General features: G+C 47.2%; 4 protein-coding genes and 1 long non-coding RNA gene across 8 annotated transcripts; 2 read left to right on the top strand and 3 right to left on the bottom strand.

The window, feature by feature from the left end:
• Nucleotides 1–359: 359 nt before the first annotated feature.
• On the top strand, nt 360–13,641 carry FUNDC2 (FUN14 domain containing 2). Its single transcript, XM_073360576.1, is given in 7 exon segments — nt 360–492; nt 1,133–1,202; nt 1,204–1,241; nt 3,116–3,263; nt 6,010–6,085; nt 7,786–7,920; nt 8,592–13,641. Coding segments are annotated over 7 exon segments (678 nt in total). The 3' UTR covers nt 8,670–13,641.
• Nucleotides 13,642–13,702: 61 nt separating this feature from the next.
• CMC4 (C-X9-C motif containing 4) lies at nt 13,703–18,469 on the bottom strand. Its single transcript, XM_073360577.1, has 2 exons — nt 18,402–18,469; nt 13,703–15,768 (listed from the first exon to the last, which is right to left on the bottom strand). Exons 1-2 carry the CDS (start codon nt 18,457–18,459, stop codon nt 15,599–15,601), a joined length of 228 nt encoding a protein of 75 aa, XP_073216678.1. The 5' UTR covers nt 18,460–18,469; the 3' UTR covers nt 13,703–15,598.
• On the bottom strand, nt 18,438–33,652 carry MTCP1 (mature T cell proliferation 1; the record flags this gene model as incomplete). The annotated part of the gene is made up of 5 exons (XM_073360579.1): nt 18,438–18,469; nt 19,810–19,861; nt 20,021–20,191; nt 27,506–27,574; nt 33,542–33,652. Coding segments are annotated over 4 exons (399 nt in total), but the record flags the coding sequence as incomplete, so codon positions are not given.
• Nucleotides 27,603–33,532, bottom strand: LOC140917522 (uncharacterized). Of its 2 annotated transcripts, none has more exons than XR_012160879.1 (4): nt 33,445–33,532; nt 31,312–31,445; nt 30,662–30,834; nt 27,603–30,555 (listed from the first exon to the last, which is right to left on the bottom strand). It is a non-coding gene; the product is annotated as an uncharacterized lncRNA (long non-coding RNA). The 2 variants fall into 2 exon arrangements; XR_012160878.1 differs by having other exon boundaries at nt 31,312–31,511.
• Nucleotides 33,653–33,809: 157 nt separating the features above from the next.
• Nucleotides 33,810–48,019, top strand: BRCC3 (BRCA1/BRCA2-containing complex subunit 3). Of its 3 annotated transcripts, none has more exons than XM_073360573.1 (8): nt 33,810–33,989; nt 35,230–35,349; nt 36,959–37,046; nt 41,684–41,772; nt 42,877–42,932; nt 43,444–43,575; nt 44,376–44,419; nt 46,831–48,019. In XM_073360573.1, exons 1-8 carry the CDS (start codon nt 33,837–33,839, stop codon nt 46,980–46,982), a joined length of 834 nt encoding a protein of 277 aa, XP_073216674.1. In that variant the 5' UTR covers nt 33,810–33,836; the 3' UTR covers nt 46,983–48,019. The 3 variants fall into 3 exon arrangements, with proteins under 3 accessions (XP_073216674.1, XP_073216675.1, XP_073216676.1); XM_073360574.1 differs by having other exon boundaries at nt 33,810–33,941; XM_073360575.1 differs by lacking the exons at nt 42,877–42,932; nt 43,444–43,575.
• Nucleotides 48,020–70,430: the final 22,411 nt, after the last annotated feature.

The raw sequence follows: 70,430 nt of genomic DNA on the forward strand, positions 1-70,430 counted from the left end.
GGGCCAAGGACACTTGGGCCTAGTGCACAGAGCTGCTGCGAGTGCCTCCAGGCGGGAGCGGGGGACAAGGACACCTGGGCCTAGTGCGAGGGGGCTTCATCGACACTCGTGGTCTTCCATCCCCTCGAGTTACCTAGTGGCCATGCCCCAGTGTTCCCAGCATTATGACCACGAGTTGGGTGTATATCCGCGGGAAGGAATCATGATCACGTGACAAACGAGACTGAGGAGGGGGATCACGAATACAGACAGAGGGTAGGTCGGTGGGGAATCAAGGTCACATGACCAGGGTATCTATGTGACGTATAGCAGCTCAGGTGTCACGTGGCGGGGGCCTGGCGAAGTCCGCCAGGGGTGAGATGGGGGAGGAGGAGGAGGAGCTTGTGTCACGTGTCCAGCTCCGCTCCTGCGCCTCGCTCATCCGGCAGCAGCAGGAGGCGAAGCGCCGGCGGTGGGCGCGGCAGCGAGCGCGCGGGATGGCGGCGGGCGGAGGTGAGAGCCCTGCTGGGGTCTTGCGCTTGCGGCCTGCGCGCAGCTCGCGAGCTTGACCCTGACCCGGGGGGCTCTGCTGGAGGCCGCTGCTCCCCACCACACTGGGCCGGGAGTGCCTGGCTGGGCTCAGCACCCTCTCGGCCCCCAACCGTGGGTGTTAGGCGCTCCCAGCCCAAGGCCAGCGCCGCTCCTAGCGGGCGAGCGCTCTCTGTTCTGGGTCTGTGCAGGGCCTGGTCCGCGACTGGGGCTCCCGGCGCGGGGGTCAGGCCACAATCCGCGGCCTGGGCCTGCTCGGCATGGGGGCACGTATGCAGCCTTCGGTGTGTCCGAGCGTCCCTTTTTACGGGGGCTGCCGCTGTCAGCCCCCCTCTGCCGCGTCCATGCCTCCCACAGCCTGCTGTAAAACAGCTTGTAAACAACAAAACGTGTTGTGTAAACTATCAGACAGGATCTCTCTTCCAGTGAAAGATAATGGCGTTTAAAAATAAACGTGGTAGTCGCTAAGGTTAACTGGGGCTAATTCTGCTGCTGTTAGCCTGGTTTCTGTGGTTTTCATTTTTTAAAACCTGGTAATGTAGATTGTGCTGCTTTGACAATGGCAAATATAGCCTTGTACATTTAGTGAAATCTTTTTTTTCAGACAAATGGTTGGTGTCAATGGAACATCATTACCTATATGAAAACATTTCCCCATCAGTGAGAACAGTAAACTGAGTGTGGTTTCAAAACCTCTAAAGTTGCCTTAGTTTGTAAGTTTTAGAATGTTGTAAAGCATCATTTTAATTGGCTCTTGATCACTGCTTGATTGTGAATTTTTAATGTTGATTAGGTAGTATGGTATCTTTAATATAAAATCAAACTCAAATTTCTAGTCTGGGTCCATTCAGAGTAAATGTTTCTTATGGGAGGTTCCATGTTCTGGCAGTATATGAGCAGACGCCCCTCTGTCTTATCTGTACATCCTTACTTGTAGTATAATTGTGATCCACAGAGAATTTGACTTCTGTGCAGTCTTTCTTTTACCCATTTTTATCATCATTCCAAGTCCTGTAATGAGGAATATTTAAGGGGAGGGAATGGGAAAATTAGTAGTGGACATCAGGGTGATAGCAGTTCCCTCTCCCCCCCCCCCCCCCCCCCCCCCCCCCGTTTTTTTTTTTTAAAAAGCAACTGCTTACAGCTGCCTGGACATCTGAGATACTGATCTAACATAGCATACCTGGCATCTGAACTCACCAAGTAACTACTTCCGCAGGGCGTGTATTCCCCAGCTGCCAAAGACATGAGTCCACTGTGATCTTTTCAGCTTTTGCCTCTTGTGTGTAGTATTTCATCTCCATGTTATAGGTTAGCAAACTCCGTGTGTATCGGAGACTGTTTGTCTGACTCAGCATGTTATATTGTAATCCTATGGTTTCCAGTGCTTTCAGTTAACAGTTAAGGAGTCAACATTTTCATTATAAATCCCCTCAGCTGTAAAAGTTTTTTGCTTCAGGCTAAAACTTGGTGTATGTCCATCTGCCAATAGATTTTATTTTTAAAAGTTTGGCATCTTTTGGTCCCTGTCTCTAGGCTTTTGAACTAGCATATTTGAACTCTTAGGATGCAACCTGCAAACGAGCCATCTATTAACATCTCCAGAATACCCAGGGACGCAGGGTTATGTTGACTGTATGTTGCAGTGCTAAGATGTGCAGTAGACCATCTCTGCTGGAGAAGGACAAGAAAGACAAAAATAGGATCTCTAGAAATGGTGCAACTGGCATTTTTGGGCCTCTTATTCTTGGGAGGCTGTTGTATATGAAAAATCAGAAGTACAATTGTTTAAAAACCAAGCCACGTAAACATTCAGAAAGCCAGAACATGAAAGCTATGGCAAAACTAGTAAGGGTGGGATGAACGTCTATTTTGACTATATCACAGCTAGGCATCATAGCAGTGCACTGAGTGCAACTCCCAGGAACAATGGAAAGTGATGGCTGAGGCTGAATTCTTTGGATTTTTTGTTGGGTTCTTTTACATGGGATGGGGGGAGGTTTTTTTCTTGGTAGCAATTTATGAAAGACCCATACCTTTTCTCTTCCCAGTAGCATTTAATTTAAATAATTCAGAGATGGGAAGGATGGTTTCAGCACTGTAGCTACAAACTGGGAATTAGAAGACGTGTGTTCTGTTTCTGCCATTGATATACTGAGTAATCCTTGGCAAGTCACTTACCTCTCTGTTTCTTTTTCCCTGTCTGGGAAGATGGAATGGGAGACTTGCTTAACCCCACAGAGAGGGATATGAAATTTTGTTTATGAATGTTTGCTCAGTGCTTTGAGATCTGAGGCAGACATTATGTAAGTATAAAATGTTATATTAGGAATTTCTAAGACTGTATTTGAGCTGAGAACAGGTGACTAAAGCCACCTGTTCTCTTTAAGGAGGTTCTGTTCCTGCTTCTTAAATTTCATCAGGACAGTACCATTTACTGTGCTCAGAGGCTCCTCATCTCAATGCTACTGGCTAAGAACAGTGGGTTGAAGTACGCTTGACTAGAGAATAAACCTAGTCTCTGCCCTTCAGTGTCGTATTGCCACACTAGATATACCTATGCTCACGTGTATTTTCATATTCACAGCAAAGAAGGACTCCTGCGAGGTGCTGGACCTGGCAGAGTACACCAAGAATCAGCCCTGGTGGCGCAAGCTCTTTGGGCGGAGCTCTGGCTCAAGTGCTGAAAAATACAATGTAGCAACTCAGCTGGTGATTGGAGGAGTCACTGGATGGTAATAAGTCATGGTGGGGTGGTTGTTTTTTTGCTCCCATTGGCAGGCATAGGGTTTCTTTAATGTATGAATGGGGATGGAGTGCTAGACATCAAAAGATCGCATCTGTTTGGTGAGAGATCACATGAAGCATATGCATGTGGGTGGAAAACAGCATTTCAGAGGTGAAGGGAGATTAGACTGAGCTCTGTGTCTTCAGGCATATCTTGTTCAGTCACATGAGCTTTTCGTAGAATTTAAGGCCAGAAAGGACCATTATAGAATCATAGAAATGTAGGTTTGGAAGGGACCTCAACAGGTCATCTCGTCCATCCCTCAGCACAGAGGCAGGACCAAGTAAACCTAGACCATCCCTGACAGGTATTTGTCCAATGCCACCAATGTTGGGGATTCCACAACCTCCCTTGAAAGCCTATTCCAGAGCTTAACTATCCTTACGGTTAGAAATGTTTTCCTAATATCTAACTTAAGTCTCCCTTGCTGTAGATTAAGGCCATTACTTCTTGTCCTGTCTTCAGTGGACATGGAGAACAATTGATCAATGTGCTCTTTATAACAGCCCTTAACAGAGTGGTGCCAAATTTTTTCCTGTCGCACCCCCCCCACCTCCTTACCAGTCATGGAATCTGTCCATGCTGTGCCCCCTCCCTCCCATTACTGCACAATGCTGAAGGCGGAACTGGGGCAGAGCTGTGGCCAGTGGCAGAGCAGAGCTCCCTCCTTTCCCTGCCTGGGGGCTGGCCCAGGCCCTGCTGCCCACCTCCTGAATGTTCCTTTGCAGCCCCGCCCCATCTTCTTTTCTCAAGACTAAATATGTACAGTTTTTTAACCTTTCCTTGTAGGTCAGGTTTTATAAACCTTTTAATCATTTTTGTTGCTGTCCTCTGGATGCTCTCCAATTTGTCCATTTCTTTCTTAAAATGTGTGTTGCCCAGAACTGACCACAGTACTTCAACTGAGACCTCACCAGTGTTGAGTAGAGCAGGACAGTTACTTCCCGTGTCTTACATATGAAATGCCTCTTAATACAGAATCTTATGGTCATCTGGTCTGACCACCTGCATAATACAGGCCACAGAACTTCATGCAGTGATTCCTGCATCAAATCCAATAGCCTGTAATTGAAGTAAAGTGTATATTTTTAGAAAGATATCCAGTCTTGATTTTAAAGGCTCTTAAGTTGTGGAGGATCCACCACATCCGTAGATCAGCTGTTCCAGTTGTTAATTATCTTTTGGGACAGATGCTTGTGAGTCTTCTAGGATGACCAAAACCTTGGGGCTATGCATTGTCTCTTGGGAGTCAGGCTACAGTATTTTCCCACAGAACTTTCTTGTCTCATCTTCTGAGAAGAGTTCGACCTAAAGGGTTCAGTGTACTCAGAAGCAAATCTTCTGCTGTTGAGAGGAAGAATTGGCTTGCTTGTGACCCTCAAGCCACTTCTAGATCTTTCTGTTGGAATATTCCGCTATCCACAGTGCCACTGGGGTGTTCTCTCTTCTAATTAAGATATAGTATAAATTAGGAAGTACAATCAGGACTGCTTTTCCAGCACATTTTTGCTTTTTGCGATAGTTCTCCCCATTCTACTCCAAAGATAAGCCACTTAAAGCATAAGATGTAACCCTACAACATGTATCTATTCGCAGTATGAACCTGTAACTTCTGTCTTGTGTCCTGTGCACCTGTTTGGAAAAGGATTGCTCTTCTGTTTTATAACCTGAATAGTGCATCTGTATCACCTGAAATAATACTTGATGTGGGTGATGTCAGACAATATATATAGGGCCCTACCAATTTCATGGCTGTGAAAAACATGTCCCAGAACGTGATATAAGCCCTTCCTCGTGAAATCTGATCTCTCCCATGCTGGAAGCGACCCAGCTGGGGGGCTCCTAGCTGCAAGTCCTGGCTGGGCTGGGGAGAGACAGGACTTGTCCTTTCCCTGCACTGCCTCTCTTGGGAGGAGATCAGACCTCTCTGGGGCTAGGCTCTGGCTGTGAAATTGATCAAAATGGACCATAAATTTGGTAGGGCCCTAATTATATGTCTCCTTACTGCTTAACCAAGTAGTGAGAGCTGTGTTCATCTATGTCTTGATGGCGGGGATGTTCATGTGGGTAGAGGGGAAAAATTCCACAACACCCAGGTGGAACCATAAAGGGGCACAGTCCAAATAGTCTAGACCTACATCTACTCAAGACTATCAGTCTTTAAACTTTTATCTTTACAAACTATCTTCTTCTCCCTTTTTGAGAAACTAAAACAACTGCCCTGGAATGTGCAGGATCTGCTTCACATGTGAAGCGCTCTGCTCCAGAAGCAGCCAGAAAAAATACCAGTCCAGTTACAGTTTTATTCTCTCAGCTGAGAGGATGTTATCCAAGATTCTTGGTCAGAAATGACCATCAAAAAAAAAAATCCCATGTTAATGTCATTTGAAAACTTGGCAGAAAATCAGTGGTAAAGGGATAAAAATCTATAGATGGAGTGAGGATATGCATGTGAAAATTTAAACGGACTCAGTTTTACAGTCTATTGTGGGGTCCCACAGAGATGGCTGCTTTGCCCTTCCTTTCCCTAATCCCAAATTGGCTCTCCTTATTCATCTATCTTCCTTGGTTAGTGAGGCTGTTTCTGGAGTCTGAGTGGTGTTTGCAGAAAGATGGAGTATCTATAGAAAGCCAAAGTGTGTGTGTGGTTTTGGTTGAACTCACTTTCTGGCCTGTCCTCCTTTTGATTGTAGGTGTACTGGCTTCATCTTTCAGAAGGTTGGAAAGCTGGCAGCAACAGCAGTTGGTGGTGGCTTTTTCCTACTTCAGGTGCGTATGGTTAGTCTAGGCTTTGTGAAGACTGCTCCTGGGGATAGTTCTGAGCTGCACAGAGAGGTAGGCTGGTCCAGTGGTTAGGGCACTAGCCTGGGTATCAGGAGACCTACATTCAATTTCTTGCTCTGCTAGAGATTTCCTGTGTGACTGTGGGCAAGTCACTTTAGATATGTCTGTTCTGTAGTCCAGGTCTGCAGCTCGGGCAGACATACCTGCATTAGCATGGCTAAAAATAGCAGTATAGATGTGGTGGCAAAGGCTTCACCACTGCATCTACAGTGCTATTTTTAGCAGTGCTAGTGTGACTAGAGCTAATGTGGGTATGTGGCTGCCCAAGCTGCCATCACACCTGGGATTGCAGTATAGACTGTACTTTTCTGGGCCTCAGGTCCCTCTCTGTGAAATGGGGATAATAGCACTGCCCTGCCTCTGAGGTGCTGCGAGGGTAAATCATTGCAAATTGTGAGGTGCTCATATACTATGGTAGTGGAGTTACATTAGTTCCTTTATATAGGCATGCTGCATCACAGTGGGTGGGGCTTCTTCACTTTTAATAGCTGCAACTGAGTCAGATTTGCATTGCTCTGAAGCTGCTGATTTTTTGAAGTTAAGGCCTGTTTTCAAATCCCAGACTGGGCCTCTTCCTTTCTGGACTAGCAGCACTGCAGAAACTGTGTGCTCTTGACTGAGCGTTGGAGGGAAGTCATGTGCTCAGTAACGACTACTGGCCAAGGCGAGGGGCAGCACTGAACTTCACGGGGCACTGTCCATGTCTGTTCAGCCAGGCTGAGTTTAGCTTTACTGGAAGGCCTCAGTGGGCAACACCCTCCAGAGCCTGGTTAGGGACAAGAAGCCTCCTGTTTAATGTATTCTTTGGGGGCAATGCAGCAATAGAAATTACTCATTTTCTCAACTATATTTTCTTTGGCTTTAAAAATCCTACCCTCCTGGAGCAGGGCAGAGTTTCCTGTGCTGGCTTGCTGGGCCAGGAGGGCAGGAAACTGAAATCTAGATTTCACTGTTGTATGTGAGACAGAATGCAACCACTGGACCCTACCCAGTGATCCCCTTCTTTGTTTGTTCCAGCACTTAAATCGTGTATAACTGCTTTCCCTCACCCCACTAGTTCTCCTTGTTCCGTTAAAGGTGGATGTCTCTTTAAAGCACTGCTCAGGCAGTGTTTCACTGTTGGCCCACCATGACAAGACAAAATACTTATACAGAGACAACCTATTAATAAACCATGCCTTCCCATAGCAGCAGGAGATCTGGAATGTGACAGCTGCGTGTAGGCTTTGAATGATACCAATATAACAAACTTGGGGGTTAATAAATGCAGTTGGTGCCAGCTCTGTATTGCAAAGCAGAGAGGCTGACATAGGTTAATGTTAAACAATATGTAAAAATCTCTGCATATGAACTTCCATTGGAGGATCCTACTGATAGAGGTAAGCTGAGGGGGTCCTATGTAACTGAACTACTGACTTAATTTCTCCATGCCTCTAGCCCATTTATATTCCCTTTCCATTAATTTAGTTAGTAGAATAGTTCTCTCACTAACCAAGATGAGATGATACCTTTTAGAGTTCAGTGTGTTATTTGGGTTAGCAATGGGGCAGGAGGGAAAGGAAGGTCTTGCTAGCTAAAGGTTGTGCAGGATTCACTTCATATTTCTTATCACCCCTCAAATGTAGATTGCGAACCACACCGGATACATCAAAGTGGACTGGAAGCTAGTAGAGCAGGATGTGAGCAAAGCCAAGGAGCAGCTGAAATTTCACAGCAGTGGCAGCAAACTGACCCCAGAAGTTAAAAGCAGAGTTGATGAGGTGAGACCACTTCTCCTTCTCAGATCTTTGCCTGGATGTATCCAGATGCTGGAGAGAAGGGTTGGGAACTACTTCTGGGGCTCTTTAAGGATAGCTACACAGTAGCAAGATAGGGTAGTGGGCAAATCTGTTAGATGTCCTGTGAGATCACCAAGATGGCTTCCAGATGGTGTTTCACCATACAGTGCCCTGTGGGAAATCCCCTGGAATCCAGAGAAGGACCTTCTCAGAGCAATTAAGACAGCTAAACAGATAGCACAGTATAAGAGTGGATCAGTCACTCTAGATTGCCTCTACACTCTGGGTCAATGTGTGCAGGGGGCATTTGTCCCCATGCCTCCTGTCTTCTAGATCCTTGACTGTTAATTGTGGTACAGCTATAAATGTTTGAAGCCCCTAATGCACGTTCAGCAGCTGGTCAGAATGTCTGCAGCATGTTGTGATGCCATAGTGTGCAAGCAATGAATGAAGTAGGGAGGGCCACGTCTTTGCCTCCCCTCCTGTGGAAGGGGGGCAGAATAGCACTAGCTCTCCTGCTATTAATTTTGGCCATTAGTTGAATTAGATAGGGATAGCAGCAAGCTGGGTGCAGTGGGTGGGAGGGCTCAATGCTCATCTGACCTGAGTGACTGGTTCTAGAGTGTTTTGACTGTCCTCTCCCCCCTGCCCAGGTGATAACATTTCTGAAGAAGAACGTTATCCTGACTGGAGGGTTTGCTGGGGGATTCCTGCTTGGAATGTCTTCATAGAAACTACACAGAACTGACTACTCTGTCCTTTCTCACCCCCTCCCACTTAGTAAACAGTGGGTTGTGCTGACAGACTCTGCTTCCTCAGGTCCTCCTGCTCCTCCTGGGTTCAAGCCCCCCCGCTCCCTGCAACACTGCCGTTAACTTTCCTCCCTTTCCTTTCTCTGTACCTGAGTTCTGTTGGTACTGGAATCAATCTAGAGGGTCGTGACGCTCAGTGTCTGCTTGTCGATCTGACTCCCTATCCCACTCAAAATGCCTCACTGCAGTTTTCGGGATCAGTTGCAACCCCATGAACAGCCTGCAAGAGAGAGATCTGAGAACAGGCCCACTGCTGTGCTGCACAAGACTGACCAATATAAACTCTCCTCTTCCAGTGCACACAAGGTTCGTCAAGCTCCTAGTTGACTTGTATTCTCTCTTCTCCGGTAATAGGAAAGCCCATACTTCCTCCAGGAAAATGGTATTTTCATGGCTATCAATGGATGGAGGCAGAACTGTCTGAGGCTGTCTTAGAACATGCTCGGAAATGGACACAGGTGTTTGGGGAAACAACTAATTCCGCAGTGGGTGGTGGCAGAGTGAGTACATGGCAGAAATACTGTTGTAGATCGGTTCTTCTGCCTTCACTCCTCCCTAGACTCTTGCCATTATGTTACACACAGATGATCACTTATCCGTGTTATTTATACATCCCCTTAATGGAATTGTAGCATTGGCACTGGCAATAGAAATTGTGAGTGTTGCATGTCACTATCCCAGATCCTTTCTTATCATACGTTTTTGAAAGTCATTGGGCATCCCACCATTTAGAAGGTATTCTCCTCTCTCACTCTCTAGCTGGTGTCTAAGCCAGTGAACTTTAAAATGCACTGAGGCTGTATGTGTGGCAGAAAGGCTGCCTGAAATGTCTGTGCATATGACTGAAACCTGCACTACCAGCCCATCCAGTCCGGGATGCATTTCCATAGTGACAATAACTGTAACTTATCCCTGGCATCATATCAGCATTTCTGATACCAAAGCCTTTCTCTGGCTAGTATGGAATTGCAGCTACCTGTAGGTATCTGGTGCACATGGGGCAGGCGGAAGTGGGTGGGTTTCTTCTCTGTGTAGTACTACCTGGGATATGGTGTCCTGGAGCAGGATTCCAGTTTGAGTGGAGAGAGCAGCTGTTCGGGATTCACAGTTTACTTTGAATCCTGAAAGCCATTTCTCTTCCTTTGCAGAGCAGATTCCATCTGTTCTCAGCAAAAGGCTGAATCTTCCAGGCAATCTCCCATCCAGCTGCACCTTAAAATCTCTGGTGACTACCTTCCTGTCTGTCATATGAGCCTTTACTGGGCAGTAGGTGACACATGCTCTTCTAATCATGAGATACTGTGTTTAAAGAGCTACTGGGCATGTAAGGGGAGCCATTCCCATACATTCCTTCTCCAAACAGAAACTGGCACTTTCGTGCCATAGACAAAGGAGCAGGCATCCCAGAACAGCTCAGTCTGCCTGCCCCTCCCTGCAAAAAATGATAGCATGCTTAACATCTTATCTCTTTGGAAGCTAGACAGTGGGTGATGGGAAATGCAAGAGCATGCTCTATGCTGCTGTCAATCTGGGTTAACTCTTTCCCCTTCCTCAGCTCCATTGACTTCTCCGATTCATGCAAAAACAAGCATGTGTGTCCAGTTGTCCTGAAGTTTATTTAATTCCTGCACCTGCAGACCCATCACTGGGCTATAACATGGAGATGGGTTTTGCCTAGTTTGGAAAGGCAAGTTAACTGTTACCCAATCCTTCAAGAAAAATGTAAAAATAACAGAGATCAATTCAGTATTGCCTAGTGCTGGGCTTTGCTGATCTCCCTGCTCAGATGTAGTTTGGAGAGGAAGGAGCTCTAGCTGGTGATGAGCACATTCTTGCTGAAGGTTGGTTCTGTTCCCTTCTGAAATCATGCCCTAGAATTGTGTTGAACTCCAGGAGCTAGTTGTGTGCATGGCTGGACACTGTTCAAATGTAGTGTCCATGGCACAAGGATGCACTTTATTATGCTACAGTAATTCCATGCTTACAGTGTTTCGCGCTTGACCTGACTGGAAGCAAGGGATGTCCCCAAAAGAATGCGAGGAGCCCTGAGTACTGGTCCTGTTAGAGCTGTGGCAGCTTGGCAACTGCAGCTGTTTTCAGGAGAGCCCCTGATATTTCATCTGTGTTAACTTTATTTTGCCCTTAGTCTATCCCCTAACGTACAGAGTTTACAAAGTCGGTCACATCACTTCAGCTTTTCTTTCCTCTCTGATCCTATAGGTAGACAGTAGAATACGCCTTTACACAGTCAGAATCTTTGCTGTCTTGCATTCTCTGGCTGTCTACAGCAGGGCAGGAGAAATTGGGCTTATAGCATGTCTAATGATATACAGTCAAGTGCTACAGGAATTGTGCAGTGATGTAGGTGCACGATAACTGTTGGTTAGGGAGTGGGGTGGCTAGCTGCTGTGTAGGAAGAAATTCTGTACAGTGGAATGATCTTGATTTTATAAGAACATATCTTGCTGGAACTCTCCTGTTCAAATAGGAAAACAGTGTACCTACACCTCTGCCTGGTGTACTAGCTAACAAAGCTTTTTATTCAGACTTCACTCTTGCAGCCTCCCTCCAAAGACAATGCTGAGTGGAAATGGCCCTCCTGCTTTTCCCTTGGGAGCGACAGTTTTGGGATAACAGCTGTAACTTGACCAATACCTTTGGGCTGGTACCTCTCTCTCCCATTAGCCTGATAATCTGCTGGAAATTTAGCAGTGAGTTCTGCTCATGTGGGTATAAAAACTTGCCACAGTCTCTTGATTTCAGTGTCCTCCTTTCCAGCTGCCGTTATATTCCTCTTGATGCACGGAGAGACTACTGTGTATGCAAAGACACTGCTGGTGCTATCTTGCTATACCCTGAGAAGCAAGCAACTTGCCACCAGACCTCAGGGTTGTTCCTACAACTTCCTGCTAACCGATGCCGGTTAATCAGCCTGAATCCTGGGCATAAGGCTCATTCGTCTAACAAGGAATATATTGGGAGTCTACTCTGACCCTGAGATATTTAAAAATAGCTGCTATTTGTCTGGAATATTATAAATGGGTGCCATGGAGCTAAGCAACTGCAAGAAGGAGCTAAAACTTTACTTCTCAAAGCTGTTGCTGGAAGGGTGATCAAACAAGCAGTTTAAGTACAGCCACAGTAGTTTCTGATATGAAGACATAGAGGGAAAGCATGGGGCATCCATGTGTTATTACCACCAAAAGTGTAAAACTGCCAAACTGGAGCTTCCTTAGTACCTCTCATGAAATTCTGTATGCAGCTAAGATAGTTTGTTCTGGCAAATGTGATTTTTGTACATAGCATGGAAATCAAATACAATTTTTGGTCATGTCATGGGTGCCAAGATGAAATCTTAATTCCCCTTCTGTTTCATTTCAACAATCTCTAGCACCCATGCCAGGAAGTTGTGTTTTTAAAAATACACTAGGCTTTTAAGATATTTTTGTACTATCTATGTAGATGCTTGTTGAAGTGATATATTATTAAACTGTTGCTCTAGTTGCATCTTTTGGGGGTCTGTTTTGGGAACAAGCATTGCTTTGCTACTCCCTGCACTGCAAACACACTGTCTGTGTAGCCTAGAGGAGTGAAAGTAGGAGCAGTATCCAGTACTGTAACTGAAGGAGCAGTCCCTGTAATTCTGGGGAAGACACAACTGGGAATAAGACCAAGATCATTAGGCTCCTAAATACCTCTATCTCCTGTTGAAATCAATGAATATGCTCCTAAATACCTGTGGGGAGCTGGGCCTTGATATCCATGAGAGGGGTTAAGTGGGAGTGTCTCAGCTGTGTGCTCCATGTAACCATACTTTAGTCAGATCTTGCACAGGATACTAGCCTATTGTGCAGGTGCCAGTCACAAGGCAGATGTGTGGGTGAACTGGGCCCTACCTGAGAGCTTTTAATTCACATTGGTTGTAAAAGGAAATTTTTCCAAACATCTCCTCCTCTATTTCTGGGCTGCTAACAAGTTCTAATACGCTGCCTTTCGTGCAGTGTCTTATGTGAGCATGTTGGGGGCAGTCATGTGAATTCATGCATTTCTCTGGGGCTGGGTAAATGTGGACCTCAAAGGTAATCGTTCCCTTAACTAACCCTGGCTTATCTATGTTTGTGTTGATCCTTTCCCCAATGGGGCAGTTGATGCAATCTCATTCAGCATATGCCTAAGGGGCCTTAGGTTTCCCTCGCTATTTTGCCCTCCAGGGTAAGAAATCAATGACACCTCTGCAAGCTCATGCTATAAGAGTCTCCCTCCTAAACAAATGTCAAACTCCATCCAGTGAACCAAACAGAAGGGAACACAAAAGTAACTCTTGTCCTAAGGCTTCTGCATTGGACACAATGAAAGAAAACTAAGCAGTCAGGGGATAAGAGAGAAGGTCCTCTGGTGGATCATTAACTGCTTGAATAATAGAAATGGTCAGTTTTTACAAGGGAGAGGTGAACAGCAGGATTCACTAACAATCTGTGCTGTTCAACATATTCATTAATGAGCTAAAAAGGGGAGCAAACAGTGAGGTGGCAGGGTTTGCAGATGATACAAAATTACTCAGGATAGCTAAGGCCAAAGCAGATGGCAAGGAGTTACAAAGGAATCTCACAAAACTGGCTGATGAATTTCTATGTTAATACAAAGTAATGCACAGTGGGGAAAAAATAATCCCACCTATGGATACACAATGGGTTCTAAATTAGCTATTCCCATCCAAAAAAGATCTAGGTGTCAGCATTAATAGTTCTCTGAAAATATTTACTCAATGTGCAGCAGCAGTCAAAAAAATTAGGCAGCATTAGGAAAGGGCTAGAAAAGACAGAAAATGTCACAATGCCACTATGTAAATCCATGGTGCATCCACACCCTCTGTACTGCATCCAGTTCTGGTTGCCCTATTGCAAAAATATAGGAGAATGGAAAGAGTTCAGAGAAGGGCAACAATGATGATCAAAGATATAGAACAGCTTCCATAAGAGGAGAGACTAAAACATTTAGCTTAGAGATGACTAAGGGTAGATATGATAGAGGGCTATGCAAAAAAGTGAACAGATAAGTGTTGCTTACCCTTACACAGAATACAAAGACCTGGGGTCAACTGACAAAATTAACATGCAGTAGATTTAATACAAACTAGACAAAGTACTTTTTCACACAGTGCACAGTTAATCTGTAGAACTCATCACTATAGGATGTTTTGATGGCCAAAAGTATAACTTGATTCACAAAAGAACCGGATAAGTCTATCAATGGCTATTAGCCAAAATGGTCAGGGCCAGAACTCCATGCTTGGAACAAAGCTGGGAGCGGAAGACACTCTATTACTGACCTGTTGTACACCCACTCCCCCAAAAGTTCTGGTACCAGCCACTGTCAAGAGACAGGATATTGGGTAAGAAGGACTACAGTCTGATGCCGTCGAGAAGTTTTATGTCCTTAAGGCAAAGTCATGGCTGTAAAAAAGCTTCGAGCCAGCCCTTTGTGCATTGCTGCAGCTTCTCTTTGAATGGGAAATGAGGTAAATATGAACTTGCTGTGAAGAGCTTCAAAGCCACTTCACTTCATTACTTTCCTAGCTCTTAATCAAAACAAGATGCTAGGTTACTCCTGTGACAAATTGTTAATTTATTATTACAGGCTCAGGGTATAAAAACACCAAACAGCTTCCAAAAATTTGTGGGTGGGGGCCTGAATCATGAAATCAGCTAAACTGCCTGACCACATGAGAGAAGAAGTTATGCTCTAACCAGACAACAGAATAAATACCCCTAGTGAGAACTCAGATTATTCCAGTCATTTATTTTGTATCATGGTATTTAGAATACAAAACATAAATGGATCTATCATCTGTGCTTTGATGTATCTGCCTATTATGTCCAGTAACTGAAGTGGTCTGTTATTGTTCGTAAAAACCTGTATTTCTTAACTAAGTTGTGCTTGATAGTGTAATGATCACCCTGACGTGCACAAAGTTGCTTAGGCTTTGTATGACAGAACTATGTGTAAAGGGGCATTGTCGTCTCACAAATTCATTGCATGTCATATTGCTTAGAGATGTTCAGTCATACAAGATGACTGCTGCTCTCAACATCATAAAAATCCATTTTATTCCAACACCTCAGTTTTCCATAAATATTACTTTAAAAGAATCTATTCCTTTAGCAGTCCCTGAAATAAAATACTTCTGCAACGTCTTTAAGATCATACAAATACTATTGTGCAATGTGGTCCAACTATTCATTAATCCAATACCCCATTGCACAACTGAGGAAACAGGCACCTCGGTGAAGTGAATTATGGGCACAGACGAACTGTGGCAGAGCTGGGAATAAACCCCAGAGCTGAATCCCATTCTTGCTTTAAGTACTAGAAAAGCAGATCACGTCTTTGGGAAACTATGGCTCAATGATAGGAATATTTCTGTTACTCAAAGATGGTCTTGCTTAATGCATCACATTCAATAGACTCTCCTTGAACTTATTTCCTGTACGTCCTATGCCAGAAGGCTGAAAAAGTTTTATATTTCACCCTCAAATTCTTATTCTGAGAATGGATTACTGAGTACATTAAGCATCAGAAACAAACTGTATTTAGAGAGATGTAATGCACTGTAAGTCACAAGAGTTTGGGATAGAAAACATAATCCTTTGAACAGCCCATCTGTTGTATTGCATTTTACATTTGGTGCACAGGACGTTTTATTCTATGATGGATTCTTCTTTGGCTTCCTTATCAGTGTGGATAATGCATTATTTTAACCGGTTTATTCTTATTTGCCACTTGCATGCTACTTTGTCTGTAGGAGAGGCCCACGCTCCATAACCTCCTGGAGCTGGAGCTGCAGCCTGTTACTGTGGTGCTGCATGAATCCCATTTGAAGCTGCCTTAAGCTTCTCCCTCTCTCTTTCCTCTTTCTCAAACCCCGAACAACAGATGGATCTGCCCTTGGGGTACAGGGCGCAGCATCTTCTCATCTCTTGGAGCACAGCCTCACATCTAGCCTCCAGATAGTTGTTGGCTGTAAAATAAAAGAATGGAGATGCTAATCTTGCACTAGAGAGCAAATTGCATGAAAAAGGGGGTTCATCTAACCTAGTTAAGTTCTTTCACATTGTGGATTGAGCTTGATCCTCTTGTGGCCACTTCCCCATCCCATCCACATCCCTGCTCTGCAATAGCTATGCTGCTTAGTTCTGGGGAAATGGTGTTGAGATGAGGTGCAAACAACTTGCTTTAATGGAGGGAGTACAGCTAATGGGGTGCATGACCCACCTCCCAATTGTGTATCTACCACTGTTAGGTAGAAAACTTCACATTTATTAACAAATCTTCACTGATTCCCTGCCCTGCAACCCCTGCTCTCTCTAGCTGGGTTTGGACTTTGGTTCTGTTCTCCCACGGATTTATTCCCCATCCAATTCGGAGGTCACCCATAAATGATTACAGTTGAATTTAAACCTTAGACACCAAATGAAGAACACAGTACAAATGCAGAGAGATGCATGGTTTGGTTTTTTTCACTCAAGTTAGTCAAAGAGGCCTTTGGGCACCATAAGAGGGGCCAGAGATGGGTTGCAACCAGCAAGAAGAATCATTCTTGGGGGGCAGGCAGAGAGCTCTGCAGAGCTGTGTGAAGCCCCCTGCACCCTTTCCTGTGTGAAATACCTCTTCTCACAGAGCCATCAATTAGCTCAAAAGTGCTGAGACTAGGAACGAGCAACCTTCTAGTGGATGTCAACCCACATATGCACACAGCTCTCTCCTTCCCTTCCCAGTGTCTACCATACCCCAGGTTCTAAGAAGTAGCAATAGCTGTGGCACTCATTGAGGCCATAGTGCCTCAGGGTGCTAAGGGTTCTCAAACACTGCAGAACATAGGTTACTTGTCCAACACCACCCTTAATCTTTACGTTCTGAAACGGAGACTCGGCTTGGCAGCACAGCTTGTTCGATCCTGTAATGTCCCAGAATGTTTTACAGGTTCACCATCTTCAGAGAATGAGAATTTTGAGGGAGGTGGCCCCTAGCAGGACAGAGCAGCTGTTGCTGCAGGTGGAACAGTGGTGCTAGCTAATAAAGTCTCTGTCTGCAGGAAGCTTTCCTGGCCAGAGGGTTACCTACCTCCCCCTATAAAGTAGGCTTGAAAGGACTAGATTTTTATTGGTAAATGTCACTTTCACCCTACACACACAAACTGAGGCATCCATCAATAATCATCAAAATTTCCAGATCGGCCAAGGAAGAAAAATGCTGCTTGAGAACTTATTAGCGTTTGATTTAAGGATATTTATCTTTTTGAATTTCAATATTTAATGACAGTCAATCACTGATCCCCCACCCCCGATTTCCTGTAATTGTGAAAATTTAAAATGGATAAAAATAAAAAATGTTTAAACCCCATAATTGTGCAATTTTGAAAATAGTTACAAATTGAAAAAAAATGAAAATTATTCGTTGAAATTATAAAAACAGTGACAGGTTTCAGAGTAGCAGCCGTGTTAGTCTGTATCCACAAAAAGAACAGGAGTACTTGTGGCCCCTTAGAGACTAACAAATTTATTTGAGTATAAGCTTTTGTGGGCTTATGCTCAAATAAATTTGTTAGTCTCTAAGGGGCCACAAGTACCCCTTTTTTATAAAAAGAACAAACTCTAATTCTGCCAAGCCTAGTTAAGAGAAATGGAGATTGTACTGCCCAAACAGGCACTGCTATAATCATTCTCCCAAGCTTTTTGAAGACTAAGAGGGAGGAAACAGTGACCCAATGAGAGACTAAAAGAGCAACTTGGGGATTCCAGAACAAGCATTAGAATCTTTCCAAGAGAAGAGTAACTGTCTGGCTTACATCCTTCCAGGTAACCCCAACTAGAGCCCACAGCAGTGATCTAGCCTAGGAGCAACACAGGTCTCCTGTCATCTCACCTGTACATCTTGCTGTGCGCAAACAGGAGCTGAAGAGACCAAAAGGAGAGTACATTGCTCTGGTGCTTTCCAGCTAACCTGAAAGGGATGCTCATTGGTCAGGGAATGAGCCCTGGCCAGTTAGCTCTCATTCACATCCCAGCTTCTCTGAGCCACTGGGAAAGCAAGGAGGCTGATGAATCTAGGCTTAATGAGGAGGACACCTACAGATCAGCATCATCTCTCTGCAGAGAGCCTCTTGTGGTTTCCCCTACTGGCTGCAGACATATATGGAACAGGGGAGGGATGACAGACTGAAACCCTGGGCCTTGGCAAGAACAACTTACGGGAGAGAACCCGCACACCCACCTGGGATTTTCCAAGATGAGTGACCTGTGGCTCATTTTACCATGTGTGAGTAATGTGACCATCCCAAATTCAGGTTAATGCAAACTTCACCCCATGCTACAACACCACTGCCTCTCCTATATATCTATTTTCAGACACACAAATAAGTACTATCCTTTATTGTGACAAACTCTTTGTCGTACAGTAGTGGAGTTTAGTTACATCAAATCAAATGCAATGTGGTGATATTAAAATCTGATTTTACAACTACATTACATTTGCAACTAAGTTATTTTTTGTCCTTCCCTTATTCCTCTTGCTAGGGAGAAAGGAGGATGGGGTTAAATTTAAAAACAAACAAACAAAAAAAAGACACCAAAAAGAAAAGATTGCACATGGTACCTTGCAAGCATTTCTGTATTTCACAGGCTTGTTTCTGGCAGGGATCCTTCTGGGGCATATCCACAGAACTAGAATGATAGGAAAATGTTACTATACAAACAGTGGGGTGTGGGTTTTCTCTAGGGGCTGGGCAAGGCACTGCCTAAGACTTAGACCCTATGGAGCTCACATTTTCCCTATTCATACACCCTCCTCACAATGGACAATTGGATGGGTCCCCATTCAAAGCCAGTCTCACGTTGCTTTAGGGTCACTGTGAGACACACAAAGAATTCCTTATCGCCCACAAGCCGACCACGGAACCTTCCCCACTGTCCTGTCCTCCACTGGCCCAGGGAGCAACAATGCTTTAAACACCCTAGGATATCACTGGGGACAGCTAGAGTTAGGCAAGGAATGAAAAGTGGATGATGGGTATCTTGAAGGGTTCATCTTGTAAAACCTGAAAATCTCTTCCTGGTCAAATCTAGTTCTTTTTCCACTTGGCAATTAGTGAACTCTCACCCACGTTGAATCTGAAGGATGCTTAAATGAACATGGTTGTTTTAGTTTAAGAGCTCAACTCAGAGCTTATTATGCTCAAATATCTTTTGATGTACTAACATTGATGGGGGGAGCGGCGCTTCTAGGGAAACAGCATTTGTCATAGAACTGCCTCTGGAGAAGGAATTTATAAATAAAAGCATCATTTTTGTGGTCCTAAAAAAGGATTACTTTTTAAAAGAAAATGCCTTGGTGATCGGTAGATTAAAACAACCTAGCAAAAAATGCAGCAGATGACCTTATCAGACTCAAACCTTTTTTAAGATAGGGTTTTTGACACCCAGTTTGACCTGTCTATCGTCATGACACTTTGAGATCAAAAGGAAAGCAGAGGTGGATGGGATTAGTAGTTGGATGGAAGACTCCAAAGAAAATGCAGATGCTGCAGGAAGTGGTGTTGGGGCATCACTCTTCCCTCTGAGCCACCATTAAGCCAAAGTCCCCACACATAGTGCTAGGAGATGCTGATGTACTGTCTTGTGGATAGGATATGAAAGACATTCTGACCCTTCATGGTCATTAACAATCCCATGGCACTTTTCAAAACAGATGGGGCATTAGCCCCAGTATCCTGGCCAAACTCCAGTCAGGGAAATTACATTCTGCCTACCTAAAACTGCCCCTTGTAGTTTCAATTGGACATGATACTCTTCTTCACTGCCTGTCCTAAACTCTTGTGTGGTGCTGCTGTGTGCTGTTAAACAGCTGCCACCTCCCACCTCTGAGGTGAGAGAATCATATATTGTACAAAACAAACAGGGACATCTTCCTAGAGGCACCGCTCCTGAAAGACAAAAATTCATATTAAAGGACCACTACAAATAGTTAAAGAAGAGTAAGAAAGAGAGGAAATGGCAACACTTACCAAGTTAATCACCGGGCATGAGTCTAAGCAGCAGCTCCTCAACTCCCCTGATCTGTATATGACAAGGAAAAGTTCAGTACACCTAAACCACTGTGGCAAAGAGCTAATATACCTCAATAATAATATTTCTTTGCCCTACTACAGCACCTTTCCTCAAGGATCTCAAATCACTTCACAAACATGAATGACTCAGGTTTGCCACCAGTCTTACCATTAGATGGTGCTGTATCTCCCAAATGCGAGAGTTACTATCCCTGTACTGCTCGCCCTCGGAAAGCTGCCACATGTGAGGCAGTTGTGATGGGGGAAGTTGGCTGGGTCGCAGCGCCTCACCCAGGGGGACCCGAACTCGTTGAATCCGGGCCCTCAGGGTACCTGCCTCCTAGGGGAAAGTACACAAGAGAAGAATAAGTCGGTTATTAGCAATGCAGTAAAGACATCCACAATATCAGAACTATGATCACTGAGAAGCTTGAAAGTCACTTGCCTCTTCCACAGCCACGAGCCATGTTTTACGGCGTTCATCACAGTAGACGCCTACCCGTCGCACCCACAGATGGATGGGCGGAGCACCGGCATCCCCTCCTTCTGCCATTCCCTCAACCATTTGTTATGACACTCCCACTAGGCATGCAGCATCAACACACAGGACACACGCATGTTTCCCCTCAGCTCTGAACAAATTCATGGAGCAAACTGTTAGGCCTGAAAACTACCTGGTTTCAACGGTGCCATCGTGTGCTCACAAAAAAGAGTTACTAGCAATATACCCAAAAGTCAATTCAGGAAACTAACAAGATACCCAAATGTCATGAGATGCTCATAGTTTGGAGCATATGTGGCTGTATATAGCTTGTAAGGCATTTTGGGATCCTTTGGGATGAAAGCTCTATATAACCATCCTTACAACCCTTTACAATCGGTATTACTTATTCCATTAACAGCTCTAATTAAGAAACAGGCTTTGTGCAACAATACCTTATTTTACAAAGTGCTTTTAAACAAGAGTCCAGAGCCAATGATGCTCATACTCCCAAAGGCAGGACTGGCAACCAACAATAGGTGAAAGTAGCTTAGAAAGAACCAAAGTCATTCCAGAAACAATCCTGCCTATGCAGCATACGGCTCTGCAGGTCTGATTATCTCATACTTGGCACTTGCAGTGCTGCCACTCTGAATCATCAGATCTCTTTGAAAGGCTGGGAGAACTGCCCATTCATTTACAAACTTCTTGTCAATAGCCATTACTACTTTGTGCATTTCAGATCTTAGCTGTTAATTGAAGGGTCACGGATACCAGTGAGGGCAACAGAATACTAGTCACTGAGGTGGCTTTTTCTATTGGGATTCTTGTTTATCAGCCCTCTTAAGACTGGCATAAGCTGACCTGTTAGCATAATGAAGGTCAAGAAAACTACTCCCCTTAGAACTACATGAGGCAACCAAAACAGTGTATTCTTTTTCAAGTGCTTGTTCATGTCCACACACATGCACAGTAACCAGATTTTCCCATAGCAGCATCCATCGGGTCGGTCTGGGTGCCCCCTGGAGTTGCACCTTTATGGCGCTCAATATAGAGCCCTGCCGACCCGCCGCCCTCTCAGTTCCTTCTTACCACCAGTGACGATTTGCTGGAACTTCCCGGTGCTCTTGTCTTGGCAAGTGCATTTAGCAGTCTATATACATATAGTTTTCATTAGCTCTGTAGTGTTAATTAAATAGTTAGGAGCCCTTAGTGTTAGACTAAGTTTTCTTGGGGAGGGGGCGTCCCCTCCTCACTCTCTTGACGCCAGGGCATGCCAGGGTCTCCGGGCTTCAAAGCCTGTGAAGTCTGCAGCAAGTGTATGCCCAGAAGCGATCCTCACACTTCATGTTTGAAGTGTTTAGGAGAGAACCATCAGAAGGATCGTTCTACCATCTGCAAGACCTTTCGGCTCAGGACATTAAAAGGACAGAGATCAGTGCCTGAAGGTCCTGTTAATGGAGGCTGCACTCCACCCCAAGTCTGACCCTGGGTCGACTGACCTGCACCGCGTTGTTCTTCCTCGATGCAGAGCGCTCCAGCACCATCAGCACAAGCACCGGTGCTGAGTAAGGACAAGTACTCATGGCACCGGCTCCATTCATGGCTCACATGCCACATGGAGTCACCGGTACCGCAAAAGAAGAAGAGGCCGGAGAGGGGTCGCTCTCCCCATTAGGCCTAAGGAGCTAGCCATCGTGAGACCCAAGTTGGGCCACACTACTTCCGCTCCACCACCGGTGACAGTCGTGTAGACTCCTGCCCACGTGGAAGGACGGTTGAGTTTAGACCCTCCTCATTTGCCGAGGCCAACCCGGGAGCTGCACCTCCCTTCAACTCCGGAGGCATTCGAGGCAGCCCAAGAATTGCTCCATTTCATGGCACCGTTCTCCCCTCCTAGACGGGACAGGTCACCAGTACTGGTCGCTCGCAGAGCGCCTTCAAGGGGGAAAGCCCGCCATGATGCCCTGCTGATCTCCAACTCCAGCGCACCACTCCTGGGCACTGGAACAGATCCAGCAGCTGCGATGGTCCCCGAGCCCTCGGCACAAACGGTCGGCACCCAGAAATACTGCTCCTCTGTGGTCCTCTTTTTCAGACACCTCAGAGTCAGACTCCTATTGGTCCTGTAGGAGTAGGAGCAGATGGTCCATGTCAACACAGGACCAACACCCTTACCTGGCACCATGGCCCGCACAATGGCGGCCCCCAGCGCAATGGCCCTTTTGGCCTCCCTGGGCTTTTCATCAAAGCCAAGGGTCACATCCCAGGGCAATGTCAGTGGTCTCAGCCATGTTTGTACCCCCGCCAGCACCATTGGCATCAGTAGGATCGCGGGTAGCTGCATTGCCACCCAATGCCACCATCCCATCGCCTCTGGCACCGTGGCACCGGCATGGCCTGCACCAGCCCCAGTTGTTTTGGCTCCGATGTCTCCAACACTGACAACGGCTCCGGCACCAGCGACTGCCTCGGCACCGATTACACTTTGCATACACTGACACCGGTGCTGAGTCCTGACACCGAGGGGCACAACACCATCTGAGTGGGCACCGGCCCAAGAAATCCAGGTGCTGCAGAACCCTTTGGGTGCAGAAGGAAGGGAACAGCCACCCCTTATGGGCGTCTCTTCCTCGTCCTCACCACATGAGGCGCTGGTGGGCCCGGCTACAGCCCCAGCCCTGGAGGACAGCAGGGTTCTACAGCAATTGCTGCAACAGTTGCCCAGGGCCTGGGCATTCAAGTGAAGGAAGTAGTGGAGGACGCAGATCCAATGGTAGACATCCTTCACCCCTCCAGATCTGCACGTATCGCCTTGCCTCTTACAAAGACCATCTCTGACACCACAAAAAACTTTGTGGCAGACCCCAGCCTCATTGCCCCCTACAACTAAGCACAACGAAAGGCGCTACTTTCTGCTGTCCAGGAGCTATGAGCATTTGTATGCCCATCCCCCACCTGACTCTCTTGCTCTTGATGCTGCCAACCAACATGAACGCCAGGGCTTCCAGGGACCCTCCCTGAAGAATCGTGAAGCAAAATGATTCTACTTTTATGGGAGAGAGGTCTATTCCACTGGCGGATTGCAGCTCCACATCTCTAACCAGCAGGCCATTGTCAGCAGGTACTGCTACAACACATGCGGGACAATGGCAAAATCTGCAGAGCTGAAGGACTCCTGCGCCGAGTTTTTGGCTCTGGTGGGAGGAGGAGAAGCTCATTTCACAAGCTTCGCTGCAAGCCACGCTGGATGCGGCTACCTGCGTGATGGCTAGGGACATAGCCATGATTCAGAGGTTCCAGGTCTCGGGCCTGCCATGTGAGGTCCAGACTGTTCAGGACCTCCCATTCGAGGGTTCAGCTCTCTTTTCCCAGAAAACAGACAAAAGGCTGCATAGCCTAAAGGACTCGAGAACTGCTCTCAAATCATTGGCCCTCCATACTCCAACTATGCAGCAGAAGCATTTTAGACCACAACCTCCCCCACGCTTCTACCAGCAGAACCATCAGGACGGTTCCCAGAGGAGGAACAGGAGTGGCAGGAAAAGGCTACACCCATCATCAGGCCAGGGCTCTGTCCAATCCAAGCCACCTTCCGGTCCGAAACAGGTCTTTTGAAGGTTCAGTCAAGGACGGCGCACCAGAACAAAAACTGGATCTACCCCGCCTTACCTTTTCGTCCTGGCTGTCCCCTTTCTACTGTGCTTGGTCCCGTAACACTTCAGACTGCTGGGTGCGCCGTATGGTAGAGAGGGGATACTTCATCCAATTCTGTGCCCTCCCACCATCCTTCACTGTCCCTCTTCGGGGATCCCTCTCACAAGCAACTCCTTATACAGGAGGTGCACTCGCTCCCTTTGCTGGGGGCAGTGGAAGAGGTTCCTCAGGAGCAGAAGGGCAATGGTTTCTATTCTCGGTATTTCCTAATACCGAAAGCCAAAGGCAGGCTCAGGCCCATCCTAGACCTGTGAGAACTCAAAAAGTTCGTGAAGAAGCTTGAGTTCCACATGGTCTCTTTGGCCTCCATCATCGCCTCATTAGATCCAGGAAACTGGTATGTCGCCCTTGACTTGAAGGATGCATACTTTCACATAATAACAACTCCGTCCAACAGAAAATACCTCAGGTTTGTGGTGAACAACAACACACACTACCAGTTCACAGTCCTCCCATTCGGTCTTTCAGCCGCACCTCAAGGATTCACCAAGTGCATGGCAGTCGTGTCCGTGTTTCTCTGCAGGCGACAGACAGGTACAGGTGTTCCCGTACCTCGACGACTGGCTGATCAAGGCCTGATCCAGGACTCAAGTAGAAACGCAGTTCGCCTTCATAAGAGCTTCTTTTGACGAACTGGGCTTGCTACTGAACGAGGGGAAATCAAAGCTGTCCCCGGTTCAGAGGATAGAATTTGTAGGGATGCTACTGGACTCAACATACACCAGGGCATTCCTTCCAGAAGCAAGATTTCAAGCCCTAGGTGACATTACTCAAGGTCTCAGACAGTTCCCATTACAGCACAGAACTGCCTGAAACTTCTAGGACACATGGCAGCTTGTACCTACTTACTACAGCATGCCAGACTTCGACCTCTTGAGTCATGGCTGGCATCAGTGTACCGGCCAGCCCGGGACAGTTTAGACAGGATTGTAACCCTGCCTCACCCGGTAGTCGATTCCCTCCTGTGATGGCTCGACCCACAGGTAGTACGTGCAGGGGTCCCTTTCACTGGCCCTCAGCCATCCCTCTTGCTAGTGACAGACACATCAGACTTGGGCTGGGGGGCACATTTGGGAAACCTCAGAACACAAGGCCTCTGGTCTCAGGCAGATCTCACTCTCCACAATGTCAGAGAGCCGTACGCCTGGCATACCAGACTTTGAGCACACCTAGCAGGGAGATGTGTATCAGTCATGACAGACAACACGACGGCTATGTTTTATATCAACAAATGGGGGTGCATGCTCCTCTCCCCTGTGCCAGGAAGCCTTCATACTATTGGACTTCTGTGTAGAACACTCGATACACCTGCAAGCATCGTACCTCCCTGGAGTACAGAATGAATTGGTGGACCATCTCAGCAAGTCGTTCCACGACCATGAGTGGTCCGTTCGCCCAGACATCGTGAACTCAAACTTCCATCAGTGGGGTTTTCTCCAGATAGACCTGTTCGCCACGCGACACAAACAGGAAGTGTCAGCAATTTTGCTCCTTCCTGAATCACAGCCTGGGATCCATCATGGACATGTTCCTCCTCCTATGGGGAGGCCATCTCCTATACGCGTTCCCGCCCATCCCTCTCGTTCACATGGTGCTCCTCAAGATATGGAGGGAAGAAGCTTTGGTGACTGTGATAGCTCCAGCCTGGCACCGCCAAGACTGGTACACATCACCCCTGGAAATGTCCGTCGAAGCTCCAGTCACCTTGCCACTCTTCCCAGACTTACTAACTCAGGATCATGGCTGTCTCCAACATCCAAACCTAGAGTCGCTGCACTTCACGGTGTGGAAGCTCCATTGCTGAACCCACTGGAGCTCTCCTGCTCAGACTCAGTGCAAGCCCTCCACCAGGGCTAAGTGGAAGAGATTTTCAATCTGGTTGGTGCAGCATCATTCACCCAACGCTCGCCTCTGTGCCACTTATATTAGACTATCTCCTCCATCTCCATCCAGGGGCTGTCCATGTCATCAATAAGGGTTCACTTGGTCATCACCTCTGCCCTTCATCCAGGTACAGAGGGCCACACAGTCTTTGCCAAATCTATGGTCAGCCGTTTCCTTAAAGGGCTCGACAGGCTATACCCGCATGTCTGGCAGCCTGTCCTGGCTTGGGACCTCGATCTGGTCCTTTCCAGAATCATGGGACCGCCCTTTGAACCTTTGGCAACATGCTCCATCTCTCATACAAGGTAGCGTTTCTGGTAGTGATAACCTCAGCCAGGAGGGTGTCTGAGCTCAATGCCCTGACTTCAGAGCCCCTGTACGCTGTGTTCCATAAGGACAAGGTCCAGCTCAGACCTCACCTGGCTTTCCTCCCAAAGGTTGTTTCCCAGTTTCAGATCAACCAGGACATCTTCCCCACCCACCCCCGTATTCTATCCTAAGTCGCACTCAAGCGGCAGGAAGCAAAGACTTCACTCATTGGATGTCCACAGAGTGCTAGCCATCTACAGCGAGAGAATGAAACCATTCTGAAACTCGGTGCAGTTATTTGTGGCCATGGCAGACAGAATGAAAGGTCTTCCTGTCTCTTAACAGATTTCATTGTGGATCACGTCCTGCATCTGGGAGTGCAACAACCTAGCAGGGGTACCTGCTCCTTCGATCACTGTGCATTCCACCACGGCTCAGGCCTCTTCAACAGCATTCCTTGTGCAGGTTCCCACCCAGGAAATCTGCAGAGCGGCAATGTGGTCCCCCATTTACACTTTCACCACACACTATGCAATCACCCAGCAGGCCAGAGATGATGCGGCCTTTGGAAGAGTGGTGCTCCAATCAGTGGACGACTCTGACCTCACCTCTTGAATCTGGGTTTGTGAATCACCTGATTGGAATGGACATGAACATGCACTCAAAGAAGAAAAAGCGTTTACTCACCTTCTTGTAACTGTTGTTCTTCAAGATGTGTTGTTCATGTCCATTCCAATACCCACCCTCCTACCCCTCAGTCAGAGTAGCCAGCAAGAAGGAACTGAAGGGGTGACGGGTCGGCAGGGCTCTATATTGAGCGCCATGAAAGAGCAACTCCAGGGGGCTCCTAGACCAACCTGACAGATACTGCTATGGGAAAATCTTCTGGCTACCGTGCACGTGTGCACACACACACACACACACACCAGATTGGAATGGACATGAACAACACCTCTTGAAGAACAGTTACAAGAAGGTGAGTAACCGCTTTTTCTTGGTTCTATCTTTAACGTGGAGTAAAAGAATTAAGAACTAATCAGTGTAAGGTCTTCCTGCTATAGACCAGAAGCAATATCCCAATGAAATACAGTGATCTCATCCAGAAAACTTGTGCATGTACAAGGCAAACATTGCATGTAAGTAATCAAATCTGGGTACAAAAACAGGAGGAGAGTCAGGAAGAGAAAAAAATTAACAACTGCCTCAGTGCAACCTACACAGGGAAAATACACTCCCTTGCTATCCCATACACCTTGGACATACCGAATAATGAATTGGCACTTCAAGGAAATCAGTACTGAAGTCATTCAACAAGAGGCTTTCTGGAACGATCTGTAAAGGATAAGGTGACATTTCTATTGCACCATTCATTCTGGAAGATCCCGAAGTGCTTTACAGACTTGAATTGATTCACAAACTATGCATAGGAGTCACTTTATCCAACACCGATATGTGGAAACCATCACTGTACACCTTAAGTCAGCAGAATGTAATTACCCAAGTTGGAATTTGGCCAGGATACTGCCCTACTCCATGGGCTCCATAATGGTCACGAATGCTCAAGATCTTGATTTTATGTGTCAGTCAAAAGACAGAACTTCCAATAGCACAGTTCCCCCCCAACACCACACTGGGGCATCAGTTCAGTTCCATTCTGACTGACACCTATTGGATCACCAACTCTACATCCTACAGCACCTTAGTTTTCCTTGGTGGTCTATCATCCAAGTACTGACCCAATTTGATCTTGTTTAGCTAAATCTTAACAGGATCACAGCACAGGGTGGTGTGACTGTGACATCTGCCATAAAGTCTACAAATACTATTAGTTTATGCTTGGATTAGAAAAATACAGATGTATATTTATTTGGTATGAATGTGGTGCTAGTGAAAGCTACAGCATGGGCAGCAGCTGTGCAAGTTTCCATTTTAGTCTGGGAGTGTAATGTAGTAAAATCTCATTCTGTGGGCAAGTTAGTGACAGAGAGGGGCCAGACAGACAATGACAGCAAAGTGCCAGTTGATTCATAAAAATCTACAGAATCATAATTTCAATGGTATTATCCTCTGCGACAGGCGGGAACTTGCATCCTCCTCCCCCCAGCTCCAGGTCCTCCAGTCAGTGGAAATTTTGATAATAGAGTATTGTTGGAAATGGGTATCACTCAAAAGCCCTTTCTCCCACGAACATAATGGTATCCAACATGACAAACCTAGAACAATTATATTTGAGAAAATGCTTAAAAATCAATTTTATTTAATTATACTTCAACGCAGGAATGCATTGGTTGCATAAAAAAAAAAAAAAAGACTGATCTTTGGTAATCCTAGGGAAGTTAACTTTGACTTGTAGGACTGAAGACATGGATGGCGATTTTGCTGAATAAATGTTCTCTCTCTCTCTAGGGCACCACTGCTAGACGCTGTCGCACCGATCCTTGTCCATGCCGCACTCGCACATCTCCGTACAGGACAGGCTGATGGCCAAACATTTACAGGGTAAGCATCTGGTCTTTGCACACGAGCATTTGATTAGCTGAAGGATTAATTCAGGAGTATATGGTATTTCACACATAAGACTCATCCATGTCCGATAGAATAGTTTTGGATGTGTTCAATCATCCTGGAGTGATTCCATTGCTCAATAATTTGCCCTCGGGTTAGCAGGTATAAATACTTGTCCGTGGCAATTTTTCTCCATTTGTCTGCTTCTTGGAAAACAATCTATGTAGCTCTGCGAGTGTTGTCATGTTGGTCTTAAAATGATAAACTCAGCATACAAATGCCTGCAGTGCATTTATGACCTCATCAGTGACCATCTCAGCCATTCTGAGTACCTTAAGAGTGAGGAAAGAGTCTTTGGAGGCTGACTCAAGTGCCTTCCAGTAAGATAATTTGGTCTTTCCAGTCAACCTTCCATTGTGACATTAGAGAAGTTTGTGGAGTCAATTATTTTGTATTGGACAGGTGTAATACCATGGAGTTTCTTCTTCATGGTAATATTTTTAATTGTTTTCTCTGCATACATGTCAAATGCAAGGTGGACTTCATCATACATCCAATATTTTCTCTGTAGCCTCATAATGAAGTGTTCAGCCAAATCTTGGCAGGTATTAACCATTTCTGGTTTGTTGAGAGCATGTATCTCAGCCATAGCATCTATGATTGCTATGCTGAAAGGCCTCTGCTGATATAAGGTACAGGTCACATTGTTAATTGGTGGTGGCTTAGGAACATAATGGAAGATGTGCATTAGTTTGCTTTTCGCCTGGTACAATACATTGATGTTTAAATGTGATGGAACAATTGTGGTACCGCAGAGAACTTGTACTTTTTCAAAGTCTCACATATCAACATCATTTTGAGATCTGGACACAACCAGGAAAAGAGCAAATAATATCCTATGTGTGGTTAGCTCAGTAATCATTCCTGCCACCTTCAATCTGACTTTATCTCTTATATAAAAAGCACAAGTTCTTCTTGACTGGAGCCCGTAGATTGAAAGAGCCTGGGATAATTCTTTGGGGTTTAAAGGTTTCATACAAATCATGACCAAAAGTATGCATTTGATTGACATCATCAGCTATCTCATCACTGAAGACTGCTTTTATCATAATATTAATGAGCTCCGGTTGCCAGTGCAAATAAGCTCATCCTGTAGCTTTAAAATTGACCCTTCTTGGCATTTAACTGCACCTAATGAATTTAGATGGTGCTTGTTTTTTTCCCAGCCATGCTTAATGTTTCATTCAAAACTTGATGGATGGAGTGCTGGATTTGTCAGGAAAAACTGTGAAAGAGCCTTTGGATACTGTGTTATGCCCACTCTACGCCCTTTCACTTTTGTTGCTCTGTTTTTATGTTCTAGGGCATCATCTGAACCAAGTGCACAGAAGGGAGCTGGCGACCTTTTAACAACCCAATTTCCCTTTCAAAATTCCTCCATTTTTCCACACCTCTTATTTCAGGGAGGTACCAGGCAATCATCACAGTATAGCTGGTTAAATCTAAAGCAAAGTAGTATTTAACAAAGTCTTCCAGTGCTACGAGATACAAATGCCAATTAGCAGTCCTGACAGATCAAATAAAGAGCAGCAAAGACTCGCCCACAGATGGCACTGATCATGGCATCTTCAACATTTTCCTGGGTGCTTGATGTACTTTCTCTCCAGCCTTTCCAAATTCAGTTTATAGGCGCACGTCTTATAAGCATTTGAGGTGCCACTGAAGCATTGTGTTTAACCCAGTCCTCCACGGTGGTATTCTCCAAAGATGCAGCTACTAGATGGTACTCTTTATCTCCACACTAATGCCTAAAAACGATCAAGACCAAAGTAAAAACAAAGATTTTGTAATAAATTACTTTGGGATTGTAATTAATTAAATTATATAATGTATGCTATGTAACGACGTGCATACCATTTGCAGATGGATTCCAGTAATTTCTGACTTGATGCTGACGTCTTAACCAGTGCCTCATTACAACTCTTTTGGCATAAAAACCAAAGCCGATTATCAAAGAAGAACTGAACTGCTTCTTTTTTGCCAATGATGGCAAATCAACTCGAAGTACTCCTTCCATTTATAGTAATCTGTAACATCAAAAAAATTAATTAGGTATCCAGTTCTGGCATTAACTGATGACACAGCACAGTCAGTCAAGGGCCATGATTTAGCTTTGTGAAGGCTGCATGTTTGACATGCCTGTGTTAAAGTATAATTTTTAAAAGTTGATTTGTAAACATTTTCTCTAATGTATATCTACACAATTGTTCTAGGTTTGTCATGTTGGGTACCCTTGTTTGTGAGAGAAAGGGCTTTCAAATGATATCCAACTTGACCCATTTCCGATGACAATGTATTATCAAAAAATTCCACCAACTGGAGGACCTGGAGCTGGGGGGCGTGTGGAGAGGAGAGAGGGATTGAGTCCCCCCTACCATGCTTCAGAGGGTGACACCATTGAAATTTTGATCCTGTAGGTTTTTATGAATCAAATTACACCTCCCTTACCTTTCTATCATTAACTTGCCCACAGAATTGCACATGCTTCCAGACTATTTACTGACCCAGACATGTGCTCCAACTCTGCCCTGAATTCCACAGGTGAAATCAGTCCCCATGGCCCACTCAGTCCTGTCCCTCGTGTGAGGCTGCCAACAAGATGCCCAGTTAGCGACAGCTTGGTCTTGAGGACATGGAACTGGAGTAAGAAATATCTTTCTTTAAAAACAAAAAAGCTAACACAGAAGAGAAACATGGATGTGATCTGAAAAAGTAAAGAGCAGGGAGATTCATAACAAAAACCTTGAGAATAACTTGAAGGGAGAAAACATACAAAACTCCTATTCTTGATTATACAGAGAAGGCAATCAAACAGCTTCCAGGAAGCAGCAGCAGAAAGGAAACATAAGGTTGCTTACTATTTATTTTACAATATAAGAACTGTTCCTTATTTTCTACACAATGTGGTTTGGCTCCATATTGTCCCACACTCTACACGGAATAATTATTCAGCCTGAAATTTTCATAATTAAAGAATCAATCTTTCAACATTGATCTTATGACCTAATCAATGTATTTTCAAAGAGGAGTGCAGATGTTCAGCCCATCTCAGTATCAGGCCGTTGAAGTTTAAAGGAGTCCTAGGATACCAGTGGCTTTCATGTATAGGCATGAAAATGGTTGGTAGGAGGGCTAGATCATGTGATAAACATAGTTTATTAGCTTTTAAGATTAATACAATAAATAACTTACAAGAAAAGATGAAGAAATTGTTCTAGCTGCATCTCAGACAATTGCCAGAGCTACAGTTCATGGAGTACTAAACAGTCAGTGCCCATGTGAAACATTTCGTAGTTGTTAATTGTACTAAATTGTATTTCAAGAAGGGGTCAGGTCAGATTTTCAGAAGAGCTCAGCTACCATTTAGGCACTTCAGTAAGTGGTCAGTTTTTCAAAAGTTTGCAGCATCCAGCACCTCGTATTGTTTTCGCGGGAATTTGTTTGGTTCTGATTTAAAAATCTGGCCATTTAATTTAGGCGCCTATATGGGAACTGAGCTCATCTGAAAATATAGCCCATCAACACTAAACCAGCCTGTATCTTGCAAAATTCATGAGTCAGATGCGCCATCCAGTATTAAAAGAACACATTTAACCACTAATTTAACCACTCTCAGCTCTACCTGGAGTACTTGCATAGAGCAGAGGCCTCTGACAAACACTCAGCTTTCCACTCTGCTCAAATTATTCAGGGGTAGAAGAGATTCACCAATCAGAGAGTTGACCAGAAGTTAGGAATGGAAGATCTAGGTTTGATAGGATCAGATGAGAGGCAGGCAAATGGAGCACAGCAAGGAAAGAGCAAGGCAGAAATAGGGTAAGATAGCCAAGAAGCAGGAGAGGATGAGCACAGGCAGTTATAAAAGGGAAGGTGAGAGAAATTATGGCATTTGAAGGCAAAATGTGTTGCAGATCCACTTGGCATTACTGGCCTCCCCCCATGCAGAACCATCCCTATCAATGCTTTCTGATCACTGTGCAGCCATTTACCAACCCTTGGCCACCAGACTACTGGAGGACATGAAGCTGAAGTCACAGTGAGCATGCAATTCAGGTGCAAAAAGGCTTCACAAGGGGATCCAGTGGGGGACAGACCCTCTCAGGGTATAGCTCACTGATGCTCAAAGGCAATGCAACCCCTTCATCGTGAGACTTTAAAATCTACCTTGAAACCCCTGCCAAATTAGAGGCATCGCCCCCCCACTTCCCTTCCCAAGTGAATGAGCCAGGCCTATGCGGGCACTACATTCCAGGCGTGTCAGATGCAAACCATCTGCCCAGCCTTTGACCACCCTGTTCTGAGCGAGGTAGCCTGTGCCCCGTCAGGGCACACTGCCCCCATCGTGCCCCGCTGCCCCAGGCAGAAGTTAATTGGGGGGTGCAGTCCTCACTGTCCCCAGGGGCCTGCCAGGCCTCTCCTTAGCCTCCCTCCCTGCGTGGGAGTGGGGAATCCCATCCCTCTGCACACTGGAGGGCGGGGGCCCCACATTCGCCCCCGACTTCCTGTGTCTCACTGAGACATCGGCTGCCTCCTTCCTAGAAATGGCCCAGCCTGGGTGGAGTAGCCAGCCCGGCCCCAGGGGGCTGGAGCCCCCCAGCGGGGCGCATACAGCTGAGGAGACGCCCTGCCCCACCCACCTCATCTCTAGTGATCTACTTGCAGCCCCCAGGCAGGTAACGGCCATCACCGTGTGCGCCGCTCAAACCCCTTCCCCTGTCCGCCCTCCCTCTGTACCTCCTGGGCCCCGGGCGGTTCGGAGACCCAGCGGCCAGTGCACGCTGCCCCCGCCCGCGGACTCTGCCCTCCGCAGCCAACAGTGCCGGGTTCGAAGCGCCGGAACCGAAGTGCCTCAGCTCAGGCAGGTGGCCGGGCACTTCCGACGTTCAGCCCGGAAGTTGAACTGCCCCTAGAGACGGCGATTGGCTGTTGACTTCTCAGGCTGCGCTGGGATTGGCAGCGAAGCGTCAGCCCTTGCGTGCGGCGTGACCCGCGCTTCCGGCGTGGGTGGGTGGGGAGTGGCGCTCCCAAGATGGCGGTGCAGGCTGTGCACCTGGAGGCGGACGCCTTCCTGGTCTGCCTCAACCACGCGCTGAGCACCGAGAAGGAGGAGGTCATGGGGCTGTGCATCGGGGAGGTACCGGCTGGGCCGCGGGCAGGCGGGCTCCCAGAGCCGGGGCGCTGGGTATGCAGGGGTACCCCTCCCCCCGGGTGCCTGGCCGCCTCTGCTCCTCATAGGCGAGGGGCTGGGCGTATCCCCCACCCCGGGGATGCCAGCCTTCCCTCCAGTATAGATTAGGGGCTGGGTGCGTCCCCCACCCGCGGGGACAGTTCCAGTGTCTCTGCCTTTGCTCGGGAGAAGGGCAGCCACTGCCATTAGAACTAATGCGCCCTGCTCGGGTGGTGGCCCAACCACACCCCCCTCTCCAGTAGAAAGCTCTGTGTGTGAATGGGGTGCTTGTTAGTAGTACCGTGCCACCCCAAGAAAAGGATCTGTGTATGTGTAAGGAGATCATGCTGCCCTAGCGTAGGACTCTGAGATTTAGGGAGAAGGGGAGTGGGGATATATACCTCAGGTAAACATTGGCTCTTTATCTTTTGAGGGGGTGGGCTGTAATTTATTGGTTGGGGGCCAACACGGACTTGTTGGGGGGGATGACCCATCTGATAAGGTGTGTATTTTCTGGGTGCAGCATTGATTAGTGTTTGCTTGAGAGCACCAGCATTAATTGGGGGATGGGGGATGTGCAGAGTGTAGCCAATAAGAGACCATTTCTGTATGTTCCAAGTCAAAGCAGCAGGTGAGTGTCTGGCCTGCAGAAAAGAGCATGGTGTGGGGCACCTGTGTGTTTTGACTTGATAAGTAGGTTTAGTTTTTGAGCAAGTGGGTATTGGATAGGCTTTTCATGCCCTGATTGACCCTAAAAGTGAAATATGCAAAAAAGCATGTAATTAAGTTACATCTTTACACAAAAGTAAACTTGCTAAATTCTGTCTTCATGGGTGAACCTGATCCTCAGGGAATTGAAGAAATAATAGCAATGACCAAAGCTGGCATAGCATAGATATGTTCTGCGTAAGCATTTCTTGCACAGCTCTGGTAATATGTGCCTCACTCTTGCTCCGGAGCCTACATCTGGCTACTCTTGTCTTGGCTATCTTTTCAGTAGTTAGCCACTTGTGCCAATTCAGCTGTGAGACTGGTGTGACAGATACCCTAAACTCATAGCTTCAAGAATTTTAAATTCATGGTTTCAGAAGTGAAAACCTAGAATAAGTAACCCATTGAAAAACCTATCCGTATGTTTTAAGAGATCTAAGATTGAAAGCATGCTTTTTTAATAAAGACATGATTGCAGCACCTTCTTTGAGAAGTTGATTCACTGAGAGAGATGAGTGATGCTTCCTCCCTCATTTATTATTAGGTTGACACCAGCAGAATTGTTCATATTCATTCTGTGATCATCCTGCGACGTTCAGATAAGAGGAAGGATCGAGTCGAGATTTCTCCGGAGCAGCTTTCAGCTGCTTCTACTGAAGCAGAGATATCCTTTTACAGAGACTGTAGCCAGAAAGGGTCATGTTCAGTAGGAAGCTTGTCAACAAGGTTTCTAGACCTCAAACCTGTTTGGTTTTAGTACCACCCTTGATTTACTGTAGTTAATATAAAGATGCCTACCACCTTTTCACATACACTCTGCCTGAGAGGCTGTCCTACAGCTCTCCACTGCTGCAGTCTCTTTCAACACTTTTTGAACGATGTGATGGAACCATATTGTAATTACCCGTTGTTCTTGATCACTTGGTTTTGTCACAAATATATTCAATGCTACTGTTTTTAATATGGGTAGAGAAGATCATAGAATCATAGGAGATAAGGGTTGGAAGAGACCTCAGGAGGTCATCTGGTCCAACCTCCTGCTCAAAGCAGGACCAATCCCAACTAAATCATCCCAGCCAGGGCTTTGTCAAGCAGGGCCTTAAAAACCTTTAAGGATGGAAATTCCACCACCTCCCTAGGTAACCCTTTTCAGTGCTTCACCACCTTCCTAATGAAATAGTTTTTCCTAATAGCCAACCTAGACCTCACCACTGCAACTTGTTCTGTCATCTGCCACCACTGAGAACAGCCTAGCTCCATCCTCTTTGGAACCCCCCTTCAGGTAGTTGAAGGCTGCTATCAAATGCCCCCTCACTCTTCTCTTCTGCAGACTAAATAAGCCCAGATCCCTCAGCCTCTCCTCATAAATCATGTGTCCCAGCACCCTAATAATTTTTGTTGCCCTCCGCTGGACTCTCTCCAATTTGTCCACATCCTTTCTGTAGTGGGGGGCCCAAAACTGGACACAATGCTCCAGATGAGGCCTCACCAGTGCCAAATAGAGAGGAGAACTAGATAAATTCATGGAGGTTAAGTCCATTAATGGCTGTTAGCCAGGATGGGTAAGGAATGGTGTCCCTAGCCTCTGTTTGTCAGAGGGTGGAGATGGATGGCAGGAGAGAGATCACTTGGTCTTTACCTGTTTGGTTCACTCCCTCTGGGGCACCTGGCATTGGCCACTATCGGCAGACAGGATACTGGGTCAGACCAAAGATCCATCCAGCCCAGTATCTATTGAGGGGGTGTTCTTAATGTTTAGACTAACACCCAAAGCATTCTAATTAATCCCTGAAGTTTTAGTTTAAGATTGCCTTTGTATTTTGAAGAAAGTTCACCTTTCACTTTTAGAATTGGCAAATGCAGCAAGAAAACTTCATGGAAAAGCCTATTAGGCTTGTGTTTTCAGGTTTGATATATTTGAAAACTCCCCCAGTAGAAAAGCCCTTTTTACGTGTAATCTTTGTAATGGCAAGAGTCCAATTCTTTGGGTAGCTTACTAGCATTTGTTGTCATTTATTTCTATGTACAAATGCACATTGCTTCTGTTCAAGGAAGTGTTACATCTGTGAGGATGAGGTTGTCCATTGGTGACTAGGAGGAAGACTGTTCCAGCACACACCATCACCTGTCATTCTTCCCTTTAATATACTAAAATCAAATAATCCCTTGAGGACCATGTTTGGATTCTGCCCCGTGTTATTATTTAACTTGCACAAGGGACATATAGTCTCTTCTGCTCTCTCACTGTTTTGAAAGTACCTTGACTGACACACAGATTGGCTGAGATTACAGGACGTTCCATGAGGGTTGTGGGCTGGTATCATTCTCATCCACACATAACTGTCTGGCCGTCTCATGTGGGTAAGGAGTGTCTCAGCCCAGAGCTTCATATGGATATATGTTTCATTGTGAACAATACCACTTTGTCCACTTTTTTTTGTTAAAGTGATACTGTTGAAGTTTTTAATCCCACATTTTCCCTACCTTCAAATTATCTAAAATGGGAAGTCCTCTGGATTCCTAAGGTAGGCAAAGTCTGTTTATAGGTGTTCTTCAAGACAGGAAGATCAGATCTGCAATCAGAAACATGAGGAACCGAAGGAGATACTCAAAGCTCTTTGGATGTCTTTATTTTTTCTAGTTGTACAGTAGAACATCAGAGTTATGAACGCCTCGGGAATGAAGGTTGTTCGTAACTCTGAAATGTTCATGACTCTGAACAAATGTTTACGGTTCTTTCAAAAGTTTACAATTGAACATTGACTTAATACAGCTTTGAAACAGTACTATGCAGAAGAAATATGCTGCTTTCCCTTTTTTTTAGTAGTTTACGTTTAACATAATACTGTACTGTATTTGCTTTTTTATTTGCGTGGGGAGGGGAGAGTCTCGCTGCTGCCTGATTGCTTACTTCCCGTTCCAAATGAGGGGTGTAGTTGACTGGTCAGTTTGTAACTCTGGTGTTCCTAACTCTAAGGTTCTACGTACATAGATGTGTATGCTATAACAACAATAGAACAATACTTCTTCAAAAGAGTTGTTGAAATCTCCTTGGGTGTCTGGTCACAGCTTTGATCTGTCTGTATACATGTTATACTCCTGGGGGAATACTGTGCTGCTGCGCGTGTGCATAATTAATCAGCCACACATATTTTTAATTTTTGGCAGAAGCTTTTTTCTGCACAAAAATGTTGCTGCAGTTCCGTCTTTTGCCCACCAGAGGGCTCTGTGGTGATAGAACACAGCAGCAGCTCCTGTCCATCTTGGAAAGAGAAAGGTGCTGCCTTCTTCGCAGCACCTGTCGGGCCAGGTCAGGAAACAGGGGGAGACAAACATCATGGGGTGCTGGAGGGGTGAGACTGGGGCTCATAAGGGCTAGTTGGGAAGGACAGACTGGGGCAGAGGCTGAATGGGAGTGGAGGCACAAGGGGAGAGGGGATGCAGAGCCACATGGTGATGGGGGAGGGGGTGAAGAGCCACATAGGGACAGGGATGGCTTAGTGGGGGCACAGAGATACATGGGGATGGGGGTGGTGCAGGGACACATAGGGACAGGGATGGCTTAGTGGGGGCACAGAGACACATGGGGATGGGGGTGGTGCAGGGACACATAGGGACAGGGAGTGGCTGAGTGGAGGCACAGACACATAGGGACAGGGGAGTTGTTGGGAGGGGGCACAGAGACATGGGGAAGAGGGCGGGGGTGCAGGGCCACATGAGGATGTGGGGGAATGGGTGTCTGAGTGGGGGTGGAGGGACTCGTGGACAGGGTGCAAGGATACATAGGGGTGCAGGAACCCATGGGAACAGGGGCAGATGTGCCTGACTCAATGGGAGAGGCTAGTGGTCAGCCAGAGTCTGCATGGGGTAAGCTCCCTAACAATCCCTCCCCGCCCCCGCAAAAAACCCATGTTTCATACTTTCGCCACCCATACCCAACAACCCTCCAAGTTCACACCCAGGCTCCTTCCCAGCAATTTACTTCCCTCTCCCTCAGCTCCTCCATTACCCCTGACTCCCACAGGCCTTTGCATTGCTTCTGTATAAGTAGGAGCATTGCCAGCAGATCGAGGGACGTGATTGTTCCGCTCTATTCGACATTGGTGAGGCCTCATCTGGAGTACTGTGTCCAGTTTTGGGCCCCACACTACAAGAAAGATGTGAAAAAATTGGAAAGTGTCTGATTAGGGGACTGGAACACGACTTATGAGGAGAGGCTGAGGGAACTGGGATTGTTTAGTCTGCAGAAGAGAAGAATGAAGGGGGATTTGATAGCTGCTTTCAACTACCTGAAAGGGGGTTCCAAAGAGGATGGATCTAGACTGTTCTCAGTGGTAGCAGATGACAGAATGAGGAGTAATCGTCTCAAGTTGCAGTGGGGGAGGTTTAGGTTGGATATTAGGAAAAACTTTTTCACTAGGAGAGTGGTGAAGCACTGGAATGGGTTACCTAGGGAGGTGGTGGAATCTCCTTCCTTTTGAAGTTTTTAAGATCAGGCTTGACAAAGCCCTGACTGGGATGATTTAGTTGGGGATTGGTCCTGCTTTGAGCAGGGGGTTGGACTAGATGACCTCCTGAGGTCCCTTCCAACTCTGATATTCTATGATTCTGAGGGGTGCGGGAATATGGTTCTGTATTGTAGTTTAAATGAATTATTACTCAGAATTCTGTATTAATATGCCTAGTAAGGAATCTATTTGTCAAAAACCATTTCCCGAATGTTTTTTGTTGTCTGTATTGTTATAGACATACTTGCTGACAGGTATTTTGAAATAAATGACCCAAAATAATTGAAACTGGTGTGATTATATTGTTATTTTGACAAAATATGCAGAATTGTGCAGAACTTTTAATTTTTAATGTTGCAGCGTTTTTAATTTTTTGGTGCAGAATTCCCCCAGGACTTTTTACTTCATTATTTCATGTTGCATTTTAAAGGATTTTAGCCTTGTTTTGTGTTAGATTGTTACTGGAAACTTTTAAATATTCCTTTAAAGTTGATTTTAGAGTAACAGCTGTGTTAGTCTGTATCCACAAAAAGAAAAGGAGGACTTGTGGCACCTTAGAGACTAATAAATTTATTTGAGCATAAGCTTTCGTGAGCTACAGCTCACTTCATCGGATGCATTCAGTGGAAAATACAGTTGGGAGATTTATATACACAGAGAACATGAAACAATGGGTGTTACCATACACACTGTAACGAGAGTGCTCAGGTAAGGTGAGCTATTACCAACAGGAGAGCGGGTGACCTTTTGTAGTGATAATCAAGGTGGGCCATTTCCAGCAGTTGACAAGAATGTGTGAGGAACAGCGGGGTGTGGGAAATAAAATTGGGGAAATAATTTTAATTTGTGTAATGACCCATCCACTCCCAGTCTTTATTCAAGCCTAAGTTAATTGTATCCAGGTTGCAGAGTAGCAGCCGTGTTAGTCTGTATTCGCAAAAAGAAAAGGAGTGCTTGTGGCACCTTAGAGACTAACAAATTTATTTGAGCATAAGCTTTTATGAACTACAGCTCACTTCATCGGATGCATCTGATAAAGTGAGCTGTAGCTTACAAAAGCTTATACTTAAATAAATTTGTTAGTCTCTAAGGTGCCACCAGTACTCCTTTTCTTTTTTTAATTGTATCCACTTTGCAAATTAATTCCAATTCAGCAGTCTCTCGTTGGAGTCTGCTTTTGAAGTTTTTTTTTGTTGAAGAATTGCCACTTGTAGGTCTGTAATCGAGTGACCAAAGAAGTTGAAGTGTTTTCCGACTGGTTTTTGAATGTTATAATTCTTGACGTCTGATTTGTGTCCATTTATTCTTTTACGTAGAGACTGTTCAGTTTGGCCAATGTACATGGCAGAGGGGCATTGCTGGCACATGATGGCATATATCACATTGGTAGATGTGCAGGTGAACGAGCCTCTGATAGTGTGGCTGATGGATTAGGCCCTATGATGGTGTTCCCTGAATAGATATGTGGACACTGTTGGCAACGGGCTTTGTTGCAAGGATAGGTTCCTGGGTTAGTGGTTCTGTTGTGTGGTGTGTGGTTGCTGGTGAGTATTTGCTTTAGGTTGGGGGGCTGTCTGTAAGCAAGGACTGGCCTGTCTCCTAAGATCTGTGAGAGTGATGGGTCGTCCTTCAGGATAGGTTGTAGATCCTTGATGATGTGTTGGAGAACTCAGTGATGCAGTGCAGAACACAATGCCATCCACAGCTTCAGAAACAACTCTGACATCATAATCAAAAAGGCTGACAAAGGAGGTGCTGTCATCATCATGAATAGGTCGGAATATGAACAAGAGGCTGCTAGGCAGCTCTCCAACACCACTTTCTACAAGCCTTTATCCTGTGATCCCACTGAGGGTTACGAAAAGAAACTACAGATTTTGCTCAAGAAACTCCCTGAAAAAGCACAAGAACAAATCTGCACAGACACACCCCTGGAACCCCGACCAGGGGTATTCTATCTGCTTCCCAAATTTCCCTCCCCGCCCCCCCACGCTGTTCCTCAGACCTTCTTGTCAATTTCTGGAAATGGCCCACCTTGATTATCACTACAAAAGGTGTCCCCTGTCCCCCGTCCCCCCCACCCCCGGTGTCCTGCTGGTAATAGCTCATCTTACCTGATCACTCTCATTACAGTGTGTATGGTAACACCCATTGTTTCATGTTCTCTGTGTATATAAATCTCCCCACTGTATTTTCCACCGAATGCATCCGGTGAAGTGAGCTGTAGCTCATGAAAGCTTATGCTCAAATAAATTGGTTAGTCTCTAAGGTGCCACAAGTCCTCCTTTTCTTTAAAGGTGGCTGTTTTTTGGACCTGGAGAGGTATTCTTTTAAACCAAAAAAAACCCCCAAAAATCCATTTGACTAGAATGAAAATAAAAAGCAGTATCTGGAAAGGTGGCAAATCTTTGCCTGGTGCTTCAGGTGACTGGCACAGTCCTTCACTGCTTAGCAGCAGCCTGTTTATTTTGTTTTCATTCACACCTGCAGATGTTCGCACTCAAGCCATGTATCAGATGATGGACCAGGGCTTTGTGGGGCTCATCTTCTCCTGTTTCATTGAGGACAAGAACACAAAGGTAGGCAACTTGCATGGAGAGAAACCCTTCATATGCCAGTTTGAAGCTTCAGCTTTGATGCAGAGCTGAAGTCTTATGTTTAACTCTGAATGGTATCTGAAATAAGAGTTCGCTCTGGAGCTGGGTCAGGGGCCTGCTGGAATGTAATCAATGTAAATGCAGCACAGATGTGAATTAATCGCCAGGCTAGTTTGGTCATAAATATATTCAATGCTACAGTTGAATGTGGTTAGAGAAGATGCTCTGGAGGAAGCAAACTTGTGTTTAGCTCCAATTTATAATTGGCAAATGTAGCAAGAAAACTTGATGGGAAATGATAGGTTAATAGGTTTGTGTTTTCAGGGTTGTTGCATTTGAAAATTTCCCCAGTAGAATTCTGCAGCCTGTAGATTTTCATAGATCTGCTGGTGTTTGAGCTCTGGGACCAGACAGAATGGTTATGGTGTGCTTGTGTGTGCATCAAAAAAAGGTAACTTACTGCATCACAATAACACATTCCAGTCAGTATAGACTTTTTTGGTCCTGTTTTTCAGGCCTGTTGTGTCTAATTAGTTCAGAGTATTTTGTCAAACATCATTGTCCCCTGTGAGAGGCTAACTGTTGGGATGAACTGGGAATGAAATGTTGCCTTTAACCAGGTTTTCCAGGTTTTTTTTTGGTTTAATCAGATGGTTCTGATTTAAGAGTTTTCATATGATAGTTAATATAGTCTGTAGTGCAGGGATTCTCAAACCGGGGGTCGGGACTCCTCAGAAAGTCATGAGGTTATTACAAGGGGGGTCGTGAGCTGTCAGCCTCCACCCTAAACCCCGCTTTGCCTCCAGCATTTATAATGGTGTTAAATATATACAAAAGTGTTTTTAATTTATAAGGAGGGGTCACACTCAGCGGCTTGCTATGTGAAAGGGGTCACCAGTACAAAAGTTTGAGAACCATTGCTGTAGTGAGTGTCTCAGTATTTGCTTATTAAGAATTTTTCTCTCCTTCTCCCTCACCCAAAAGTGGTACATTTGAACTATCAGGGAAAGTATTATTTGAAAGTTTGGATTTTAGGTGAGCTCTCATTGCCCATAGTCTGATGTTTACCTCTGCTGATTCTTTTAGACAGGCCGGATACTCTACACCTGTTTCCAGTCAATTCAGGCTCAGAAGAGCTCAGAGTAAGCACTGTCTGAAAACGTTCTTAACATTCGTCTCTCAGGAGAGAAATGATCAGTCTCTTCTGTCTCCTTTTAATTGTCAGCTTTCCTTGGTTAACTTAAATAAGTAGTACTATTACTGTTTGATCATCTGAATGTAGAACTAAATGTTGTGTTAATCCCAGTAATTATGGATGCCTAAAGGAGGTCTCATTTCCTGCTTGAAAGTGGACAAATTTCTAAAGGGGAATCTAAGCCATAGGAGCCTTAGTGTTCATACACCTATCAGAGGCTGTCGCCAGTGCTGACTTCCTAGCTTCTCTTTTTTTTTATCCCCCATTCTTAAAGTGGGGAATGAGTACTATTGCAAACTGCTTCTCGTCTGTCAGTGAGCATGAGCAAGCCTGCCCAGCAGCAAAGTTATGGTGATGTCACTGTTGGGCAAGCCATTACTGCTGTATGGAATATCTGACTGGCTAAAGCAGCAGACCACAAGGGTAGGGGCAGTAACTTGTACATGATCACTGTGCAGGTATGAGAGGATTGAAATTCCTATTCATGTTGTTCCCCATGACACCATTGGCAAAGTGTGCCTGGAATCGGCGGTGGAGCTGCCCAAGATCTTGTGCCAGGAGGAGCAAGATGCATACAGGAGAATTCACAGGTAGGGGGAGTCAGGGTCACTTGCCTCCCACAGCACCAGGGGGTCTAGTTGATGACAGTAGCTTTTAAGGTTAATATACTTGCCCCTCATAGTCCTTTGTCCTGAGCAGAGCACAAGTGTAGAAAGAAATAAAGGGTTAGCTGTACCTAGTATCATGAGGGACCTTGAAGCTAGCTCTCAGTCCTAAAGTCCTGCTCTTTACCATATGCGTTTGTATGTCTGGCTAATGACTCCTGCTCCCTGAGGTGCCTCTGCAGGGGCACTAGTTTCAAAAAGTTCTTCCAAAGCTTTCATCTGTAAGCCTGATAAGACTGCAACTCCTTGCTCAGTGGAATGTATCTCAGGCCCCACTCCCAGAGATAGAGAGGCTACAGCTAGCAGCTTTTCTACTGGCATAGAAAAGGGTAAGGAGCCTGCATAGTATGACAGTGATGCTGATACTAAGGCAACTGCATGATCCTCTCATGATCATGGTTATCAAAGTGTGATAGGAGTGAAAATGGCTGATCAGAAGGGAAGGTATGTGAGAAATAAGACCAAATGCTAGTAGGATTACCACCCTCCTGACATAAGCCTCTGTCTGTGGAGTTCAGCATGGAGAATGCATGATACTCATTGTAATACATGGTTTGATGTGGCGTAACCAATGCAGTGGAATTCCCATTAAAGAAGGGTGAGTAGTCCCAAAGTGCCTGTGGTTTTAGACTCTTGTAGGTGGCTGTCTTCAGTAATTCAGGTTCACCCCTAATACTCAGTTCATTGCTGTCTTGTCACCAATTATGTTTTGTTCTTTCTCTTAGCCTCACCCATCTAGACTCTGTAACCAAGATTCACAATGGCTCAGGTAAGGGTTCCTCTTCTGGGAATAAGGATGCTGGACTGAGAGATGAATTATGAGTCATCTTGTGGTCTTGAAAAATGGTCATTTTGGGTCTGTCTATAGAGGTCAGTAGACGACAATGTGTATCACCATGGATTGTAATCATGTGTCCACTTGAAGATGTTCGGCATTGAGCCAGCCTGTGAACAGATTACTTCACCCAAGTTTAGCACTATGTTTTGATCTTGCCAAGTAGTTCATGTCTTGCTCCACAGCTTGGCTGACATTCAAACTTGTCCATTCTTATATTGGGGGCTAGGGAAGTTCAGCAGTGAATCAAATTATTCATTAACATTTCTGGTGTTTGGAAGGGTGGGGGCAACTGACTTCTAAGGTGGGCTAAATCACAAATGGAAGGAACTGGGTGGCCTCCTTCAGTTTATCCATTTGGTTTTAAACCATGATAGAATTTGATTTGGTGTTACAACAGCACAGGGTATTGTAGTATGGATGCATCTTAAAGATTACTCCTGGGGGAATTCATGCTCCCTGCAGATATATTTGCTTCCCCCCAGAAAAATTACTTTTTGACAGGGAACATAAAAAGGCGAAGCAAAGGGAAGCAGCAAGAGCGGTCACGAGCCCCTCTCCAACAGGGCAGGTACATTGTTTCGGGGGCCCGGAGCAGCTGGTGGAGATGTAAATCACTGCCAAGCCCCAGGCCCCGTCCTCTACCCCCCCAACCTTCCACTGAGCCCCAACCACCTGCACCTGGACTTCCCTGCAGAGTCCCATTGCTCTTGTACACGGAGGCTCCCATTGACCCGTTTGCATCCAGATCCTCCCCACATCCGGTCCCCCCACTGAGTTGCCTGCACCCAGATTACCCCACACAGAACCTGATCACCCCACACTAAGCCCCTTCATGACTGAGCCTGCCTACCCACACCTGGTGTGGAGGGGCAGGACCTCAGGATGTTTCTGGGTCAGGCCCGGACTTTGCGCTATGTCAGGGTTGGGTGCAGCCTCACCACTGAGTCCATACCCCTTGGTGGGGGGAAGAGAAAGGGGCTGCAAGGAGATCTCCCACCTCCGTGTAGCCAGTGGTCTGTGCTCCAGGATGGCAGTGGGGAGCCTCCACATTTATTTATTGACAAATCTTGCAGAATTTTCAAATACTGGGTGCAGAATTTTAATTTTTTTGGTGCAGAATTCCCTCAGGAGTAATCTTAGAGCTGTATTGGTCCGGAATTGAAATCAAGGTAAAGGGGGCCAATCCATTCTCCTGTGGAACCTGATGCTTCTGCATGTGAGTTACACCAACGTAGGCTTCTGTGTGGTCATACATCACTGAATGGAAGTAAGTCGCATTAGTTCCATAGCATTTAACTCTGATCTCCATAGGATGGAGTGGTGGTCTACCAGAAGAATGGCCAATGCCATGTCTAACTTTCAGTGTAAAATATGTCTTCATTATATAGGATTCTCTTTCCCCTATTGACTGAATAAGGCTATGTTTTAGTCACAGGTATTTGTAGTAAAAGCCATGGACAGGTCACAGGCAGTAAACAAAAATTCATGGCCTGTGACCTGTCCATGATTTGTACTATATACTCCTGACTAAATCTTGGGGAGGGGGTTGGCCTGGGGGGGAAGGGGTTCCTGGGCGGGGGAGCCGCATGTGTCGGGGAGGGAGGCGGCAGCCTGGGAGGGGCCCTGCGGATGCTGCGGGGGCAGGATCCTGCTGGTGCTGGGAGGGTGGTTGACGGGGCTGGCAGGCTCCATACCCAGCTCCGTGCCTCCCCAGAAGCAGCGACATCCCTCAGCTTTGGCAGAGGTGTGGCCAGGCAGCTCTGCATGCTGCCTCCTCCCCAAGCGCTGCTCCACAGCTCCTACTGGCCGGGAACCACGGCCAATGGGAGCTGCGGGGGTGGTTCCTACAGGCAGAGCCCCTTCCCCTCTAGGAGCCAAGGGGTGTCGCCACTTCCAGGGAGCACCCCTAAAGTAAGCGCCACCGGGAGCCCTCACCCCCTCCTGCATCCCACCCCTGAGCTCCACACCAAAACTCCTGCTGCTGTTGGGGGGGGTGGGAGGGCCGGTGGCCACTACAGAAGTCACAGAATATGTGGCTTCCATGACCTCCGTGACAAACTCAACCTTAACTATGAAAAATAATCAGTCTACACTAGGCCTGTTTGTATGTCATTTTTTATTGTATGTCCCCAAAGGGCATCGAAAACTCAGGGTTAAATAGTTTTTATAAGTATTCTCCCCACCTCCCCCTTGGACTGGTAGCTGTTGTTTAACCCTTGTCTGTGAGGATCAGTGATGTCTCATGAAGTACTGTTGTGAAACCTTTCTGCTTAAGTTTTGCAATTCTGCAGCCGGGTGAGAGATTCTTCCTCCTGCGCTGACATGTTTTGTGTATTTTCCAGTGTTCACCAAGAATCTCTGCAGCCAAATGTCTGCTATCAGTGGTCCCCTCCTACAGTGGCTGGAGGACAGACTGGAGCAGAACAAACAGCGGGTGCAGGAACTGCAGCGAGAGAAAGAAGAGCTCATGAAAGAACTAGCTGCCCTGGAGTGAAGAGGCAACCCCAGACCCTTTTAAAAAAAAAGAAGTAGTCAATAGGCTTGGACAAGAGTGACATGTGGCTGACGTGTGGTCTGTCTTGCCTTTCTGTGAAGATGCTAGTTGTTCCTCTCATCTCGCTTCATGTGACGGCTCCAAGAACACTTCCACAAGACAACCAAGGGCTCATATCTGTCTCCAACTAGATGGAAAGCCTTGTGCTGCCTGTGTGAAAAGTCCGCTCTCTGAGTGCACAGAGGAGCAATCCAGCACCACCCTAACCAGGGTGATACAGCAGCATGCTCTTGGGAAGAGAGCATAGCTCTAGGAGGGGGATACCTAGTACATTTATTTGGTTCCCTTCTCCCCTGTTATTCAACACAAATCTTTTTCCCTTTTATATATATTGCTGGGAGCCTGGAACCAGAGAATCATGGATGGGGTAACAGCTGCACTTCTACAGTGATCATGACTTCTCTGTTGTAGCAAATAAATGAAGCAACTCACTAGTCATGGTCAGAGAAGGGTGAGGGAGGTGGTGCTATGCCATTGACATTGCCAATTTTGCATCCTTTTGGTAGCTCCAGTTGACAGGTAGTGGCTTGATGTCCAGTAACTTTCTGGATTACTGATTGCCTACTCTTGCACATGTGCTAGGGTGGGGGTAGATGCGGCCAAGATGAACGGGGGCTTAAGGTTTATGCCTCCTGTATTTCAAACCAAATAAAGAAACCCAAAGTGAGGGCAGTTTGAGAGTGGAAATGAGTTGGAAGCTGCACCAAACACAGTGCGAGTGCTGCAGTTTGAGTGTTCTGTTTCCTGTTTCCTTCAGGGTCTCTCACTATAGTTGTACACTGGTCACTGAGCTGCTTCCCACTGCTGAACTGGACTGGATGGGTGACATTGTTTTACAGAGAGGAGTATGTGGGGGGAGAGTAGCTGTGACAGATAATGAAAACTTCTTCTTGTGTCCTGAGCTCCATTGCAAAGGTTTGTTTGCAGTAGTTTGCAGTTATTTTCAGCTTCAACATTAAATTATCCTTTGCGTTTTCCTCCTTAGTGGGTTTTCAAGCAGGGTTTACCATCTGCCACCAGCCACATAAGTATCTACCACTACTGAGGGGGAAGCCTGTATCAAGGGCTCTTGCGTATCCCAGAGTGGAGACCAACTGCATATTTAAAAGCTTTCTGTTTAAACTCCTTGTATCTGTGGTTTTTAAACTGAAACCATTAGCTGCTCAGAAAAAGTGGTATTCACATTTCAAAAAACATAAACTGCACATAATGCTGGGGCCCTCCTGACGCATAAGGTGCTCCAATGCACTCTATAGCAGTGGTTCTCTAAGCTGGTCCGCCGCTTGTTCAGGGAAAGCCCCTGGCGGGCCGGACTGGTTTGTTTACCGGCCGCGTCCGCAGGCTCGGCTGATCGCGGCTCCCACTGGCTGCGGTTCGCTGCTCCAGGCCAATGGGAGCTGCAGGAGGAACGGCCAGCATGTCCCTTGGCCTGCACTGCTTCCCGCATCCCCCATTGGCCTGGAGCGGCGAACCGCAGCCAGTGGGAGCCGCGATCAGCCGAGCCTGCGGACGCGGCAGGTAAACAAACCGGTCCGGCCTGCCAGGGGCTTTCCCTGAACAAGCGGCGGACCGGCTTTGAGAACCACTGCTCTATAGCATGCCTATGACTTATCTTGCCACTTTGGGCAACCCATTAATTAAACTGTAGTCCGTTTAAAAAAAAACAGGTTAAAGATATTCTTACAATTAAAAGCAACTGCTGTAATTAGTGAGGCTAATGCATTTGAGCAATGCTCTAGTGGCAATAGGCTGAAGCCATATATAGGACATATCTATGCTGAGGAAAATTTCTAATCTATTTTAAATTCAGTTCAAATAGTTGACTTTAAAACTTGTTAGAACTGCAGCATAGACCCAGTTGAAGACAGCCTGACTTTTTACTTGTGCCAGTTTAATCAAAATGGCCCAGGCCACCTTCTTCTATTTGTACAACACCTAGTGAAATAGGAATCCATGACTGGAGCTGCTAGGCATTATAGGCATTACTGTGCTATAAATAAACTGCCTGCAACAGTCTGCACTGTGGTTCTAACCAATTTCAATTTTGGCTTAGGTGAATTGGTTTTAGAACTTTCCCCAGCATAGACATACCTCACAATGGTGGGAGCACGTTGGGACTGGAACCACAGTGCTGAGCCACTCAGCTTTAGATATGGCATTGTTTATTTTATAAAGAAAAGTCTGGTCTTGGTGATTTTCTAGCACAGCTTTAGAATCTAATTTTAATGGGGTTTAAGATTCGATGTTTTTCTTTTTCAAAACGACATGATAAAAGCATTGGGTGGTCCTTATAATGTCAGACAATTACTACAGTAACTCCTGTAAAAACAGGATTTAACAGAGAGATCCATTTGCCATCATAGTATAGATCAATAGAAACAATCCTGTGAAAGCTTAAAAGAGCCAAATCATCTTGTGATTGGATAAACACAAGGTTAGTGAGGCATGAAGTCTGTTTTTCAGAAGAACTATACATAGCACTCTGGTATGAAGTAGGAGATGTTTTATTAATATCCTGCTCCATGATCTAGCATTTAGTTTGTATTCACTTGCATGCAAAAAACTTTGATTAGGAATTGTCAGGAATTTACAGCAGCTACTTTGTTGAAAATAATTCCTCATGGATGTGGTTTTGACATGCTGAGTACCTTGGCATTTCAGGGAGGGAGAATCACAATAAGCATCCTCCAAAAGCTTTCAAGACTTTGCTTAGTCTGTCCTTTGAGCCCAAGAGCCTCCAAAAAAGAGAATGAGTTTGTGCCTGCATGTCTCTAATGGAGGAATTATAAATAAGGCTGCGTGTCTGTCACAGAGGTCACAGATTCCGTGACTTTCTGTGATCTCCAAGACTTCTGGTGCAGCTGGCTCCGGGGCTGCCAGATCAGGCAGCCCTTGGGCCTGCAGCACCAGCCACTGCTGAGGCAGTTTGGGTGTGGGCAGGGGGTTGGGGTGCAGGGTGGCGCTTACTGTGGGGTGTGGGGGCTCAAGTGGCTGGCATGTCCCTGTAGCTCATGGTGGGGGCAGCACGGGGAGCCCCTCTGGCCTTCCCTCCCACTAGGAGCTGTAGGAACACGCAGCGCCTGGTAGGAGCCTGCCAGCCCCACCAACCCCCACAAGCACCAGCAGGAGTCCCAGGCCGTGCGCCATGCCTTCCCCCCCCCCTTCTTGCCAGCACCAGCGGGGGTCCCGGGCCACCCTGTGGCACCCCCAGAACACCCTCGGCCCAAGTTTTAGTTAGGGGTATATAGTACAAGTGGGCCGGGAATTTTTGTTTACTGCCTGTGACCTGTCCATGACTTTTACTAAAAATTCCCGTGACTAAAACATAGCTTTAATTATAAATCAAGAGACAGCTTTGTGGATACTATGTGGTGCGAATGATCTAATTGTGAACTGCCTACTTCCTGTATTTTCAGTTTGGTCTGAGTCAGCAGATGGAGTTTTTTCACTAGCTAGCATTTGGTAGGAGCCATGAATGCTTCAGTCAATGGGACTAGCTTCCTACCTTGTTGAATTCTGACCTGGTTATCTCTGCTATACGCCTACTATGCTACTCCATTAGTCATGAGTAAACTAATCACTAAGCTATACTATTGGAGTGGGATGCTGAAATGCAGCCTCTGGTAACCTGCCACTAATTTCATGATTGTCCACATGTGCTAGAATTCTTTACGCTTGCATGGCAACTGCTGTGGGAGCATCCCTATTTTTTTTACTCTCCGTTATGTCTTGGTTTTACTGGGAGCTTTCATGGTTAGTATTAAGAGTGCCTCATTGGAGGGGTGTGCATTTATTTTATTGATACAAATGCAAGTTCAAGGCCTCCTTTATCTAAAATGTCATTGAATTTAAATTGGTGTTAAAAACAAATTCAAAGGCCCAGATCCTCAAGTGCTGTAAATCAGTGTAGCTCCATTAACTCACCACCTGCTGAGGAAATGGCCCAATGAGTTTGAACAGTCTGAGAGGGAAGAGACTTGTAATCAGTCAGGTTTCCCTCCCTTGCGGATTCTGTCTCCCTTGTAGTAGCCCTCCAGTCATGCTCTTCTAGCCTGGCCCCCATCCGGATTTTTAATATAAGGCTGTGGTGTGGTGTGGTGTTGTTTTATTTTAAAGTGGGTAAACTAACCTGCATACTCCCCAAATGAGACGTAAACTCGGTTTACCCTAGTTTATCCTTGACCGTGCTACTGCTTATAAGGGCTTGTAAATATAGACAGTGCAGCAAGCTGGGTTATAAATCTACCCCGCATCAGCCTGCCATGCACTGACTGTGCCTGTGCCCCTGCTGCTGTGCATTAGGAGTTCCCTTCCACACTTCGATCTACCCCGCTTAGAGATAGGAATAGGACAGTGTACACGAGGGGACCTTTTAGTGTGCAGTAGTGGGATCCACACAGACAGTTAGTGTGTGGCAGATTTGCACCTCACTGTTCATCTAGACAAACCCCTAATGAACAAGCACAGCTCCCCACCTTTCAGGGCTTCATACAGTAGGAAGAAGCACTTTCTAAAAATTAGTTTGCAGTAATCTTGAAGCCCCACCTCAGCCCGAGCTCTTAGGTAGTGTGACAGGGTTGGGCCACATGGCTATAGGAGAGTAATAAAAGGCAGATATATTAGCCCCAGGCTAAGTAGGTCCCTTTTCCCTGGGTAAGTTAACTGGGAAGGTTCCAGAACAATCAGGAACCTTCTGGAGACAAGACAGGCTGATAAGAACACCTGCAGCCAAGCAAGAAGCTGCTAGAACCAATTAAGGCAGGCTAATCAGGGCACATGGGTTTTAAAAAGGAGCTCACTTCAATTTGTGGTGTGCGTGTGAGGAGCTGGGAGCAAGAGGCACTAGGAGCTGAGAGTGAGAACGTGGACTGTTGGAGGACTGAGGGGTACAAGCATCATCAGATACCAGAAGGAAGGTCCTATGGTGAGGATAAAGAAGGTGTTGGGAGGAGGCCATGGGGAAGTAGCCCAGGGAGCTGGAGCTGTCGCACAGCTGTTCCAGGAGACACTCTAAACAGCTGCATTCCACAGGGCCCTGGGCTGGAACCCGGAGTAGAGGGTAGGCCCGGGTTCCCCCCAAACCTCCCAACTCCTGGTCAGACACAGGAGGAGTTGCCCTGGACTGTGGGCTCATGAAAATGGCCAAACTGAGGGCTGCTGTGAAGCTCCAAGGCGAGCATATCCACCAACATGCGCAAGACCCACCAAGGTAGAGCAGGAACTTTGTCACAGTAGATATCAGGAAACCCACTTTCTAGGTGGGCAGCAGGAGAGAATGTCTTGCTCTGGCCCTCACTTGCTGTGGGGAAAAGAATTTTTCCCCACAGCAAGTGAGGGCCAGAGCAAGACATTCCTGTCCTGACATACAACATAAAGAGCAAGACATACAACTGTCCTGACTCCAGTCTTCTGCTGTGAGCAGTAGCCCATAGGCATGTCCTTCTTGTCCAGTACTTGAAGGCTAATGGGTTGTTTGTAGCCAGATCTGGTGTATGTTAGGTTGCTTGTTTCTACATTTGTTTATCTGCTGGCACCCACCCAAGGATAGAATGAGCCTGGCCTGGTGCTGCTGAGTTCTAGCGATGATCACCCTTGGGGTGCATTGCTGGAGGAACATGGGAACAAAAGGTGCCCTCTCACTTTGCCTGGAGACTATCATTTGACTTGGAGGCCGCTGTGGCGATGACATTATATAAAGGAAGGGGGCCATTTCTCCTTCTGAAAGGAGTGTGATTTTTATAATGGCTGGGCAGAGCACTAGCTGTATTCCTGAACCATGAAATTTCTTGAGTTGGTGGAAGATATTTCTGACATTTTATCATCAGAAAATAATAATTCAATGGAATTGACACATTCACAGGAGTGTGTCTAGTCCATCAGACCTGGCAATGGAAAGCATGCGGGCAGGCTTGCTGGCTCCCCAGACAACGTGGGCAGTGGGTTCTGCAGGCTCTTTGGAATATCTGGGCAGCTGGCTTTCCCAGCTGGTGGGTTCCCCAAGTTGCCCATCAGGTGGGTGGGCAGGCTTCCTGGACAAACAACTTCCTACCTCCCCTCCTGCTTCCCACAGAAAATTTTCCAGTTCAAGGTTTTTGTTCCCATTCAGGATAAATTTTTCTTTTTCAGACATGCAAAATTTTCTGTGAGAAGGAAATCCCAGTTCTAGTAATTTCTCTACAGGTAGCTGTGGGGCTTAGAGGAGGCTGCATTTGGAATAAGAGACTCTTTCCACTAGCCAGGAATATATACAACTCTCCTCTCTCTTTTCAGGGCTCTGCTCTGAAGCATCTCACTCTGCAGCTGAGGGATAACTGCACTGCTTTCCAATAACCGGCACTAGAAGAGCAGAGCCCAGCAAACTCAAAAAAGGATAAAAGTCCTTCAAACTGTAGCTATTAATTCCCGCTACCCAGAGGGACATCCTCATGTTGTGTACTCTCTATGGAGAATTGTTTTTCTACAGAGCCCCCTGCTGAGGCACATGGGGTACTGCACAATATAAACAACCTGCCCCCAGCAAAAAAAACACCCACTTAAAATGTATACGGTATGAATATATCAGTAGTTTTTAACTAGGCAGAATGTGACTTTTATTTTCTTATATTTGATGTTTATTTTTAATTATTTTTATAGATCTAAAAACTCACCATTACAAGAACTATGGGGAAGGGTCAGGCAATAACAATGACAAGAGACACTGAGATTCCATAAGTTAAAGCCTTGTAACCATTAAAACCCAAATTGGCAACACCTCATGTCAAAATATACAAACTCAATATCCTTAAATCAAACTCTAATAAGTTCTCAAGCAGCATTTTTCTTACTTCACACAGCTGTAAATTTTGATTATCAATGGAAATATTTTTGTCTGTTTGTGTGTGTATGGTGAAATTGACACTTAGTGACATTTACTGAGAAAAAAATAAAATCTTTCCAAGCCTATTTATAAAATGGGGGAATGGTAGTGGAATTAATGCAGTCGGTAAAAATCTGAGGTGGAAGAGACTTTTACACATGGAAAAGAAAGCCTTGATTAGGGCATCAGATGCTTTAAAGTTGGGTTCTGTCCTCACACAGTGCAAACAAGTGCCTTCTGTGAATGTTTGTCTTGGCAGAGGGGGAAGGTGTCAGTATCTTTTGCAACTGCTGAGAGCAGTTGTAAAGACTCGACTATTTCATTCCGTGACAGGAAAAAAGGATGGTGAAATCTTTAGAGCAGCCGGGGAAGGCCAGATGTCAGATTTCCTGTCTCTGGAAAAGGAGAGAGAATATCCCTGCCATTCAGCTCTGAAAAGGGTCCTTGTCCTATCTCATTACTTAGTACAGCAGAAGGTCCTGACCCATGACCCTTCTTGGAGGTCAGGTGCAAAGTGGTCATAGGGGTCTGTGTCTGCTGCTCCTAAGGGTTACATGACTTGTGAAAACCCTTCCTCTTCATTCCAGCACAGCCACAGTCTCTGTGTCAGTTTTCTGACTAAAACATAGCTTAGTTCCATCTAATCTCCAAATACCTGATCTTCAGAAAACAGTCTGGAAACATGTTGCTTATAGATGGTCATGAATGAATGGCCTGTCAGAGGCGCTGAGAATCCACAACTCCCATTGACTTCCACTGGAGCATAGGTGCCAACTCCATGGGTGCTCTGGGGCTGGAGCATTCACAGGGAAAAATTGGTGGGTGCTCTGCACCCACCGGCAGCTCCCCGACCCGCTCCCCCCGCCTCTGCCTTCTCCCCTGAGCATGCTGCCGCATCCTGCTTCTCCCCCTTCCTCCCAGCGCTTACGCTGCGAAACAGCTGTTTCGCGTGGCAAGCACTGGGAGAGAGGGGGTTGGAGGAGGAAAGCGGCGAGCTTGGGGAAGAGGTGGGGCCGGGGTGGGGATTTGGGGAGGGGTCCAATAGGGGCAGGGAGGGGGCGGAGTCGGGGCGGGGCTGGGAGTGGGGGGGGCACAAGCACCCACCAGCACCAAGGAAAGTTGGCGCCTGTGCACTGAAGTGGGCAGGTTCTGCGCTTCTGAAAATCAGGCCCTGAATGTTTAAAGTGTACTTTGTGAGCTCAGCAATGGCAAAAGTCTGGATCAATAGCACTGAAGACTGAGCCCCAGATCGTAAGAATGGCCATACTGGTTCAGAACAATGGTCCATCCAGCCCAGTGTCCTGTCTTCTGACAATGGCAAATGCCAGCTGCTTCAGAGGGAATGAACAGAACAGGGCAATTTATCAGGTGATCCATCCCCTGTTGTCCACTCCCAGCTTTGAGCAGTAAGAGAGGCTTAAGGACACCCCCCCAGAGTATGGTGTTGCGTCCCTGATCAGCTTGATTAATAGCCATTGATGGACCTATCAGCTAATGTCTATGAAAGAGCAGCAGCTTTTCCTGGAGGTCACCAAGGAAATGGACACTTCAGGCGTGAAGCTCCTGCCACCCTCTTGGAGCCTTACATTTTCCCACTCCTACCCAGATGGCAAAGCACTGCAAAGATCTAGGTATCCAGCATGACCAGGAGGAGGAATTAAGTGTAAATCAGAAGATGATGATGATCTTCATGGATCAAGAGCTTGAGAAGCATTCCACAAAAGGTAACGGAGATAGAAGGAGTTAGGTTTACAGGCTGCACCATAGAGCATCACTACAGGGCTAGGACTGAACACAAAAGGCTGAAATATAGCCTAGAGACTCTACTCAACATGCAGTGTGAGTGGCAGGGATCACTGGGCCTGTGTGCCCAGAGGAGTTATACAACATTGATAGGGCAGCAAATTCTGGGAGGCCTCAGGTACAGTTCAGAGAGAATCCAAGACTTTTTTTTAAAAAAACAAGAAAACAAATCCATTGTAAAATCCTTTCCTCTGGGGGGGGGGAGGGGGTAATCTCTCCTAAAGCCACTCATAGGAGTCCTCAGCAACTTCTAAACAGAGGCACAAAGCTGCTGAGCACCCTCAACTCCTGTTGAAATCTATGGGATTCATTGGGCCAAACATAGAGATCCAGATCCTTGGAAGGCATTTAGGCACGTAACTCCCATTGAAAGCAAGCCCCAAATCCTCAATCGGAGCTCTGCTGCAAAGCAAGCCCCGCTTCCTGAGCACGTCCCCCATTAGACACGGCAGAGGGTCTCCTATGACCCCAGTGGGACAGGGCACTAAGTCCCCCTCACCAAGCCCAGTTCTGCTGGCATTTAAATCAGGGGCCAGGGGATAAGTTCATAAAAGGAAGCTAAATTGAGTCATTTGCTTAGCCAAGCAGGCAGGCCTCTTCCACGTCCAGGCAGCACCAGTGATCAGATGATCACACCAAGTTTCACAGGAGAAGGATGATTTATTAGTACAGCTGCTCCTACCAGAAAAAGGGAGCAGCTGGCAGGGTGTTCTCAAAGAGGGCCCTTCAGCTTTGGAATTCTTCCCCACCCCCAGTTTGAAATAGGCCTAATTAATTGACAATTCTGACACATTGCAAGGCCCATTTGCTTTCCCTGGATGCAAGGACTCTGGCAAGAGATGTTGGTGATTGTATTATCTCTCAGCTTTGGTCTGTTTGTGTGGAATGACTGGCAAACAGGTTTTAAATATTACAAAGCTTTCAGTTTGCTAGTGACACTTATGCTGCTGCATTTTGTCAAATCATCTCTTTACAATAAAGTATCGTAGGTTAAACTTGGCCCTCGATAAATGGCAGCTATTCTTCTTGACTTAACAGGAAAAGTTGAACTCTTCCTCCCCAGTAATTGTTCCTCTTTTTTGACCTGAGCAGCTAGTCCAAGTTTGGGGCCCTGTGGATGTGCCAACTGGGAGTAAAAATTGGTGACAGATGTTTCTTTGATGCAATCTTCTTTATTGACAAAGAATCATAGAATATCAGGGTAGGAAAGGACCTCAGGAGGTCACCTAGTCCAACCCCCCGCTCAAAGCAGGACCAATCCACAACTAAATCATCCCAGTCAGGGCTTTGTCAAGCCTGATCTTAAAAACTTCAAAAGGAAGGATATTCCACCACCTCCCTAGGTAACGCATTCCAGTGCTTCGCCACTCTCCTAGTGAAAAAGTTTTTCCTAATATCCAACCTAAACCTCCCCTACTGCAACTTGAGACCATTACTCCTTGTTCTGTCATCAGCTACCACTGAGAACAGTCTAGATCCATCCTCTTTGGAACCCCCTTTCAGGTAGTTGAAAGCAGCTATCAAATCCCCCCTCATTCTTCTCTTCTGCAGGCTAAACAATCCCAACTCCCTCAGCCTCTCCTCATAACTCATGTGTTCCAGTCCCCTAATCATTTTTGTTGCCCTCCGCTGGACATCTTCCAATTTTTTCACATCCTTCTTGTAGTGTGGGGCCCAAAACTGGACACAGTACTCCAGATGAGGCCTCACCAATGTCGAATAGAGGGGAACGATCATGTCCCTCGATCTGCTGGCAATGCCCCTACTTATACATCCCAAAATGTCATTGGCCTTCTTGGCAACAAGGGCACACTGTTGACTCTCATCCAGTTTCTTGTCCACTGTAACCCCTAGGTCCATTTCTGCAGAACTGCTCCCTAGCCATTTGGTCCCTAGTCTGTAGCGGTGCATGGGATTCTTCCGTCCTAAGTGCAGGACTCTGCACTTCTGCTTGTTAAACCTCCTCAGATTTCTTTTGGCCCAATCCTCTAATTTGTTTAGGTCCCTCTGTATCCTATCCCTACCCTCCAGCATATCTACCTCTCCTCCCAGTTTAGTGTCATCTGCAAACTCGCTGAGGGTGCAATCCACGCCATCCTCCAGATCATTTATGAAGAAACTGAACAAAACTGGCCTGAGGACCGGCCTTTAGGGCACTCCACTTCATACCGGCTGCCAGTTAGACATGGAGCCATTGATCACTACCTGTAGAGCCCGACAATCTAACCAGCTTTCCATGCACCTTATAGTCCATTCATCCAGCCCATACTTCTTTAACTTGCTGGCAAGAATACTGTGGGAGACTGTATCAAAAGCTATGCTCAAGTCAAGGAACAACAAATCCACTGCTTTCCTCTCATCCACAGAGCCAGTTATCTCATCATAGAAGGCAATTAGATTAGATGACTTGCCCTTGGTGAATCCATGCTGACTGTTCCTGATCACTTTCCTCTCCTCTAAGTGCTTTAGAATTCATTCCTTGAGGACCTGCTCCATGATTTTTCCAGGGACTGAGGTGAGGCTGACTGGCCTGTAGTTCCCAGGATCATCCTCCTTCCCTTTTTTAAAGATGGGCACTACATTAGCCTTTTTCCAGTTGTCCAGGACTTCCCCCGATCGCCATGAGTTTTCAAAGATAATGGCCAATGGCTCTGCAATCACATCTGCCAACTCCTTTAGCGCACTCGGATGCAGCGCATCTGGCCCCATGGACTTGTGCTTATCCAGCTATTCTAAATAGTCCCGAACCACTTCTTTCGCCACAGAGGGCTGGTCACCTCCTCCCCATGCTGTGCTGCCCAGTGCAGCAGTCTGGGAGCTGACCTTGTTCGTGAAGACAGAGGCAAAAAAAACATTGCGTACATTAGCTTTTTCCACATCCTCTGTTACTAGGTTGCCTCCCTCATTCAGTAAAGGGCCCATAGTTTCCTTGACTTTCTTCTTGTTGTTAACATACCTGAAGAAACCTTTCCTGTTGTTCTTAACATCTCTTGCTAGCTGCAACTCCAGGTGTGATCTGGCCTTCCTGATTTCACCCCTGCATGCCCAAGCAATATTTTTATACTCTTCCCTGGTCATTTGTCCAATCTTCCACTTCTTGTAAGCTTTTTTGTATTTAAGATCAGCAAGGATTTCACTGTTAAGCCAAGCTGGTCGCCTGCCATATTTACTATTCTTTTACACGTCGGGATGGTTTGTCCCTGTAACCTCAATAAGGATTCTTTAAAATACAGCCAGCTCTCCTGGACTCCTTTCCTCCTCATGTTATTCTCCCAGGGGATCCTGCCCATCAGTTCCCTGAGGGAGTCAAAGTCTGCTTTTCTGAAGTCCAGGGTTTGTATTTTGCTGCTCTCCTTTCTTCGTTGTGTCAGGATCCTGAACTCGACCATCTCCATGATCACTGCCTCCCAGGTTCCCATCCACTTTAGCTTCCCCTACTAATTCTTCCCAGTTTGTGAGCAGCAGGTCAAGAAAAGCTCTGACCCTAGTTGGTTCCTCCAGCACTTGCACCAGGAAATTGTCCCCTACATTTTCCAAAAACTTCCTGGATTGTCTGTGCACCGCTGTATTGCTCTCCCAGCAGCTATCAGGGTGATTGAAGTCTCCCATGAGAGCCAGGGCCTGCGATCTAGTAACTTCCGTTAGTTGCTGGAAGAAAGCCTCATCCCCCTGATCTGGTGGTTGATAGCAGACTCCCACCATGACATCACCCTTGTTGCTCACGCTTCTAAACTTAAAGCAGAGACACTCAGGTTTTTCTGCAGTTTCATACCGGGGCTCCTAGCCGTCATACTGCTCCCTTACATACAGTGCAACTCCCCCACCTTTTCTGCCCTGCCTGTCCTTCCTGAACAGTTTATATCCATCCATGACAGTACTCCAGTCATGTGAGTTATCCCACCAAGTCTCTGTTATTCCAATCACATCATAATTCCTTGACTGTGCCAGGACTTCCAGTTCTCCCTGCTTGTTTCCCAGGCTTCGTGCATTTGTGTATAGGCACTTGAGATAACTTGCTGATCCTGCCTCTTTTTCTCAGTATGAGGCAGGAGCCCTCCCCTCTCGTGCTCTCCTGCTTGTGCTTCCTCCCGGTATCCCACTTCCCCACTTACCTCAGGGCTTTGGTCTCCTTCCCCCGGTGAACCTAGTTTAAAGCCCTCCTCGCTAGGTTAGCCAGCCTGCTTGCGAAGATGCTCTTCCCTCTCTTTGTTAGATGGAGCTTGTCTCTGCCTAGCACTCCTCCTTCTTGGAACACCATCCCATGGTCAAAGAATCCAAAGCCTTCTCTCCGACACCACCTGCGTAGCCATTCATTGACTTCCACGATTCAACAGTCTCTACCCAGGCCTTCTCGTCCATCCTCCCCGTGGAAGGAACACCACTTGGGCCTCAAATTCCTTTATCCTTCTTCCCAGAGCCACATCGTCTGCAGTGATCCACTCAAGGTCATTCTTGGCAGTATCATTGGTGCCCACATGGAGAAGCAGGAAGGGGTAGCGATCTGAGGGCTTGATGAGTCTCGGCAGTCTCTTCGTCACATTGTGAATCCTAGCTCCTGGCAAGCAGCAGACTTCTCGGTTTTCCTGGTCGGGGCAGCAGGTAGATGACTCAGTCCCCCTGAGGAGAGAGTCCCCGACCACCACCACCCGCCTCCTTCTCTTGGGAGTGGTGGTCATGGAACCCCCATCCCTAGGACAGTGCATCTCATGCCTTCCAATCGGCAGAGTCTCCTTCTGTTCCCTTCCCTCAGATGTATCATCTAGTCCACTCTCTGCATTAGTACCTGTGGAGAGAACATGAAAACGGTTGCTTACCTGTATCTGCGTTGCTGGTACATGGACGCTCCCCTTTCTTCTTCTGGAGGTCACATGCTGCCAAATTTCTTCACCATCCTTCTGTCCCCGCTGTGCAGCCTGCTCTGAATCTTCAGAATGTTGTGTCCGTAGAAGCATATCCTGACGTCTGTCCAGGAAATCTTCAGTTTCTCTTATGCAACGCAGGGTCAATACTTGTTTCTCCAGACCTTGAACCTTCTCTTCCAATATGGAGACCAGCTTGCACTTTGTACAGACAAAATCACTTCTGTCCTGTGGAAGAAAGACAAAGATGGCACATCCAGTGCAGGTTACAACAGCTGAACACTCTCCGTCCATATTACCATAAGAATGTACAAAGCCTTGTGTCTCTGAGAACAGAAGGAATCAATAGCAGGAAACAGCTTTTTTCACTCTCAGCACGAGGAGTGTTTTCTTCAGCCTGCATCTCTGACCCAAAACCTCTTCACAGGTTTCTTCCACTCAGCCACTCTGCTTTCAGCAGCTTCTTCAGGTTGTCTGTGTCTCTCTCTTTTCTGCCATCTTTTTCAGCATGTTCTCTCCCACCACACCTGGTCACAATACCCAACTCTGTTCACCTGATGCTAGTTTCTGGGCAGACTCTATTACACTTTGTTTTAAGTGTGGCCCCTTAATTGTCTCCTACAACTGACTTAAATGTGGTACTCCATCCCCTGTGTCAGGTCAAAGAGGTTTTTAACTCCACTCATAACAAGGTTTCACCCAGCTCATAACATATGATTTTAGGAGCTATTAAAATAATCAGTTGAGTTCCTGGCTCCCAGTTCTGTGCTTACACCTTGTTTTCCCCTCTCTAAGTTACTGTGTGATGGGAGGAAGTTAAATGTAGTCTCAGGATGGTTAGGCCAGGGGATCCATACCAATGTGCTTGAGCTCTTGTCAAATGCATCTCAAAACAGTAACTCAAGTAGCTTAGGTTCAAAATGTTCCTTGCATTTTAATGCAATGCTAGTTACAGAAAGTCCTTTACGTTCTAACCTCATGAGAATGGGTGTTCTTGGGGGTTTTAGTTCTTCTACCAGGTTAGTGTACATGAGTAATAAAACTAACAAACAAGAGAACTCTGGGATCTGGCTATTGAATGCTCAGTTCTTGGTCTGCCTAAAACATGTACTAACACTAATCCAGCTTTGCCTCTAAACACAAGACCACAGCTTGAGGTGCTCTGGACGCCTGCCAGAAAAGTTGCATTTGTCTCTAGTTTCCTCCTATTTATTGTTACCTTCCAGACTTAGTCAGTTTCCACTCTACTTGCAGGCCAAAGTCCAAAACACCTGCAACCAAACCAGCAGCAAGTGAGATCTTAGCCCTGGTCTACACTAGGAGTTGAGGTTGAATTTAGCAGCGCTAAATTGATTTAACCCTGCACCCCTCCACACGACAAAGCCCCTTTTATTTTATTTTTTTTTAACTTAAAGGGCTCTTAAAATCGATTTCTTTACTCCACGTCCGACAAGGGGACTAGTGCTGAAATCGGCCTTGCCTGGTTGAATTTGGGGTAGTGTGGATGCAATTCAACAGTACTGGCCTCCAGGAGCTATCCCGGAGTGCTGCATTGTGACTGTCCTGGACAGCACTCTCAACTCAGATGCACTGGCCAGGTAGACGGGAAAAGGCCCACGAACTTTTGAATCTCATTTCCTGTTTGGCCAGCATGGCAGGTGAGTGCAGAGCTCATCAGCAGAGGTGACCATGATGGAGTCCCAGAATCGCCAAAGAGCTCCAGCAGGGACCAAATGGAAGGTACGGGATCTGATCGCTGTATAGGGAGAGGAATCTGTTCTATCAGAACTCCGTTCCAGTTTTTGAAATGCCAAAACTTTTGTCAAAATCTCCCAGGGCATGAAAGACAGAGGCCATAACAGGGACCCGAAGCAGTGCCACGTGAAACTTAAGGAGCTGAGGCAAGCCTACCAGAAAACCAGAGAGGCAAACGGCCGCTCCGGGTCAGAGCCCCAAACATGTCACTTCTGTGATGAGCTGCATGCCATTTTAGTGGGTTCAGCCACCACTACCCCAACCGTGTGCTTTGACTCCATCAATGGAGAGGGAGGCAACATGGAAGAAGGTTTTGAGGAGGAGGTTGTAGATAGCTCACAGCAAGCAAGTGGAGAAACTGGTTTTCCCGACAGCCAGGAACTGTTTCTCACCCTGGACCTGGAGCCAGTACCCCCCGAACCCACCCAAGGCTGCCTCCTGGACCCGCCAGGAGGAGAAGGGACTCTGGTGAGTGTACCTTTTAAAATAGTATGCATGGTTTAAAAGCAAGCGTGTTTAATGATTTTAATTTGCCCTGGCATTCACGGCCTGTACAGCTACTGGAAAAGTCTGTTAACCTGTCTGGGGATGGAGCAGAAATCCTCCAGGGACATCTCCATGAAGCTCTCCTGGATGTACTCCCAAAGCCTTTGCAAAAGGTTTCTGGGGAGGGGAGCCTTATTCCGTCCACCATGGTAGGACACTTTACCACACCAAGCCAGTAGCACGTACTCGGGAATCATTGTAGAACAAAGCATTGCAGTGTATGTTTGCTGGCATTCAAACAACATCCGTTCTTTATCTCTCTGTGTTATCCTCAGGAGAGTGATATCATTCATGGTCACCTGGTTGAAATAGGGTGCTTTTCTTCAGGGGACATTCAGAGGTGCCCATTCCTGCTGGGCTGTTTGCCTGTGGCTGAACAGAAATGTTCCCTGCTGTTAGCCATGCGGTGGGGGGGAGGTGTGTGTGTGTGTGTGTGGGGGGGGGTTAGCCACATGGTGGGGGGAGGCAAAATGCAACCTTGTAATATATAGCACAAGTGCTTTCATGTAATGTTAACAGCAAGGTTAACCATGAAAGAGTGTACCCATTGTTCTATAAAATGTGTCTTTTTAAATACCACTGTCCCTTTTTTTTCCCCCTCCACCAGCTGCATGTGTTTCAAGGATCATGGGATCTTCCCCTTCCCAGAGGCTAGCAAAGATTAGAAGGTGAAAAAAATGCACGCGCAATGAAATGTTCTCTGACCTCATGCTGTCCTCCCACACTGCCAGAGCACAAATGAATGCATGGAAGCAGACAATGTCAGAGTGCAAAAAAGCACAAAATGAATGCGAGGAGAAGTGATGAGCTGAAGATGATAGGTGGTGGCAGCGTGATGAGAGGAGGCAGGATTCAGTGCTGAGGCTGCTGGAGGATCAAACTAATATGCTCCAACATATGGTTGAGCTGCAGGAAAGGCAGCTGGAGCACAAACCACCACTATAGCCCCTGTGTAACCAACTGCCCTCCTCCCCAAGTTCCATAGCATCCTCACCCAGACACCCAAAATGCGGTGTGGGGGCCTCCGGCCACCTAGCCATTCCACCCCAGAGGATTGCACAAGCAACAGAAGGCTGGCATTTAATAAGTTTTAAAGTGCTGTGTGGCCTTATCCTTCCCTCCTCCACCACCCCTCCCAGGCTACCTTGGCAGTTATCCCCCTATTTGTGTGATGAATTAATAAAGAATGCATGAATGTGAAGCAACAATGACTTTATTGCCTCTGTAAGCGGTGATCGAAGGTGGGAGGGGAGGGTGGTTAGTTTACATGGAAGTAGAGTGAACCAAGGGGAAACAAACAGAACTTTCACACCGTAGCCTGGTCAGTCATGAAACTGGTTTTCAAAGCTTCCCTGATACACACAGTGCCCTCCTGTGCTCTTCTAACCGCCCTGGTGTCTGGCTGCGCATAACCAGCGGCCAGGCAATTTGCCTCAACCTCCCACCCCATCATAAATATCTCCCCCTTACTCTCACAGATACTGTGGAGCACACAGCAAGCAGTAATAACAATTGGAATATTGGTTTCGCTGAGGTCTAAGCATGTCAGTAAACTGCGCCAGTGCACTTTTAAACGTCCAAATGCACATTCTACCACCATTTTGCACTTGCTCAGCCTGTAGTTGAACAGCTCCTGACTACTGTCCAGGCTGCCTGTGTATGGCTTCATGAGCCATGGCATTAAGGGGTAGGCTGGGTCCCCAAGGATAACTATAAACATTTCAACATCCCCAACAGTTATTTTCTGGGCTGGGAAGAAAGTACCTTCCTGCAGCTTTTGAAATACACCAGAGTTCCTGAAGATGTGAGTGCCATGTACTGTTCCTGGCCATCCCACATTGATGTTGGTGAAACATCCCTTGTGATCCACCAGTGCTTGCAGCACTATTGAAAAGTACCCCTTGTGGTTTATGTACTCGCCGGCTTGGTGCTCCAGTGCCAAGATAGGGATATGCATTCTGTCGATCGCCCCACCACAGTTAGGGAATCCCATTGCAGCAAAGCCATCCACTATGACCTGCACATTTCCCAGGGTCACTATCCTTGATATCAGCAGATCTTTGATTGCATTGGCTACTTGCATCACAGCAGCCCCCACAGTAGATTTGCCCACTCCAATCCGATTCCCGACTGACCGGTAGCTGTCTGGCGTTGCAAGCTTCCACAGGGCTATTTCCGCTCGCTTCTCAACTTTGAGGGCTGCTCTCATCTTGGTATTCTGGTGCTTCAGGGCAGGGGAAAGCAAGTCACAAAGTTCCATGAAAGTGCCCTTATGCATGCGAAAGTTTCGCAGCCACTGGGAATCATCCCAGACCCGCAGCACTATGCGGTCCCACCAGTCTGTCCTTGTTTCCCAGGCCCAGAATCGGCATTCCCCAGCATGAACCTGCCACATTAGCACCATGATGCCCACATTGCCAGGGCCCGTGCTTTGAGAGAAGTCTGTGTCCATGTCCTCATCACTCTCGTCACCACGCTGACGTCGCCTACTCGCCCGGTTTCGCTTTGGCAGGTTCTGGTGCTGCATATACTGCTGGATAATGTGTGTGGTGTTTAACGTGCTCCTAAGTGCCAAAGTGACCTGAGCGGGCTCCATGCTCGCCGTGGTATGGCGTCTGCACAGAAAAAAGGCACAGAACGAATGTCTGCCGTTGCTCTGACGGAGGGAGGGGCGACTGATGACATGGCTTACAGGGAATTAAAATCAACCAAAGGGGGTGACTTTACATCAAGGAGAAACAAAAAGAACTGTTATACAGAAAGGCCCTCTCAAGGATTGTACTCAAAACCCTGGGTTTAGCAGCCTGATGCTCAACCCACTGAACTATCCCTCCTCCTGGTATTCCAGGCAGGACTGAATCTCCATTAAACTTTTCAAGGTGCCCCTGACAGACCTCACTGAAACGATTGTCGGCTGTTGATTTCATGGAGGGAGGGAGGGAGGAAGCAAATGAATACAAAACAAATCTGGTCTAATTCTTGTTTTGATCCACTCCATCTATCTTTTACATCTTTGGCTGGCAGCAGACAGTGCAATAGGACTGCTAGCCATCCTCATCTCCTGGCTGCTTGGCAGAAGACAGTGCAATAGGACTACTAGCCAACCTCATCTCCTGGCTGCTCGCCAGAAGATGGTGCAATACGACTGCCGGCAGGACTTAAGAGAATGACCTGGTTGAGTCACTCCTATTTCAGCCCCTGCACCCATGTCTGCCCAGGCGCTCCTGACTGACCTTACCGAGGCGGCCAAGAGCACCTAGGACATGATGACGATGGTTATCAGGCCTATTGCACCATCTGCTGCCACAAGGCAATGAACTGCTGCTGTGTAGCAATGCAGTACCACGTCTGCCAGCACCCAGGAGACATACGGTGACAGTGAGCTGAGCTGGCTCCATGCTTGCCGTGATATGGCGTCTGCGCAGGTAACCCAGGAAAAAAGGCGCAAAACGATTGTCTGCCATTGCTTTCACAGAGGGAGGGCCTGATGACATGTACCCAGAACCACCCGCGAAAATGTTTTTGCCCCATTAGGCATTGGGAGTTCAACCCAGAATTCCAATGGGTGGCGGAGACTGCGGGAACTATGGGATAGCTACCCACAGTGCAACGCTCCAGAAGTCAATGCTAGCCTCGGTACTGTGGAAGGTCAGATCCGGAGAGAAATGCCCGTGGCCCTGGCCCTGGCCCTCCTGCGCATTTCCTCCGGATCCATGAGGGGGATGCTGTCCTCTGCTAAGAATCATAGAGTCATAGAATCATAGAATATCAGGGTTGGAAGGGACCCCAGAAGGTCATCTAGTCCAACCCCCTGCTCGAAGCAGGACCAATTCCCAGTTAAATCATCCCAGCCAGGGCTTTGTCAAGCCTGACCTTAAAAACCTCTAAGGAAGGAGATTCTACCACCTCCCTAGGTAACGCATTCCAGTGTTTCACCACCCTCTTAGTGAAAAAGTTTTTCCTAATATCCAATCTAAACCTCCCCCACTGCAACTTGAGACCATTACTCCTCGTTCTGTCATCTGCTACCATTGAGAACAGTCTAGAGCCATCCTCTTTGGAACCCCCTTTCAGGTAGTTGAAAGCAGCTATCAAATCCCCCCTCATTCTTCTCTTCTGCAGGCTAAACAATCCCAGCTCCCTCAGCCTCTCCTCATAAGTCATGTGTTCTAGACCCCTAATCATTTTTGTTGCCCTTCGCTGGACTCTCTCCAAATTATCCACATCCTTCTTGTAGTGTGGGGCCCAAAACTGGACACAGTACTCCAGATGAGGCCTCACCAATGTCGAATAGAGGGGAACGATCACATCCCTCGATCTGCTCGCTATGCCCCTACTTATACATCCCAAAATGCCATTGGCCTTCTTGGCAACAAGGGCACACTGCTGACTCATATCCAGCTTCTCGTCCACTGTCACCCCTAGGTCCTTTTCCGCAGAACTGCTGCCTAGCCATTCAGTCCCTAGTCTGTAGCGGTGCATTGGATTCTTCCATCCTAAGTGCAGGACCCTGCACTTATCCTTATTAAACCTCATCAGATTTCTTTTGGCCCAATCCTCCAATTTTTCTAGGTCCTTCTGTGTCCTATCCCTCCCCTCCAGCATATCTACCACTCCTCCCAGTTTAGTATCAAGTGGCAAGTGACGTGCTTCTTGGCCCCCCCCTTTTTCTCCAGGACACAGAAGAAGTGGAAGCTGCGATCCATCTCCCAAAAGAGGCGGATGTGGGATCAAACAAAGGCACCCTGGGCCCGATGGTCCTCCAGGGCCCAGAGCACCTCCCACTTCTTCCGGCAGCCAGACACCTCTCCAGCTCTAAGACCTCTCATTCCAACTGCTCCATCGTCGCATCCCTACGTCAGCTGGCGCCCCAGGTATAGTCGCGGCAGAAGAGCAGGGCGCGCACCTTCCCCACATCCCACCGCCGCCGCGCTGAGGGAAAAGCACGCCTCTGCCCTTGCCAGGCCAGCCAGAACTCCCAGAGGGATGCCACAAAGCCCACATCCACCAGCAAGCTGTTATTAAAATGCCAATAGGCCAGCCCTGGCCTCGCTGAACTGAGAGAGGCCGTCACAGTCACCAAATGGTGATCAGAGAACAGGGCTGGCTGGATGACCGAGGTGTGGGCCCGTGCCAGATGGAAATGTGAGAAATAAATTTGGTACAACTGGGAGTGGCGTGACCAATCATCCTCCACCTAGACATAGATGAAGGTGGTATTGCCTTCTGGGTGGTGGCCGTGCCAGACGTCCACCACGGAGTGATGGTCCACGATCTCCCTGAGGACGCCCACAGCGGCCTGAGAACTCTCGATCCCTGAGTGGTCCTGCTCCTCCAGGGTGGTGTTAAAGTCCCCGCCCAGGACCAGGCACTCATGAAGATCCAAAGAGCCGAAAAAAGTGGACGCCTGCTGATAAAAGCGCAACCGCTCCGGGCCCGATGTCGGGGCGTAAACATTGATGGGATTGACCACTAGCCCCTCCATACGAACACGAGGTGCAGCAGGCGGCCCGGCACAGCCTCGGTTACCTCCAGCACCTCAGGCCGTAGGTTGGGGGAGAACAGGGTCGCCACTCCAGCCGTACGAACTGTGAGGTGGCTAAAATAGACCTTGTCCCTCCACTCCAGCTGCCAACTTGCATCGGCAGCTGGATCCCTATGGGTCTCCAGCAGGAAAATCACAGAGTACCCCCCATCCCGAAGGAAGGAGAGCACCTGGCACCTGTGGAGACCCATCCTACAGCACTGGGTGTTTAATGTTGCGAAGATGATCGGTGCCATGAGGAGGGCTGGGGGGGATCCTTACTGGCAGGGATGCTCATGGCCCCCATTGGGCCGCACAGCAAACTGTGACCTACCCCGTAAGTGAGCAAAGAGTCCCGGAAGCCACAGGCCTGCTGTTAGGCCGAAGCTGCCTGCCTCCTGGTCCCTTTACCCTCCTCCAGAATGGCCCTTATGGCCCGGAGGATTTGATAAAAGTCCCCACAAAGCTGGAGAGCGAGCTGCACCTTGTTCCGGGACCCACGGGTGTCCTGGAGAAACTCTCGCAGCTCCTCTCGCAGCCTATCTGTGGGGGGGGTGGGTTTACAATCCCCTGGCCATCCTCTAGTGGGGCCCCTGTCGAAGCCCTGTGGCCTACCGAGACAGGCAGGCAGGGGGCGGACCTTGACGTGGCACCCGATGTGCTGGTGCCATGCAGCCCACCTCAGACCCCGGCTCAGTATGGGGCGGCGGAGGGAAAATAGCAGCCCCTAGGAGTTTGGGACAGGGGAACACGAAGGCCGCTCCCTGGGGATCATCATCTGGGAAGGGGAAGGGGACGGCTCCAGGGGTGGCAGCAGCAGCATGGGAGGTGGAGGGGTGGGGAGGGGAGGGGAGGGCAGAAGTCAGGAGTAGGGTCGGGGAGAGGGCCGGAAGTAGGATCGTGGGCCCCAGCAGCCGAGCCACTGCGGGGCGGCACCCCTTGGACAGGCTCAGAGGTCCATGGAGTGGGAAGGGGACCCTCAATGATACCGGGCTCGCGCTCCAAGGCAGGTGTGGCTACAGCATTGATAGGTGGGGAAGCAGCAATGGGGCCTCCACCCGGGAAGGAGGTCGGCTGCTCCGCATCAACGAGGGATGCCCCTGGTGACTCAGGTCCTGGTCGTGTGGCACTGGCTGTCGCCTCAATAAGCTCGGCGGCCTTTAGCGGGGGGCCATCCGTGGCAGGGCTAGTGGAAGAGTCCTGGGGTTCCTCAGAGGCAGGAGCAGAAGCAATGGTTAGGGGGATTGAGCATGGGGAAAGGGGGGCTGGGCTGAGGTCACCCAGATCGAGGCCCGCTGGCAGAGGGTCATCCTCCCCCTGAGTGACTGGAGGAGGTGCCACGAGGGCCCAAGCGGGAGCAGTGGTGGGCTGGGAAGGAGGAGGCATGGCTCTGGGTGCCAGGCAACCAGGGGCACCGCTGGTGACAGGGCTGGCACCCTCTGGGGCTTGGGGGTCCCAGACACTCCTCCGTGCTGGGCCAAGGGGCAGTCCCTCTGGACATGTCACATCGCCCAGCAGAGGTAGCACCGGGCCTCCCCCGTAGAATAATGCACCCGGTAGTGGGTCCCCTGGTAGGGGACCAGGAAAGACCTCTCGAGTGCCTCTCCATCATGCACTGCCAGCGGCAGTTGAAGCTGCCCCTGCTGGCGGAATGAGATGAGATGACGTGATGGAGGGCGGGTTCTTTTCAGCCCAGCAGGAGAGGGCTCTCAACAGAGAGGGGTTTCCCCAGAGCAGAGAGGGCGGGTAGCAGGGCAGCATTGGGAATGAAGGGAGGGATGGAGGTCAGGACGAGTTGGATGCCCAAGTCTTCCAGCGGCTCCAGGGGGACGAACACGCTCCCCACCGCCAAGCCCTTTTCTACCACCTCCTGGGTGGCGGCCTCCGACACCAGGAAGAAGACTACCTTTCCATACATTTTGGAGGCCACCATGATGGCCATGGGCCCCACCACCATCGCCAACGCCCGCACGTATGTCTCCACATGGGGTGAGGAGGGCACCAGGAGGCAACGGATGCTGTGCTTCCTGATCAAGGTGGGGAAG

This window comes from Lepidochelys kempii, chromosome 9, assembly GCF_965140265.1.
Source record: "Lepidochelys kempii isolate rLepKem1 chromosome 9, rLepKem1.hap2, whole genome shotgun sequence".
Lineage (NCBI taxonomy): Eukaryota > Metazoa > Chordata > Testudines > Cheloniidae > Lepidochelys > Lepidochelys kempii.

Coding starts and splice junctions, on each gene's coding strand:
- CMC4 (XM_073360577.1), bottom strand. CDS start 18,459: ATGCCCCAGAAGGATCCCTGCCAGAAACAAGCCTGTGAAATACAGAAA. Junction 15,769..18,401: donor AATACAGAAATGCTTGCAAG/GTACCATGTGCA, acceptor TTTATTTTACAG/CCAACAACTATCTGGAGGCT.
- BRCC3 (XM_073360573.1), top strand. CDS start 33,837: ATGGCGGTGCAGGCTGTGCACCTGGAGGCGGACGCCTTCCTGGTCTGC. Junction 42,933..43,443: donor CAGGCTCAGAAGAGCTCAGA/GTAAGCACTGTC, acceptor ATCACTGTGCAG/GTATGAGAGGATTGAAATTC. Junction 44,420..46,830: donor CAAGATTCACAATGGCTCAG/GTAAGGGTTCCT, acceptor TGTATTTTCCAG/TGTTCACCAAGAATCTCTGC.